The 72,089-nt window shown below is 33.6% G+C and overlaps 2 protein-coding genes across 2 annotated transcripts; both read left to right on the top strand.

Moving 5' to 3' along the window:
* Positions 1 to 1,817: 1,817 nt before the first annotated feature.
* On the top strand, positions 1,818 to 2,777 carry LOC137642904 (KRAB-A domain-containing protein 2-like). The gene has a single exon (XM_068375770.1). It carries the CDS (start codon positions 1,818 to 1,820, stop codon positions 2,775 to 2,777), a length of 960 nt encoding a protein of 319 aa, XP_068231871.1.
* A 36,941-nt stretch (positions 2,778 to 39,718) lies between these two features.
* Positions 39,719 to 51,192, top strand: LOC137642490 (uncharacterized). The gene is made up of 2 exons (XM_068375084.1): positions 39,719 to 39,863; positions 49,574 to 51,192. The coding sequence occupies exon 2, from the start codon at positions 49,583 to 49,585 to the stop codon at positions 51,050 to 51,052; it is 1,470 nt and encodes a 489-aa protein (XP_068231185.1). The 5' UTR covers positions 39,719 to 39,863; positions 49,574 to 49,582; the 3' UTR covers positions 51,053 to 51,192.
* The last annotated feature ends 20,897 nt before the right edge of the window (positions 51,193 to 72,089 follow it).

Below are 72,089 nucleotides of genomic sequence, written 5' to 3'. Positions count from 1 at the left end.
ATATATATATATATATATATATATATATATATATATATATATATATATGTGTGTGTGTGTGTGTGTGTGTGTGTGTGTTTGTGTCTTCATACATACATAAGATTTATTATATTTCAACCTATAGTTTAATATATTTATTTACGTTATAAGTACCAGTACCTATTTTTGTTACTTAAAAGGTATGTGACAAATATCATTGCGACTTTGTCACTGGAATTATACCAGACTTCAATTAATGAACCAATCAACCTTACTTTGAGAAATCCATTGACATTGTCTACATGCCAAGCTGATATACTCGTATCAAAGTATTCATCAGATTTGCTTTTCCAAAGTAATGTTATCACCAATTGCTGGAAATCATAGATTTATGAGGGATGAAAAAAAAAAAAACAAGAAATGGACACTTATACATTTTACTCATCATCACTCTCAAGGAAGAAAATTGTTTTCTATTTCTACTAATGTTTTTATTTTATTTTTTATTTTATTTTATTTTTTAGTCGCAAATCTAAAATTTGTAGGAGTCCGAGTAGAATATCTCTCAGTGCGATTCCACACTCCTGTTTTAAACCTCTTCTATTATGTTTGATAATTTATGTTAACCATCTAATCATTATCTACCACCATAAAACATTTTATTGCTCTTCCGGCTCATTTTATATGCACAGTACACAGTCTTTCCTAACAGGGATTTACTCGGTAGCCTATTAACAAAGGGAAAGAAGGAAAGAAGGGAAGAAGGAAGGGCGCGGGGGAGTACTCGGATAGCCATAGGTGTAAACACCGAAGGAGGGTTGGGGGAACCTCTGCGTCACAGTTAGCTGGCCATACACGATAGAGACTGGCCCGTCAATTTCAAGGGGATTGTCCCGCATCGGTCCAGTCTTTATGGTGTATGGGGGGAAAAAAGCCAGTCTCGTTGGGCTTGTCTTGGCTCGCCATCCCTCAGCATATTGAAAATCCTGTCCTGTCCCGTTGCAATTTGCTGACTCGCCGTGCAAGTCCCTAATGTGTGTGGGAAGAGATTAGCCTCCCAGAGTCCTGACCATCCCTCAAGAATGAAACAAGTATGAGGTATGTGAAGGCTTCGTTGGTCATTCTCAAATAATTTCTATAATCATCTGGGTTATTTTCCTTTAACTCATTCAGTAACATCATATAAGAAAATTTCTCTCTCTTTCTTAGCCATTCTTTTGACCATTGTCTTCTGTGATTTTTGCCACACATTTCATAGTTATTGTCCTCTTGATCCAAGAGAGCTATCATTACAGCAATCATCTTTCTTTTATTTAAAAAAAAAAGCCATATTGCGAATGATATGCCACCTTACAATCAAGACCGCTTGAACACTGAGTAATCTTCTCATAGACCGATGGGCAGATAATGAAGAATGTGGTAACTCTCATAGATGGCAGAGCATGTTATCCTCTTGAAATCCTGTCTCCATCGTGTATGGGCAATCCTTAGGGGTCTGGCGCGGAGGGCCAGTACCACCGCGACGGCCCGCCGTGCCAGTCTCTATCGTGTATGGCTAGCTTTAAGTGATTAAGTAACACTTCTTCGAAACGCTCTGAAGGAAGGGAAGAAGTTCCACTTTTTTCTAAGAGTAAACGGGTTAATTAAGCACATCTGTCAATTCATTGTACCACCAAAAATTAGGCCAATGTTTGAAACATTCATTGCTGTAGTTTCATGGAAATTCATAAGCCGGTTTATTAGATATTTGGGAAACACACTATTACACGGCCTCTGGAAACGATAGTAGGTATGAGAAGTGTTCCAAGTATCTCATTCCGAAAGATGCTTATTTTCAAATGGTTGAGGGCATTCGTAGAGCTAGCGAAAGAAAGAACACGAAAAGTCGTCACGAATATTATCTTCTGAGTAAATATGAAGTGTTACAGTGTGGGGATGTTGAGAAAATTATTAAGAAACGACAAACTCTAGACGTAACACCAGTGTACTATGTCTCCATTGAGGACACATTTGACATAGTTAAAAGAGCACACGTTGCAACTGGTCATGGCGGTCGAGACAGAATGACAAAAGAACTCCAAGTGAAATATGACAACATTCAGCAAGATACAATTGAACTATTCAAGTCGTTATGCCTGGAATGCCAGAAAAAGAGAATGCGACCAATGACAAAGGGTGTCGTAGTTAAACCTATTCTGAGTACTGAATTTTCATCACGTGGCCAGGTTGATCTCATAGACATGCAGTCTATGTCATGTAGACCCTTCAAATGGATTATGGTGTACCAAGACCATCTGACAAAGTTCTGCGTTCTACGTCCGCTCACTTCAAAGCGTGCAGCTGAAGTAGCATTCCAACTTGCTGATATCTTTCTACTTCTGGGTGCTCCTGTAATCCTTCAATCAGACAATGGTTCTGAGTTTACAGCTCAGATTATTACTGAACTACGTTCTTTGTGGCCTGAAGTGTCAATCGTTCACGGCAAGCCTAGACACCCACAGAGCCAAGGCTCTGTTGAGCTAGCAAATGGTGACATAAAAGACATGCTTGTAGCGTGGATGGCTGACAACAACTCAACGGATTGGGCTACAGGCATCAAATTTGTTCAGTTTTCCAAGAATTCGGCTTCCCATGCAGGGATCAAAAGAAGTCCATATGCTGCAATGTTCGGTGTGAATGCCCGAGTCGGACTGACGTCAACATCACTTCCACAAGAAATCATCAGTTGCCTGCAGTCTGAGCAAGACCTTATAACAATGCTTCAGCAGCAAGAAACAGATGCCAACGAGCCTGAATAAAAAAAAGATTCACAAATTAATGTTTCCAATCAAGCCACCAAACACGTGCAGTGAAAAAAAAAAGATTCCAAATAAAAGTCACTATAGGTAAAATCAAAATGTTCCCAAACGTATATAGAGATGAAAATGTATTGAAGTGAAGAGGCATGAAGCCAAAGATTTATGATACTGAATGCACATGAAGTCGAAAATCCTTGACTTTCAATGGACAGTGGATATGAAGGTGAAAAGTTGTCTGAAAACAGAAGAATATGAAGCAACGTGTTTCAAGGCACCAAAAATTTGACACCAAATATAGTTAAAGCCGAAAGGAGAAATGAGCTGCACCTTTCTTTTTTATCCTTATTTATGCTAGGATTATAATCTCTTAAGTGTAACGGAAGTATTATTTATTTGAAATGTAACTTAGTACAAGAATTAGATAAAAAAACATCAAAGTAATAATGGACTTTATAATAAGATTTTGCAACAAAATTACTGACATCAATGTCATTGTTTCTTTATAAACTGCAATACTACGTAACTGTTCAATTCTTACATAATTGTTTGTTTCATGGCCAGTTGTCCAGAACTCAGGTGTTGTCTGAAAAAAATGCAGTATAGTAACAAGATCTACGTGCCATATCCATTAGAATAATTCTAACATACTTTTGAGGTATGTTAGAGTTGAGTTGAATATAATCTAGGCCTTAAAGCCAAGCACTGGGGCATCAAAGGCCATTTCATATATATATATATATATATATATATATATATATATATATATATATATATATATATATATATATATATATATATATAATATTACTTGCTAAGCTACAACCCTAGTTGGAAAAGCAGGATGCTATGAGCCTAGGAGCTCCAATAGGGAACATAGCCCAGTGAGGAAAGGAAACAAGAAAAAATGAAATATTTTAAGACCAGTAACATCAAAATAAATATCTCCTACAAACTATAAAATTTAACAAAACAAGAGTATGAGAAATAATATTATATATATATATATATATATATATATATATATATATATATATATATATATATATATATATATATATATATATATGATAAATTTAGCACATTTAGACGAGTTTTTCAAATATATTCAAATAAGCCATATACATTTTTGATACATTAATGTCTGGATTCTCTTAACGACCTCGGGATCAGAGCCCCAGGCGAAATCACACAAAGACGAGAGCTTGTGACCGGGCGGGAATCGAACCCTGGTCCGGCAAGCCTGTATAGACAGTGGGTTCACTGTCTATACAGGCTTGCCGGACCAGGGTTCGATTCCCGCCCGGTCACAAGCTCTTGTCTTTGTGTGATTTCGCCTGGGGCTCTGATCCCGAGGTCGTTAAGAGAATCCAGACATTAATGTATCAAAATATATATATATATATATATATATATATATATATATATATATATATATATGGCTTATTTGAATATATATATATATATATATATATATATATATATATATATATATAAATATATATATATATACATATATACATACATACATATATATATATATATATATATATATATATATATATATATATATATATAGCCTATATATATATATATATATATATATATATATATAAATATATATATATATATATATATATATACATATATACATACATACATATATATATATATATATATATATATATATATATATATATATATATAAACAATCAAACTATCCAATGAAAAGTAAAAAACTGTTAGTACTTCCTCCCGATTCACATCACCAGACTCTCGATGAACTAAAACACTGATACACTATATCCGAATAAAACACGGAATTCTAAGAATTTTCCTTCCTAATTCCCTCATAAAAGATAGTATAGGATTAATGGAAAGCGCAGAAGTAGTCAATAAGTAATATAATATAAGGGTACAGATTAAATATAACTGCTGAGATATATGTTAAGTTATAATTTGAATTTTAATTTATAGTTAATATCCTTTCTGCATGGGGCTGTTTTCACTATTGGAACCTTCGGGCTTATAGAATTCTGCTTTGCCATTTAGTGCCGTAGATTGGTTAGTAATGATAGCAACAATAACAATAATGAAAATAGCCCTAGAAATCATAATAATAAAATACAGTATATAGACATTTATAAATCAAGTTCAATAAATTTCAAGTTGCAGTGGTAAAAAATACTATAATATTCTATAAACTAAACAAGAAAACAAAATTAATATTACATCAATAGTTAACGTTTTTGGTATGAGTTAAAAGGAATATAAAATGCAGACACGAAGCTCATCAGGGCAATTATACAGAAACAAGCTGGTGTCATAAATGAGTCATTTCATGGATTTAATTCATTAATAAAGAGAGACATAAATGAAATATACTGATTTCGTGCACATGTAGAGAGAGAGAGAGAGAGAGAGAGAGAGAGAGAGAGAGAGAGAGAGAGAGAGAGAGAGAGAGAGAACTGAGCTTAAGGATGTGGTTTTCAAGTTTTTGTAAACCGGGCAGTTGGATTTCATAAACACCCAATTCTCGTTAGCAAAGAACTGTGGGTGTAGTCATGAAAAGGTGAAAACAACGCGAGACGAAATAAGTCGTAATACACTGCAAAATAAACATCAGAATTCCATTCTGCATCGTGCACAAGGCAAGCCGCCATGTTGAGAATACGCCCCTTCACCCACCGTATAAACGAGAAAACAATCGTCCCCACTACCGAGGTTAGGCACACTTCAACAGCTACACTTGTTGTCTCACCTATAATCCATGGCTGAGTTTGCCGTCCTCCGGTTCGAGATACCGGAGGAGGAGCCGCCTAGAAGATGATTGACTGATGTCCTGTCTAATCACTCTAGCCACCGCCGATCTAAGAGCCCTCGTCCGAAATTTCCGAAACTAAGGTCCAGGCAATCAGTGTGTGTGTGTGTGTGTGTGACCAAGAGGCCATAACCATATGAAAGCCGCCAGGAAAAGTCTCCGGGATTTACTCTCCCATTTACAAATTTGATTCTGTTATTTTAATGGCATTCCGTGTACATTTAATTCTGCATAACTTTTCTTAATTCAGTAAATAACACAACTACACCGTGTATTTTCTGAGAGAGTTGGCCTGAATGAAATGATAAGATTATAACCTGGATTTGTGGTTAAATAAATTTACTTTGATAACTTTAGAAAATAAATATTTTAACTAGAGAAGCTCCAATTCAAGATTAACCACACGAAGCTTCACATTTGGTGGCAGATTTTATTCAGGCTGTATGATGCTCTCTATAATAAGGTTCTTGAAAAAGAAATACATTTTAATAACTGTTTATTTCTAAGTGTTAATTGTAAACATTATGACAGCTGAAATATCAAAAATAAATCTACAGTATATTAAGGTTGGTAAAAAATAAAAAATAAAAGTAAAGTTGGGGGCATGTGCTATGCGATATAAAGGTTGAAAATGTACAAAATAGTATGACATCTCAGTATTGTACTATAGGTTGATGCACTCACTCCTTCGTTTGAAGCACAACTGAGGTTTGATTTTCCAAGTGTGTTCACAAATTAAATCGGTTTGTAGACAATTGAGCCTCGCCCACAGAAGTCAGGTTAAAACAGACTTTCGACAACCAAATACCCCGTTCACACGTTCAAACATATCTTCAAACACTCATCTGTTCGGCGAACCGTTTAACATAGTAAACACCCCCACCAACCACCCCCTCCCCAGAATAAACCAGGATTAAACAATGGTGAGAACAGAATTTGTACGGAACGACTTTGGTAAGTTCCCGCCGCCAGACGGCTTTTGTCTACATCAAGGTCTATATATATATATATATATATATATATATACATATATATATATATATATATATATATATATATATATATATATATATATCTGGACCGTGGTCTACATAAACTGTATGCGGGCTTGGTTCGTGAGGTATCTATCGTAGGATATCTCTGGGTACATGGTATGTTTCAAAGTGTTTCGAACCTAATTAATAATAATAGCTAGTGCAAAGCCATAGCTTTTCGATTTAGGAAGTCAATCCACCATAAATCAAAAACTATGTATTTCCGCCTTAAATCATTATAAAAAAACTTTCAATTTACCCCAGCAGTTTACTGCACTGTTCTATGATTTGACTATAGTTCTAATATTATCCCTTCCTTGAAGAGAGAGAGAGAGAGAGAGAGAGAGAGAGAGAGAGAGAGAGAGAGAGAGAGAGAGAGAGAGAGAGAGTAATTCTTTTTTTTATTTCCAATATTTACATTGGGTATTCATAAAATATAAGGCTACAATTAGTAAAGTCATCTTACAAATAGTTCAAATATTTGTTATTTTAGACATACAAAAGTTGTTTTAAGAATCAACAAATCGGCTAAAACTTTGTTAATTGAAATAAGTCATCAGTAATAAAAGAATATCATGGAATCAGAAAGTATTTACTTAGAATATAGTGAGTAAAAATTACTTTTGCCGAATATTGAAATACATTGTCATAGACCACATAAGTTGTGTTAAAAACAAGTCATGTACAAATCGTATTAAAATAACACATAGTAATCAAATATGCATACTAGATTATAAGGAAATCTTCATTTGTAAATAAAAGCCATCTTATCCATAAATATTATCTAAAACTAATTCCAACATCTATAGAAGTACAGTAGTGCCTTCAAAAGCACTTTTAATAAGGCAATTAAGCATAACATTCTTACATTAATCGGGACCATTTAAAATTAGTTTCTTTAAGTTTACATTAAAAGCAGCGAGAGAGGATTTTTGTTTAATTGTGCCAGGTACTTTATTGTATAATGCTGGGCCTCGAACTCTAAACTGGCGAGAGCCTATCTCTGTTTTCGCCCTTTCTACATAAAGATTTTCCTGCTGTCGAGTAGAAACCCCATTAACTGCGTGTACTGTTGGAAAATCGTATAACCATTCAGGAGTTATTTTACGTATTGTTTTGAATACCAAATTACAGACATCTATGGTATATTTGTCTTTTATCTTTAACCATTCCAATTTTTTGAGGTAAGGGGATATGTGGTCATGTTTTTTTACATTACCAACAGCCACTCGGGCGGCAAAGTTTTGAAGTTTTTGAACCCTTTTCATTTGTGTAGAGCCAGTTACTCCCCAAATTCTTAAACAGTAGTTGATTATACTCATAGCCAGCGACTGAACAACTATTTTACGCGTAGAGGAATCAAATGAGTCTTTTACTCTATTTAAATAAATTAAAGTGCCCATCACTTTCTTATAAATTTCATCTATATGCGTTTCAAACGTCATATATCTGTCAAAATAAACCCCTAGATTTTTTACAGCTTTCATGGGTTTAATCTTATTTCCATTAAAATCTATTTGTACATTATCTCCAATTTCTGATATATATTGTCGGGAACCTATAAAAATGAATTGTGTTTTTTTCTCATTAAGAAGCAAACCATTAGTTAAGAAGTAGTATTTGGCCTTCTTTAGTATGTATTCAGCCCTATGAATTAGTTCGTCTATTTCATTTACATTTCCTTCAATTAAGATCTGGGTGTCGTCGGCATATTGGATGACAAAACAGCCGGGTAGTGATTTGACTAGATCATTGACATAAATTGCAAAGAGTATTGGGCCAAGAATAGAGCCCTGGGGCACACCAAACTCTACATTTTTTTGGGACGACACAGTTTGACCCATTCTAACTGACTGGGATCTGTTATGTAGGTAATTCATAAACCAAAGTGGATCTATACTTAGTGATGTACATTTATCAAATAATATATTATGGTTCACGCTATCGAAGGCTTTTGAGAGGTCAAGTAAAAGGAGTAGTGAGACTTTCTTATTATCCATGTTATTATAAATCTTATCTGATACTTTTAATAGAGCCGTTTCAGTTGATAATTTTGGCCTAAAGCCATGTTGACTTTGTGAGATTAGACCATTTGTCTCTAAAAAATCAGTTAATTGAATAGCAATTATTTTTTCCAGAACTTTTGACAATACCGGTAGCAAAGATATAGGACGATAATTGGAAACGTTTTCCATATCACCACTCTTAAAAACAGGAATTACGTGGGGATTTTTCCATAAGTCCGGATACTGTTTAGTGGCTATGGATGTGTTAATTATAACTGTAAGGTAAAATGCAATAATATATAACCCATCCCTAATGAAACGCAAGCTAATCCCGTCAGATCCAAAAGCATTTGTGGTTTTAAGATTTTTTATAATTAATATGACAGTATTACAATCAACAGGAGTAGGCTTAAAACTATCTAATTCTCTAACTGGAATATTACGTACTGTTTCAGTAGAGATATTATATTTCCTAATTTCCTCTTGGGTTTTTTCGAAAGTTTTTTTCCCGACCTCAGCGAAAAAATCATTGAATTTTTCAGCCTTAGAGTGTACATCAGTTACTGCTGGCAATAGCATAGAGCTCTTCTCTGTTTGTTGACCATTAAATAGCATATTTTTTGTTATTTTCCAAGTAGCAGAGACATTGCCTTTAGCTTTCAGATATTCGCTTTTGTAAAACTGCTTACGGCTTGCCGCTAACTTTGAGTTTACTCTCTTCTTCAGGTCTTTATGTTTTTCTCTCAGAAAGATGTTAAAAGTTTGATTTTTTAACTCACTTTTCAGTCTGTCTCTTTCTTTCATGTCTCGCTTTATTTCATCTGTTATCCAGGGCGCAGGGGGACGAACGATTTCTTTCGTTACAACCGGAGCACAAATGTTTAGACAAGCTGTAAAGACGTCGTTTAAAGTTCCAACTTGGTTGTTTACATTGCCAGTATTTAAAATACCATTTAATATATTTACGTTATTCATGAGGAGGTCACAAAGAAAGTCTGGAGAGTAATTTTGCAAACATCTAAAAGTTTTTAAAACAGGTTTCTTTTTTGGCTTACGAATATTCAGATGAGTTAAGATTGTCTCGTGGTCTGCCACCAAGCTTGGTATAATATCAATTTTTGTTATCATAAGTTTAGCATTTGTTATTACGAGATCAATTAAAGACGCTGATGTAGGAGTAACTCTAGTAGGTTTGTTTACTATCTGATCGAAATTTAGTTTTTTAATTAGTTTAGACATTTTATTCTCGGTCTTTAGCAGATCATCATTAAAATCCCCATAGATAAATATATGCTTATTTCGTAAAATAATTTCTTTAAAAATATCAGAGATATAATCAAAAGAGGTTGCCGGTGCTTTGGGATGGCGATATACGCATCCTACAATAACAGAAGGAAACTTGCGATATTGAATCGAGATCCACTTGTCTTCTACACCCTCACATTTTTCGATCGTTAAATTTATTTCGGTGACCTTCAAATAGTTTCTGACAAATATACATACCCCTCCACCCCGACCTTGATCCTGACGGTAGACATCATACAGGGGAATATTTATAAATGCGTCACTTATATTAGTGTATAACCATGTTTCGCTAACACATAAAATATCAACGTTTTGTTCGTTTAACATAAGTTCTATTTCAAGTTTATGACTTAACAAGGATTGGGCATTAATATGGACTACCGTTAACATATCACTGAATCTAGGAGAAGTCCTCCTGTCGGCACTATCTTCCTGGCCAAGATCCTAGTAGTTGGGGTTTTGTTCACATAATCTACTTTTGTGTCCAAATTCATAACATATGTTACATCTTAGTTTATGATCAAATCTGCAGTTCGATTGTTGGTGATTGAATTCACCGCAGTTATAACAGCCATATCTATTACCTCTAGTATTAAGATGATTACTGTAGTTGCCAGTTTTGTTATTTCTATAAGTATAGCCTGAGCCATTACTATCATTATTATATCTAGAACGCGTTTGAGAATTGGCATATCCCCCTCGAGAGAGATTCTCTTTCCTAAAATACTTGTTTTTATTTTGTTGGGAGAGAGAGAGAGAGAGAGAGAGAGAGAGAGGCTTATAGTTGAGACAATTTCCCTTCATTTTTTCATAGTTGGGTAACTGACCACTTCATAGGTTACTAAAGTAAAACCAAACGAAAGTGGCGGGTGAGACACAGAATATATCGTGTGGAAATCTGTCGATTTCGGTCATTTTACCTGGACAGGGTGGATTAGAGAATTCCTGAAACAGAAGATGGATTAAGGTCTTAGAAGGGAGAGGCCTCGTTCCCTCGGTCTTCTTCATAGGGTTGTTTCTCAATCTTTAATTATATATGTGTGTGTGTGTGTGTGTGTATCACGAAAGCTGACACGTGATCAGCATAAATATGTAGTATAGCCAGGAAGGGAAAATTAAGAGACTGAATTGGAGTTAGTAGTTTCATCCATTAGGGACATCATTAGAATTAACAATGAGAATATATATACAAAGACATACTGTAGTATTCATACAGGAGAAGGGGATCCAACAGCTGTCAGTTTCTTGATAATTCAATAAAAGTCAGATTTTAGATAAAAGAGTAATGCCGGATTATCGGAAAACAGATCAGAGCTTAGGTCAAAATTTAAATCCCAAAATCTATCCTTCCATATCTTAGCCCTTGAGGAATGAATTTTCAGCTTATAAGATTAGGACTCCGATCGTGTCATCAAAAGCCATAAATGTCACTTCAAACAAACCTTGCTTATAATTGGTACTTCATCTCTCCGTATATAAAGTAGTGATTCGGATAAGTAGTAGACAGTCAATCGACAGTACTTACAATGGCAAATTCTACAAAACGCTTTCTCTCTTCTTTAGCCAAGGAAATCGTTGATAACGTGCACAGACATTTTACTGAAGAAAAGAAAAACAATGCTCCTTTGATTGACGCGACAAAAGGTTGTGATCGTACCAGTGAAGCAACAGCAGTTCCAAAAAGGACTGTTGAGAGAATCATTAAGGAAGGAAATTATTTTGGACAACGTATGTTCAAAGATAAGAAAAGAATTCGTCCTCGACCAGTGATCGATCTGGATGATTTTGACAAGGATGCATTACATCGAATAGTGTTAAGGTTCTATGTTAGAAAAGAGCTACCCAACATAACTACTGTTTTGCAAGAAGCCCGCAAAGACATTAAATTTAAGGGTTGTCGTAAATCTTAGAAAAGTCTTGCATGAAATCGGATTTCATCATGGGAAAGTGAATGGCAGAAATTTTTTATTAGAACGAAGTGATGTGTCAGCTGCAAGGAATAAGTTTTTGCGTGTTATGAGGAAGGGATACGAAAACGAGAATCAGACTATCGTGTACCTGGATGAGACGTGGCTAAATTAGAACTATACTGTTACTAAATGCTGGACAACAAAAAGAGAGGAAAAAAGCAATAGGGGTTAACCCCTTACAGGCAAAGGGGCTATACTGATAGTCGTGCAGGCCGGTACAAAGGAAGGGTTTGTGCATAATGCAGCATTAATTTTTAAGGCAATCAACGATGGTGATGACCATAATCAGATGAATAGCAAAGTATTTGAAGAGTGGTTTCATTCGCAGCTGCTACCAAACATCCCGCCTTCATCTGTTATCGTAATGGATAACGCATCCTACCATTCGGTAATCATTGATAAAGCACCGACGATTTCGTATAGAAAACACGTTATAAAGGAGTGGCTGATCAAAAAAGGAGAAACTCCGACAAATGACTTACGAAAAAGTGAGCTTCTTGAAATGGTGAAGTCAAGTTCTTCTCGAATAGAAAAGGACTATGTGATAGATAAAATGGCCCGTGAAAATGGTCATAGGAGAGAGAGAGAGAGAGAGAGAGAGAGAGAGAGAGAGAGAGAGAGAGAGAGAGAGAGAGAGAGAGAGAGAGAGAGAGTATAATAATAATAATTCTTTTTTTATTTCCAATATTTACATTGGGTATTCATAAAATATAAGGCTACAATTAGTAAAGTCATCTTACAAACAGTTCAAATATTTGTTATTTTAGACATACAAAAGTTGTTATAAGAATCAATAAATCGGCTAAAACTTTGTAATTGAAATAATTCATCAGTAATAAAAGAATATAATGAAATCAGAAAGTATTTACTTAGAATATAGTGAGTAAAAATTACACTTGCCGAATAATGAAATACATTGTCATAGACCACATAAGTTGTGTTAAAAACAAGTCATGTACAAATCATATTAAAATAACACATAGTAATCAAATATGCATACTAGATTATAAGGAAATCTTAATTTGTAAATAAAAGCCATCTTATCCATAAATATTATCTAAAACTAATTCCAACATCTATCGAAGTACAGTAGTGCCTTCAAAAGCACTTTTAATAAGGCAATTAAGGATAACATTCTTACATTAATCGGGACCATTTAAGATTAGTTTCTTTAAGTTTACATTAAAAGCAGCGAGAGAGGATTTTTGTTTAATTGTGCCAGGTACTTTATTGTATAATGCTGGGCCTCGAACTCTAAACTGGCGGGAGCCTATCTCTGTTTTCGCCCTTTCTACATATAGATTTTCCTGCTGTCGAGTAGAAACCCCATTAACTGCGTGTACTGTTGGAAAATCGTATAACCATTCAGGAGTTATTTTACGTATTGTTTTGAATACCAAATTACAGACATCTATGGTATATTTGTCTTTTATCTTTAACCATTCTAATTTTTTGAGGTAAGGGGATATGTGGTCATGTTTTTTTACATTACCAACAGCCACTCGGGCGGCAAAGTTTTGAAGTTTTTGAACCCTTTTCATTTGTGTAGAGCCAGTTACTCCCCAAATTCTTAAACAGTAGTTGATTATACTCATAGCCAGCGACTGAACAACTATTTTACGCGTAGAGGAATCAAATGAGTCTTTTACTCTATTTAAATAAATTAAAGTGCCCATCACTTTCTTATAAATTTCATCTATATGAGTTTCAAACGTCATATATCTGTCAAAATAAACCCCTAGATTTTTTACAGCTTTCATGGGTTTAATCATATTTCCATTAAAATCTATTTGTACATTATCTCCAATTTCTGATATATATTGTCGGGAACCTATAAAAATGAATTGTGTTTTTTTCTCATTAAGAAGCAAACCATTAGTTAAGAAGTAGTATTTGGCCTTCTTTAGTATGCATTTTGCCCTATGAATTAGTTCGTCTATTTCACTTACATTTCCTTCAATTAAGATCTGGGTGTCGTCGGCATATTGGATGACAAAACAGCCGGGTAGTGATTTGACCAGATCATTGACATAAATTGCAAAGAGTATTGGGCCAAGAATAGAGCCCTGCGGCACACCAAACTCTACAGTTTTTTGGGACGACACAGTTTGACCCATTCTAACTGACTGGGATCTGTTATGTAGGTAATTCATAAACCAAAGTGGATCTATACTTAGTGATGTACATTTATCAAATAATATATTATGGTTCACGCTATCGAAGGCTTTTGAGAGGTCAAGTAAAAGGAGTAGTGAGACTTTCTTATTATCCATGTTATTATAAATCTTATCTGATACTTTTAATAGAGCCGTTTCAGTTGATAATTTTGGCCTGAAGCCGTGTTGACTTTGTGAGATTAGACCATTTGTCTCTAAAAAATTAGTTAATTGAATAGCAATTATTTTTTCCAGAACTTTTGACAATACCGGTAGCAAAGATATAGGACGATAATTGGAGACGTCTTCCATATCACCACTCTTAAAAACAGGAATTACGTGGGGATTTTTCCATAAGTCCGGATACTCTTTAGTGGCTATGGATGTGTTAATTATAACTGTAAGGTAAAAAGCAATAATATATAACCCATCCCTAATGAAACGCAAGCTAATCCCGTCAGATCCAAAAGCATTTGTGTTTTTAAGATTTTTTATAATAAATATGACAGTATTACAATCAACAGGAGTAGGCTTAAAACTATCTAATTCTCTAACTGGAATATTACGTACTGTTTCAGTAGAGATATTATATTTCCTAATTTCCTCTTGGGTTTTTTCGAAAGTTTTTTTCCCGACCTCAGCGAAAAAATCATTGAATTTTTCAGCCTTAGAGTGTACATCAGTTACTGCTGGCAATAGCATAGAGCTCTTATCTGTTTGTTGACCATTAAATAGCATATTTTTTGTTATTTTCCAAGTAGCAGAGACATTGCCTTTAGCTTTCAGATATTCGCTTTTGTAAAACTGCTTACGGCTTGCCGCTAACTTTGAGTTTACTCTCTTCTTCAGGTCTTTATGTTTTTCTCTCAGAAGGATGTTAAAAGTTTGATTTTTTAACTCACTTTTCAGTCTGTCTCTTTCTTTCATGTCTCGCTTTATTTCATCTGTTATCCAGGGCGCAGGGGGACGAACGATTTCTTTCGTTACAACCGGAGCACAAATGTTTAGACAAGCTGTAAAGACGTCGTTTAAAGTTCCAACTTGGTTGTTTACATTGTCAGTATTTAAAATACCATTTAATATATTTACGTTATTCATGAGGAGGTCACAAAGAAAGTCTGGAGAGTAATTTTGCAAACATCTAAAAGTTTTTAAAACAGGTTTCTTTTTTGGCTTACGAATATTCAGATGAGTTAAGATTGTCTCGTGGTCTGCCACCAAGCTTGGTATAATATCAATTTTTGTTATCATATGTTTAGCATTTGTTATTACGAGATCAATTAAAGACGCTGATGTAGGAGTAACTCTAGTAGGTTTGTTTACTATCTGATCGAAATTTAGTTTTTTAATTAGTTTAGACATTTTATTCTCGGTCTTTAGCAGATCATCATTAAAGTCCCCATAGATAAATATATGCTTATTTCGTAAAATAATTTCCTTAAAAATATCAGAGATATAATCAAAAGAGGTTGCCGGTGCTTTGGGATGGCGATATACGCATCCTACAATAACAGAAGGAAACTTGCGATATTGAATCGAGATCCACTTATCTTCTACACCCTCACATTTTTCGATCGTTAAATTTATTTCGGTGACCTTCAAATAGTTTCTGACAAATATACATACCCCTCCACCCCGACCTTGATCCTGACGGTAGACATCATATAGGGGAATATTTATAAATGCGTCACTTATATTAGTGTATAACCATGTCTCGCTAACACACAAAATATCAATGTTTTGTTCGTTTAACATAAGTTCTATTTCAAGTTTATGACTTAACAAGGATTGGGCATTAATATGGACTACCGTTAACATATCACTGAATCTAGGAGAAGTCTTCCTGTCGGCACTATCTTCCTGGCCAAGATCCTAGTAGTTGGGGTTTTGTTCACATAATCTACTTTTGTGTCCAAATTCATAACATATGTTACATCTTAGTTTATGATCAAATCTGCAGTTCGATTGTTGGTGATTGAATTCACCGCAGTTATAACAGCCATATCTATTACCTCTAGTATTAATATGATTACTGTAGTTGCCAGTTTTGTTATTTCTATAAGTATAGCCTGAGCCATTACTATCATTATTATATCTAGAACACGTTTGAGAATTGGCATATCCCCCTCGAGAGAGGTTCTCTTTCCTAAAATACTTGTTTTTATTTTGTTGGGGCCTCGTTATATTTCTTCCCCTTTTCACTCGATTTGCCAACAATTCTGTACTTACATCTTCCATAGTATTAGTTCCGAGAATATTATTGTTAAAACTACATAAATTTGATTTAACAGCTTTCCAGTTGGAACAAACAAAATTATCTAAGTATACAGAGAGAGAGAGAGAGAGAGAGAGAGAGAGAGAGAGAGAGAGAGAGAGAGAGAGAGAGAGAGAGAGAGAGAGAACGAACTTTGTTGTCATGAGGGAAGCAAATTGTACATAAAACTGTGATTGCAAAAAATTCCAGTAAACTGAGAATTACAACTATAAAAATGGAAATGACCAGGAGTTGAAAGGTTAAGAGTTAATTGTCAAACTCGTCTCGAAAAAAAGCAGGATTAGTCTAACACGCTAAATCAGTTAATCCGCAGGTCAGATTCTTCTTCATATCTTCAGAGGGGGGTCTTGAAGGTATATGCTGTCCGAAATATTTTGATGTAGATACGATGCATTGAGAAAAGAGCTTCTCTCACCCGTCACTTTCGTTTGGTTCTACTATAGTTATGGGGTTTAATAATATCACCCTGTGTAAGGGCATATTGCTAACAAATATGTGTACGTATGCCTATTGACAGAAATGGTTTTCATCTCATCAAATTGATAAGTTAGCGTCACGTGGTTGAGATTATGTAAGCTCGAGGGAGGCGTTATGGAATAGTTGTGTCTATGATAGTGTTCATGATTGAGTGCACAAGGTAAACAAAGGCGAGCTTTGGGCATAGCTGTGCGAGGTAAGCTCAGAGCGCACTCTTGAAGTCGACAACGATCAGTTTGGACAAGGCCTTGAGTTTGGAGTACCTGTTAATGAACTATAGTCTATCGGCTCCTTCATGGCAATCAGGGCGTTGTCTCCTACGTTGCCAAATGTCCTTCTCTGGAGTGTTTCAAGGCCTACCGCTCCTGTTTACCCTTTTAATCCCTGCGCTCGAATGTCTCCTGGGGCAATATACTGGACCTTTCTAGGGATTATCCCATACTACTGAGTTTCCGCATTCTCTAATCAACTCGTATGTGTGAATTTATCTACCTACACTCACAAATTCCATCTCGTGGAGACTCTACCATTTGTTATATATATATATATATATATATATATATATATATATATATATATATATATATATATATATATATATATATATATGTGTGTGTGTGTGTGTGTGTGTGTGAGAGAGAGAGAGAGAGAGAGAGAGAGAGAGAGAGAGAGAGAGAGAGAGATCCTGTGTAAATTTAGGCAGGGAAACTGAAATAGTGTCATAAAGATACATGGGTTACACAGAATTATCAACAACAATTAAATATATTATCTATACGTAGTATAGACGCCCAATTATTTTCATTAAGAGTATCCGATACACTTTCTTTTTATATTCTCATGCCTTCTTTCTATGGACTTTGTTCTAGCTTTGCAATTTACTTTGAATATTTTGTTTTAGGTTTGGCACGTTTTTATCTTCAAAATATAAGATACTTTTGCTTGAGTGTCATACCTGATGAAAATATCAATTTGTGTTTCATAGTCTTTGTAAGGATTTATCAAAACAAATAGAAGATAGTTTTGAGTCATGAATGTTATACTGATAACGATACACAAGAATGCCAGGATTATAGAGATTTATTTCTGCACATCTTTTATATTAAAAATATGTAACATTCTTTTATTTGTATAACGAGGACTTCCTACCATGTTCTTGGTAGGGCGACAGACTCCTTAATGACTGACTGTTTTGGTTGAGCCGTCTTTATGGAGACACACGCTGTTTGACATATTCATACCCTGAGGTCAGCTTAACGCCTGAGAAGGATGTGGCAGCGCTGTAAAATTTTCTGCCACGTTTAAGAAGAAACGTGTAATTTTATTGTTATTAAAAGTAAAGAAATTACGAGGGCATTTAATAATCGCGAATATTTATTATTAATTAATTATATTTACATTTTTTTAACTTATGCTGCCTCCATACACCATACAACGTGATGGTAATATTTGATATGGCATCGCCGCTCCCGGCCCAAACCCAGCCTTGTTCGCCTTACCTGTAAGAAGTAAGAATTATAAAGACCCCGGGAATCAGCCTTTCCCCAACCTCCACTACAAATAAAGATAAGTCCTTCTCCAACATCAAGTGCCAATTTAAACTTAAGACTAGGCTTTGAGTATTAGCCTATGCCTGTGAGGAATGGTATTAGCCTATGCCAAGGTTTGTTTTGTTATAGATAGGCTAGCCAGGAATAAGTTGATTGACCTAAATTGAATGGTAAGAGTTTAATGATAAGTCATTTAATAATATGACGTGTACGTGCATATATATATATATATATATATATATATATATATATATATATATATATATATATATATATACCAATACAACAAATGCAGCGGTTTCTAGTCCACTAGAGGACAAAGGCCTCAGACACGTCCCTTCATGTGGGAGATTTGACCATTTTTCATCACCACGCTGGCCAGTGTGGAATGGTGATGGTGAGGGACTTTCGTCTGATCGTTCACAACAAGCCGACTTAGTATGGGTGCCTGGGTGGTCCTAACTATACTCTGTTGTCAAATTTACAAAGGTCAAATTGTACCTGTGAACAAAATCACACGTTGCCATATTTCTGACTTTGTATTTAAAAAATAAATAGAAAATTATACCATTTGATGTATATAATGAATACAATTAATCGATATAAAATGCCAATGATATAATAACTCAGTTTTTAACTGCTTTAGTTTTATATCATTCAGTCGTAACAAAAAGACGCGCGGCACAAAGGTTGCCACTTTTCCGGCATAGATTCTATTATCTGCGGGTAGGAACCACTTATGGATGAGGAGCTTGTGCTACAGTGCTCCACACCCAGATGTAGGAGAGAGATAGAGAGAGAGTGAGAGAGAGAGGAGTTAATCAAAGAAGACATGCATAAGAATCAAACTATTTGTAAAGCATAAGAATCAAACTATTTGTCAGCAACAATGAACAGTGGCGTATTTGAATAATGGTTCCTTGAACAGTTTCTTCCAAATCTAACCTCTTCAATAAATGCAGATAATGCACCTTATAATTCAGCAAGAGTAGATACTCCCCCCCCCACACACACACCATCATCATAAACAACAAACAAATTACAGAATGCCTCATCAAAAATACACAATCACCAACCGACATGTTAAAAGGTAACCTTTTAGGGATGGTTAAATAATACCCCCGAGATATAGATAACACAAACGTGATTGATAAAATGGCAGTGGAAAATAGTCAAGAGGGTTTTTCGCCCTCCTCCATATCATTGCCAATATAGTTCCACCGAAGTTATTTAGGCATAAGGGAGCTAAAGACCTCTTTGGCGCAAAAAAAAAAAAAAAAGTGGATTTAAAGCAAATGGACAAATGGTGTAAGACACTTGGCAGAAAACTTTCATGAGGATGATTCAAAGTAAGTCTTTATCGATAAACATGTTGATTCATTGATGGTAAGTTATGAATAATCTGATGAGGCATATTCTTTAAATCAAATTATGTATTATCTGTTACGTTATTATATACAGTATCAAAAAAAGTATGCATTTTTTTGTTTTTGTAATATTACTGTTATTATTAGCCAAGTGCAACCAAACTGGGAATGGAAAGACACAAGGAAAGAGAAATAAAGGAAGGATATGAATATAAAAAATATCAAGAAGGCAAATAGTATTCTATCATTAAAGAAACGTTAAAACAATAAACTAATAAAAATAAGAAATAGAGATCGTGTTGATCTTCCAGAAAAAAATAATATAAATTACCATCGTAAGAGACAATTTAAGAAAAAAAAAAAAACAGCCAAATTTTCATAGGTCGACGATTCCTAAAGTAGATTAAAAGAATTTAGTGGGTTGAGAATATATATAACAAAGTCAGAAATATGGCATCGTGTCATGGCGATACACAAGCCCATTCACAACGTCAAGGTATCCCCACTCTACAAAATCACACACACACACACACACACACACACACACACACACATATATATATATATATATATATATATATATATATATATATATATATATATATATATATATATATATATATATATATATATATAAATGTTCTTTACAGTGCAGATGTCCATGATTCTATCAGCCACAACAATCAAAAACCAAATTAGCAATAGGCCCTTAAATAGGTAATATTATGAGACCCCGTTGTAGCTTAGCAAGTAATAATAATAATAATAATAATAATAATAATAATAATAATAATAATAATAATAATAATAATAACAACACCAGCAACATAAGTAATGGTCACCTAAGTAGAGGAGAAGTCTGAACATCAAGTCTCTCTCTCTCTCTCTCTCTCTCTCTCTCTCTCTCTCTCTCTCTCTCTCTCAATATATATATATATATATATATATATATATATATATATATATATATATATATATATATATATACGTGTGTGTGTGTGTGCGTGTATCTCTTTATATGCATTTACATATATACTATATATATATATATATATATATATATATATATATATATATATATTAGCCATGGCACCAGCCCCCATTTAAATACTACCGCTACAGTTATTGGGTCCTTTAACTGGCCATATAGTACTATATTGGATCCCCCTCTTTGGTTACGGATCATTTTCCCTTTGCCTACATATACACCGAATAGTCTGGTATATTCGCATGAATTATTTGAATATCTATACATTCCCTAAAAAAATTATTAAAATATACATAATCATTACCATATCTTTCATTATTGAGTAATATTGTTCCATGAAGTTTCAGTTAACATATCAATAATCTATTGAGACATTTCATATCACTCTCTGATCTGGAAACTACATCCTCAAATATAACAAGATTATATCATTGTACAACAAGCTCAAAATAAGTTACTTTCAAAACACAACAAAGAGAAGAGAAAAGAAATGCCAAGAGAAACATATAAACATGGATATTACATAATAAAGAATGAAGTCACGAGAAAAGATTTTGCAATATCCATCAAAGAGAGGAAATGACAAGACAAATACGTAGAACATAAAAATATTACACAATCAAGAAAGAAGTAACAAGAAAAAGTTTTATATTCCGACACTTACTATTCTATAAATTACATGAAATTAAATGTTACTGAGCATAAAAACAACAGAAAACAGAAAAACAACGAAAACACAGATATCTATTGAATATTACATAATAAAGAATGATGTAACGAGAACACATTCTGCTATACACAATAAAGAGAGGAAATGACAAGAGAAATACGTAGAACATAAATATTACACAATCAAGAAAGAAGTAACAAGAAAAAATTTTATAGTCCGACAGTTACTATTCTATACAATACATGAAATTAAATGTTACTGAGCATAAAAATAACAGAAAACCGAAAAACCACGAAAACACAGATATCTATTTCGAATACGAAATAGCGCAGTTGCTCTTTTTCTGTGTGGGGGTGGGGGTAATTGATTTCTTCTCACTTCTACCGCAGAGTTGCCAAATAGTCTCCTCACTCTATAGTTGCCAGTTACTTTTATCGCTATACAACTAACCGGCAACTGTTCATTTTAGGACGCCCAGCGACCATGATGGTTTGAGTCATGGCTTGAGAACATTTGTCACAACTTGTGACTTGTCTAAAGTGATTACTCATCAACATCATGACCTTGGAAGGCGGGGGCGGGTAGGACTCTTTGCAATTGTGTAAATTATTGCAACAGAACAAAATACCAGATTTGCATATGCCTTCATAATCACCAGTTGTGTGTTTTTTTTTTCTTTTATAAAATCTAGAGTAATCACAAATTTCAAATGAAAGAGAAATTAATTTTCCATATCCAAGTAATGCATAGTGACAAAGAGAGCATTACTAATCTATATCTTTTCTCTTTGGAGAGAAGGGCAGTTTAAAGCTGATGCTTCCATTGTCATTATAGTCTCAACAAACAAGTGTAGTGTAAAAGATAAGATAAGTGTTATTATTTTTCTTCTAAAAAAAGTGCTTTTGTTTTTTATGTGATCAAATCAATTAAACTAACAATTATCAATTTGTTATAAGCTTTAGTATGAACGCAAGAAAATCATGTTAATAATCTGGTTCTTTGGATTAAAAAATAAATACTACATCTGGTCTTTTGTAATTATAGATGAACTTTAAAGGTATATTTCAAAACTGGTTATATTCTGACATAGCCGGGCCAATCTTGTCAACAATTGTATTTGAGATTCAGAGATACTGAGAATCAGAGAGGAGCAAGAACTGAGGTCCATTACCTCAGTTATTGATGTAGTTCGATAATATTTCTTAAGTCTGCTCTTCTTTTGGTTGATTTATAATTATAAACTTCATCTGGTCGATGTATAGTATCCCTAAAACATGGTGAATGACAGGTATTACTTCCTGCAAGTCATTGGACTTTTTAAATAATTTTGATATTTCTAAATAAAACATTATCATACCCTTTTCATCCATGATTTGTGGTTAGTTTGAATACAAATGATTGTTAATAAAATTCAAATTCTAAAAGCTCTCATAATACAAAAAGTTTAGTTTGTATATATTTTTCACACAGGAAAATGTCAGGTTTCTTCCATACATAGAGTTTAAGTTAAGGTTAATCTAAATTTATTCTAAGTTTAATGTATACTAGTATCAAACATTATAAATACTGGTTTTATTTAGACAAGCAAAAATAAGCCTCTTGGTATAAAAGAGTCTATACCCATTAAGTTTTTTGCTTCAAGAAGTATGTCTTAAGTCCTGTCCGCACGATCGAGCATGCTCGATGGGCAAACAGTGATACCATACCACGATAGGGATTGAGAATGATCGTTGATGACGTTAGAAGTGGGGAAAACTAAAGGCAGGGATCTGGCAACACTATATGATGCCAGATCCCTGTCTGTGGTTTACCCGCTTCTGAAGTCATTAACCCTTATTCTTACTAACTATTTTGGTCTGGTATCACTGTTTGCCCATCCGGCATGCTCGATCGTGTGGATAGGGCTTTAGGCAGACTGCCATACTTTGGTATTCATTAGGACTACCTTCATCTACCACCACATTACTACACAAACATAGGGTATGGCTTTCATAGTAGCATGCCTTGATCTTTACCCAGGTAACCGTAAATGTAATTATCATAGAAAAGTAGGTTGAAAAGCATTTCAGCATATGTTAATACTTGGAGTTATCACAGTTGTAGTAGTACCATTTCACTATCTTACTGCCTCTTAGGAAAAAGGAACATAGTTAAATCATTTGACCAATGAGCATCTTTTTCATATCTTTGGACATCATAGCATGCACAAGGATTGGCTTGCATCTAATCATACTGGTCAGTGCAGAATACTATTCTGCCATTTTTTTTTTTTTTGTGTTGAGTTATACTGATCAGCAGGTCAATTTTTATTTAGTCTAGTCATAGTAATCAATGCGGAAGGTGAAAACTGTTATATATATATATATATATATATATATATATATATATATATATATATATATATATATACACACACACACACACACATATATATATATATATATATATATATATATATATATATATATATATTGTCTAGTCATACTGATTAGCACAGAAGGCGAATTCTGTTATTTTCAAGGCTTCCTATAGCTTGAAAATAGTAAAAACGCCATTCATATTTCTTGTGATGTACAGTATTTGATCTTGGTCTGGCAGATGTTTTAACCACAGATAAGACTATACTATTCGAACATAAGAATATTATTGCTTGAAGAAACTGTGATAAGTACGCCAAGGAAAATGTTTTATTAATATTTTATAATTATCATTACTAGTAATATATAATGGTCCAGGTCTGGGCACCCCCCAAAAAAATTATACTGTAGTCTCATAGTCTGGGAACCAAAATATAATATAACATATATTACGGCTGGCAAGCTACACACCCCTCTCGAGTTCCAAACTCACCTGTTTGTTTTTACATTAAGTTTGTTACACTCGAAAATATTGACACATGAGCTCTGAGACAGTTATATAACTCCAAGACAGCAATATACAAAAATACTGAATACCCGAAAGTCTCTTAAGTACACTCAAAACAAAACAGCAATTAATATTGTGATCTATTCAAACAACTTCTTACTTCTATTCATTAACAGGATACGAGCGGGTATGAAATAAACACTGGTGATTGAAGTAAACTCTTTAAAAAAATAAATATATTCTATAAAAATTACAACACTTTGAAAGAGTTTGCATAAAAACAAAAAATAAATCACTCGAAATATTAAGTCTGAAAAAAACTTAGATTAAGCCAAAAAGGTTATGCTCTGAAAATCATATAATCACTTGACTTGAGCTATTAAATATGCATAAAACCTTAGACTGAGACAAAAGAAATTAATTGCACTCTGAAAATTATATAATCACTTGCCTCGAAATATTAAATCTACATAAAAGCCTTAAACTAATAAATAAATACTTATGAAAATTATACAATCACTTGCTTCACTTGAAATTAAATTTTACACAATTCATTAGTCTAGACACTTATTAAAGAAATTGCATAAAGTAACTGATAGATTTACGTATTTAGCTCACATGAAGTTAACCAGGTAACGTAACAAATATACTTCATGTTTCTTACTTGCACAGAGCCAGGTACAAGAAATTTACACAATACCAACGCTCACAACAACACCATACATTTAAAATTTCTGGCAATTTTTACACGATATATGCTGGGCACAAAATCACTTTGGAGAGGGCACACTAAAGGCACTTGGAGAAAGAGAGAGGTTACTTTTGGCTCTTTCACAGGACGGCTGTTTCTCTTCTGCTCCACGCATCCCTGGGGGCGCTTATATATGAATTAGCTACTTCCAGAAGATTCTAGATCCGAGGTTTGGAAGTTTGGGGGTTGGCCTAAGGGCGTAAGGATTGCCAATGATTACACTCTCGGACGCGTACCAACGCGACAACGGGACAACTCTCTCTCATAGCTCCGCCCACCTTTGTCCTCGGAAATAAAAAAAAAAAATCTAACACTAGCGTTTCCTAGAACCTTCCAAAACACGTGGCAAATATAAGAATTGCGTATTTTTTCACAACATGATGCAATACCTCATAAAATATATAAAAAAGATTTACGTAAGCCCTCATTCATATCTCGTATAGATCATATAGCACTCTTAAATAAGTTACGTAAGACTTCGTAACAAAATACATGAAATAAAAATTTAATTCTTAAAATAACGTAAATTTACTCATACTGACTTGGATGAAAAATACAATGAAAATCACCTCTTAAATAAATAAATGAAATATATAAATAAAATACAATAGTAAATTATTTACTCTACACTAGACCAGCTTTGTATGGTACAGTCTAGGATGATCTGAATTTAAAAGGATGGTCAGAATTAGGAAAAATGTTATGCAACATGCATGAGGAGGTAAATGGACCACAAGTTCTTGACAATAAATAGGAAAAGAATCAGCAGCTGAAAACCAAACAAAAGAATAATAATGGAAAAAAGGCAGAATGAAAGAATTAAAGCATTTCTTCAAAAAAAAAGAAAAAAAAATGATCACTGAAAATCATAAAAGTCTTTCTCAATAAGCCAATGTTTGGTGCAATTGAAGACGAAACAGATCGAATGTATTTATCAAAAGTAAATTTGCAATCCAGAATTGCACCTAAATTTTAAAGGTGTCATATAGAGTTAACAAAATTTTATCAATGCAGAGATCTGGATGTTGAGACCCACTGTCTTCGACCTACTTACAATCACACTGAATTTTGTTAAGATTCAACTTCATGCCCCATAATTTGCACCATGACATTAATTTTAGCTGGCATTCTATTAAGGGATTCAACAACCCAAAATTTCTATTCAGGGGATGGAATTGATGCAAGGAGAGCAGCGTCATCAGCAAATGCAACAAGCTTGTTTTCTAGGCCAAACCACCTATCATGTGTATATACTGTAGTATAAAAAAAAAATGGGCCAACAACACCACCCTGAGAAACACCAAATATCACATTCCAATACTCACTATTGGTGCCCATCAACAACAACTCTTTGCAATCTCTTACTTAAAAATTCAATGGTGAATGTTAAGAAAAGACCCACCTACTCCAAAATGTTTGAAATTGAAGACAAGAACCTCATAATTAACATGGTCAAATGCAGCACTAAAATCAAGGCAATTCATACTAACTGCCTGACCATAATCAAGGGGTTCCATACATCATGGGAGATTGTAAGACCAACATCACATGCTTCAATGCCTTTGCAGAAGCCAAATTGTAAACTAGGAAACAGATGATTACTTTCAAAATACCTATTTAGACGTTTTATCAAAAGATATTCCAAACTTTCTGACAAACCAGTAAATGATGGTAAGGTAGATGCTTTAAAATATGGCTTATGTTTTGATATTTTATAAGGAAACTTGGATATGTTAACATTAGGAATTTAATTTTCATTAAAACAAGTTTAATTACATAGTTCTGAAGACCACAATTGAGCTATAGTTAAGATATTTTTCAATAGATTCTATGGATTTTCTTTATTCTCATATTTTGAAGAGATGAATCATTAGATGGAACAAAATCTGATAAATTTAATGTATATTTGATATGTTACATTCAGCTGTTATGCACAGCGTAGATTATGTAGAATTTGTTTAGTTGGTTTACAAAAAAAAAGTAAAACAATAACAGCAAATGAAAATAATAGCAAGCATTCATAAAAAATAACTATATTTAAGATTTAACTGATGGACTTACAATATTATACAAGGTCCACAGAATAATCAGAGCACACCAAACTAAATAATAATATGCAAAAGTTCTTACAGAGATGTAGGTCTTGACTTCATAAATTTTCAATGCAGCGAGAGACAGAAAACGACGCTTAGTTTTGGGCATAAAAATTGATATGCAGGAACACAGATTCTGATGAATAAGTTCCAAGTTTTATTTATCTTCTTCAAGGATTATATTGCTTCAAGTTCAATATGAAATTCCTGGTCACAGCGGGTGTAGCTGAAATACCTCCACACACGAGCAGTGTTCAATCAAGTCTATCCTCTAACCTGTCACCCATTCTCTTTATTGGGATCTGGTTTCTCTAAAGATTTCTGGAGCCTACAGGACTAACATTACATGACGCCATGACAGGGATCCACTCTTGATTCTTCCTGCAGAACTTACGCAACACACCTGTCAGACAGCTGGTGTTGAAGTAGTTATGAGAAGTATCTAGAATATGGCAATGTTTTTAAATTGAAGCATTATTATTTTTACACTGATATTCAATAGGTAAAAATAAGCATTTTTCATAGGTCTTATATTACAATATACGTAAATTTAATGTACACATAAGAAATATAAAAACCAACAAATCCTTATTAGACATACAGGTAGAACTTTGAGCCTTCTGCTGAGTCTCAGTACTCAAAGAAAACAGAGTAGAAAATCAGGATTGAGAACCTCCAACCCCTGATCAAGAACTGGCTTTTTAACCATCTTCAGTTAGACATCAACTTTCTCTTCTACCAAGTCATTACCAAGAAAACATTGAACACCATTAATAGGCAACTGGATACAACACCAACAATAATAGGCCCTAGTAACCAGTCACAATGAAAATTCATGCAATGCAAGAAAATCCTAAAATGGTCACCACCAACCCCACGAACGTAAGCATATTCCCAAATAAACGAACACTCAGTCACAGGGATAACTTCCCTCAAAACTAATGATTGGGCACAACCAATATCATGTATGATGCAAACACGGCGCAGTTAACTACCATCAATACTAACAAAACCCTGGCAGAATATGGATGGAAAACTTTGTCAACAGGTCTGCAATTAACAGACTTCTTGTTAAAAACGTGGTAATCTGCAGTGTTAACTTCTTCTTGTAGCACACTATAGCGAGACTTAAATAGCATTATAAGAATAACAGTTTTAGCTCCTTTCCTTTTCAATATGAAACATTTAGACACTGTGTGACCTGGTTTCTTACAATAATTACATATTACAGAACTGCTATTAATAGAATTGCTATTCAAACTGCTGCTTTGAGACTTCGACAAGAGAATCAGAACTACAACTTTGATCTACAACATCGGTATTAGCATGTATATCTGTGTCCCTATAGTCTTTGACTGATTAAACTTTTTCTCATTAGATCTCGACTCCTTGTAAGCCAGTACATGATCATCAACACATAGGCTACCGCTGTTTCACGAAGGGTAGATAATTTTCTCTCACTTAAATAAACCTTAATATTCGCACTAACAGGATTCTTAATCTTTCAAAATCCTCCCCACACACTGCTGCTTTACACAATTTATCAAACCAATCTGATTGGTCCCTACTAAATTTTATATGTCTGCTTATCTTGTTTTGTCCAACTCCTATAACCTTTGGAGTTAGTCCATAGGCCAACTCCTATAAACTTTGGAGTTAGTCTATAGGCCTGTAAAATAGCATCTCAAGAATTTATAATCATCAACTCTATCCTCAGGAATGGAAGTGTATACCTTTTGTGCCATACCACGCAAAACTCCTTACAACACATGAGCCCAATTTTCTGCTGGCCACTTACATTTTTAGCTCTCCTCTCAAAACAGACAACATATTCATATTAATCCTTTTCATTAAAAGGAGGCAAAACTATATAAATTAAAATATCTTATCTAAATTTATTTGCATCATTAGAATAGCCTGTTTAATTTATTTAAGCTCTGACTCTTTTCAGACATTAATCTCACGAACCTTTATTTCAGCTTCAATTTTGAATTTCTCACACTCAGCCTCTAACTGTTCACACTTAAAATCAGCTTCTCTACTTTCACGCTCAGTTTCTAACTGTTCACGTTTAACTTGGCTTCTAATTTTAATTTCTCATGCTCAGCCTCTATTCTAAGTTTTAAAATTCTATAGCTGATAAACCTAAAACCACAGATTCACTATTAAACTCGTCTATCACATCCCGAGGTAACACATTACCTTCAAGCAAATGTTGAACTAACATGAGTAATATCCTCTTTCCTCATTGACTTTTTAACATTAAGTTCAAGATGTCTGCCAAAACTCACTAAGTTTAATTTCTTGTGATCACTTAACTTCTGAATTTCTAAATCCTCACAAAATCTTTCAAAAAACTAAGAAGCGTTAAACTCTGACATGTTTGCTGGCTATTTCATAAAATTAACAAAGGATTACTCAATGAACAAGCTTTGAATCCTGGAGAGACACTCCCCAATTCTGTTACGTTCAGTTATTATACACAGCATAGATTATGTAAAATCTACTTAAATGATTGTTGCAATCAGCAATTATGCACCCTAGATTTTGTAAAATCTACATAAATGTTACAAAAAAATAGTAAAACAGTAACTGTAAATGGATATAATAGCTAGCGTACATAAACAAAAACTATATTTAAGATCTAACATAAGTATTTACAATGTTACAGAAGGTCCACAGAATACCCACAACATACCAAATTAAATAATAATATATAAAAGTTCTTACGGAGATATAAGTTTTGACTTCATAAATTTTCAATACAGTGAGAGACAGACGACGACATTTAGTTTTGGGTATGAAAATTGATATGCAAGAACACAGCTTCTGATGAATATATTTCAAGGGCTCTTTATCTTCTTCAAGATATTATATCGATGAAAGTTCAATATGGAATTCCAGATCACAGGTGGTGTAGAAGAAATGCCTCCACACACGAACAGTGTTCAGTCAAGTCTGTCTTTTAACTCATCACCCATCCTTTATACAGGTATCCATTTTCTCCAAGGAATTCCAGAGTGTAGAGGGCTAACATTACACAACGCCATGACAGGGACCAACTCTCCAATCTTCCTGTAGAACTAATGCAACACATATTCAGACGGCTGGCGTTGAAGTAGTTATGAGAAGTTTCTAGAAAATTTTCGTTCTAGAATACAACGAAGTTTTTGAATTACAGTGTTATTATTTTTAAATTGATATTTAATATGTAAAAATAAGAAGCCTTTTTCACAGGTCTTAAAACACAATATGCATAAATTGATGAACATATAACATAAAAAAAAACTATGAATATTATGATTTAATTTCATAATGCCCTTACAATAAGCTGAGGTATAAATCTCTACAGACAGTTAACTCACATATTAATAAGAAATTTGAATAGATTTTAAATAGCCGTGATAACTAATTAAAGAGCTTATATCACAGTTTTCAATTCTATAAAAAACTCACACAGTCAGTAATTCAGTGGAACATTCATTAGCACAGTAGGTTCTGCTTCATATTATTTATTAAAATATCTTAAAATATCTTCACAACTTGTTGGAAGGACTTCAAACACAAATATAAAGAATGTTGAATTTGTCTACCAATGCAAAGCTGCCAGTTCCAGTGATGCCAAACTGGTGGGAATCTCGCTAGTTATGGGGGATTTAAATGTTGGTTTGTTGACTCCAAGCCAGCGGGATATCTGTGGGAATTTCAAAATAATTCATTCGTATTAAAGTGGTTTTCTTATGAAAGATTAGAAACATATTAATTTACAATTCAATGGAAATTTACTACAGTATTATGATCTAAATTCGGGAATTTAAGTGCTTTCAATATAAATCTATCATAAAACATTTATAGACGAATATGAGAAGGAACAGTACTGAACAACCATGCCTCCGAGCATGAAATATAAACAGCAGACATTTAGATATCATCTGTCTCTTTCTCTGGGGCATAAACAACTGTTCAAGTGTTAAACATAAATACTGAATGATGCTTAGTAAGCATACACAATTAAAGTATAACCCTGTGGTTCAGAACATAATAGCCCTGGAGAAGTGCTAACAGAATCTTAAAGCATGAGACATCACTTGATCACTTTATAAATAATTCGTTTTCAGCATAGGTCTCTGTGCTATAATTTTTTGTATTTTTGTTTGAGAGTTGATGTTTCTCTCTATAAAAATGGGTCTTAATTACACCCATTCTTAGCCTAAAGGAAAAGCTGGGAAGGTTTCTCTTCGTTGAAGGATTGGTTAAGGCATTGGAAAAAAAAGTAACTGCGGAACATATTGCATGTTTTGTAGAACTGAAATGGTTGCCAAACTGAGTGACTTATGTAACCATGCTCACACTGATAAACGTATAAGACCAGCTCAACTGTTTTCAGGTGTATGGTAGTGATAAATAGAATTTACAAATATTGACATATCCCTAAAATATGCAACTACAATCAAGTGGCTAAAGGACAATTAACTTTATTTATTGATGTATTGCATTATAATAGCTGACCATGTTGTTGAAGTTACACGAAAGGTTTTCCGTGACACTAAACAGCTACTAAAAGTAAAAATGCACAAAACGAAATGCTAGTGAATGTGTTAGGGCCTCACTTTATTCAGTACTTTCAAGAAGATATTTCTAAGGCTATAATGGGGCTATTTGGACACATATGCCCAATTAAGATGTGAAGAAAGTAAGTAAACTATTATGACCCAACTGTATGAAAACATTGTGACAAGACAAACCCCATAACTGTGAATAAATATTTCGAAAAATTTTCCAAATCTCAAAACTTATCATAACTTAGAACCTTGATATATATTCTCATCATATGGAAAAAATTCTTTATATTCACATAAAAGTTAATTCTCTTATATAAGAATTAATATGATTTCCAGTTTTAATTTCTTAAATTTTTGTTATATTCTGTAACTTCCTAATCTATTATGACCCAACTGTATGAAAACATTGTGACAAGACAAACCCCATAACTGTGAATAAATATTTCGAAAAATTTTCCAAATCTCAAAACTTATCATAACTTCGAACCTTGATATATATTCTCATCATATGGAAAAAATTCTTTATATTCACATAAAAGTTAATTCTCTTATATAAGAATTAATATGATTTCCAGTTTTAATTTCTTAAATTTTTGTTATATTCTGTAACTTCCTAATTTATATGCTTATATTGTGCATTCACGTGGCTTTACAGCATTTCGATGCATTTGACTTGTTTTCAGTTTTTGATAATAAAACCTGATAATTGTCGATACATATGAAAAAAATCTATAATTAAAAAGATGTTATTAGGTTCAATTCACCTTCAAAATCATCTGATTTTCAAAATCTATGCCTATGACATAAATATAAATAACTAATAAAAACTTGTTAAAACAATGCAATCTTCAAAAGCGTAGGCTATCCATACAAACCACAAGTAGAAATTATACCATTATATTTTGGAAACAGCTGTTTTCTTCTATGGACAGGTAATGAATCAAGAAATAGATTGAAAAATTTATATGAAGGTGAAAATTTTTCCAGAATACAATCCATATTGTAGCTACTACAGTCTGTCAAATTTTTTAAGATCGCTAGGGTGGGACCAGGTAGAAAATACAGAGTTGTCAGATCTACAGGCAAGGCCCTTGAAATGCTTCCCCGTAGAGCAAATCTTTGTTACGAAAATTTGCTAAGGGCCTTGTGGAGTCTATTTACTCCTTGTTATATATGGATCTTTTATATATATTTTATTTCATCAACTTTCGTATTAATGGGTAAGTAAATACTGCAGTATAAGATACTGGCATTATATGTAGCATCTTTTAATACACTTCTTATCTTTTGAAGGAAAATAAAGGTATAATTTAACACCATCACTTTTCATCAATGCATAAATCATCAATTTTCTTCAAAGCCTATGGATACAAAAATTTGATATCTCTTTTACTTTATAAAGTATAAAGACCATTTATTAGTAAACCATCCTTATAATAAAGCACACACATACGGGAGTCACTTGGATTGTTCAATGACAATGACCCCTTTTAAATCAAAATGCATATCATAGTACTATTACACTCTGAGCTGGCAACACCAGGCGAAAGAAAAAAGAAAAAAAAATGCTCCATCTACATTTTTAGTAATGACACTTAGGCTTTAACCAATAACTTATAAAATAAAATATACTCAAAATATCTGTTGAAAACAAAGCACTACATTTCTAGATATGAAACCTACTTCGATAGAATCCTTGACGCTAATATGATTATTATAATATAAAATTAGCAACGAAGGATATTTTTACAAGCCACACCACAACGATCTTAGAATGTTTAACAGACTGTAAATCATACCAGAGGTATTACTATTATTCTTCTTAATCTGTTTTAATAATGGTTGATGGAAAATCTTGCCCATTTTTAGCAACCCTAACAACATAAAAACCCTGACCGCCCAACAAAATTCACATTTCAAAGTAATTGGGGGATACAAAATCCCATACTTGATTGTTGTAAATCTTACATTGAATATAATGAAAAATAACCTTCCCTAAATAAACAATTCAGCAAAAGTTTCCAACATGGTAAGGCCCAATGATACTTTCATCAATGAAATTCAGGTTCAGTGATAGAATCCACCCTCATCAAACAAACATACCCTAAATCTATTTAGGTAGTTGAGAACTGGGTCCTGTGGATAAGAATTTCTTTCAAATTTTATTAACCCTGGATAGGTACGCTCCTCGGACACCCCTTTAAGGGTATACTCGGACGCGCGCGACCCCGACGCCAAAAAAAATTCTTGAAAAATCAGTTTTTGCAGTAACCTCCTTTTTTTTTTTGCAAAAAAAAAAACTTCAATGAATGCTTAAAACAACTGTAAAGATAAATACTACTCATCTGCAGAAAAACTATTTATTATAAATATTTTAAAAAATTAAGTAGAAAAAAAGACCTTACATAAAAATTCATAAAAAAAAGTTTATACATATATACACAAATCCTTTTAGGAATTGATTCTTGAATGTTTAGGACACATCTTGATGTATTTTGGATGAAGTCAGACCCATGGAGGTGAAGATCTGAAATGAGAAAAAAAGGGTAACTTTTTTTGGCCAAAATAATTTGTCCAAATTTCATGAATTTTTTTGGGTACCCAAATGAAATAGGAAGTGGCTATTTTTTTTAGGGAATAAACATATGTTATCCTAAAATAGAAATATGTAAAAAAATCTTCATTATTTTGTAAATTACATTTATATCAGGGGCCATATCTAAAGGTAATTTTTTGAGTACTTAGAAATTTCGTAAAGAAATACATATATTTAATATATAATATGATATTTATGCAGGTAAAAATATACCAAAATATCACAAATTCTTTAGGGAACAAGAATATATATAGATAGGGCAAATTACGCTTCGGATATGTCCACAAAATGGCCGCCAACCACACTGACTCAGACTCCCTAATCTGCCACTTGAAATGTAGGAAGGGTATGTCAATTTCAAGGTGTTATTTACTAATCTAATTATTATTGGATATGCATAAAAATTGTATGGTGGGTTGCTGGATAATTGTCGATTATTTTACGACTATAAAATTAAAATTCTGACCCAAAAAATTTTTTTTGAAGGGAAATAAAATCGAAAAAAAAAATGTAAAACAATATAATATTTTAGCTAAAAAAATTTGATGATATTCAATCAAAAAAGAAGTAAACAAAATTTTCCGACAAATAAACATCTAGAGGAATCATTACTCTGTGATAGTTCCTTAGTACATAGTAATTTTGAAAGAAATGGGAAAAAACGAAAAAGTGGCAATCACAGGAAAATCGAACACATACCTATGTATACGCCATATCTGGCTAAAAATAAAGATAGGCATGGGTAGCCAGATCATCTAGAAACACTTTCCAACACTATAAAAATACAAGTTTTGCGACACTACTTGCCAATTCCTTACGGTAACATGACTAAGCAAAAAAATGCAAAACAAATAAAAAGGGGCACTCGCGGAAAAATGGCCAACATTCTAATATACGGCATTTCAGAAAAAAAAAATTTCAGCCACGTGCAAGGCAAACCATCAAGGCACATTTTCCGACAAATAAACATCTAAATGAATCATTACTCTGTGATAGTTCCTTAGTACGTAGTAATTTTGAAAGAAATGGGAAAAAACGAAAAAATGGCAATCACCGGAAAATCGAACACATACCTATATATACGCCATATCTGGCTAAAAAAAAGATAGGCATGGGTAGCCAGATCATCTAGAAACCCTTTCCAACACTATAAAAATATAAGTTTTTCGACACTACTTGCCAATTGCTTACGGTAATATGACTAAGCAAAAAAATGCAAAACAAATAAAAACGGGCACTCGCGGAAAAATGGCTAACATTCTAATATACGGCATTTCAGAAAAAAAAAATTCAGCCACGTGCTAGGCAAACCATCAAGGCATATTTTCCGACAAATAAACATCTAAATGAATCATTACTCTGTGATAGTTCCTTAGTACGTAGTAATTTTGAAAGAAATGGGAAAAAACGAAAAAATGGCAATCACAGGAAAATCGAACACATACCTATATATACGCCATATCTGGCTAAAAAAAAAGATAGGCATGGGTAGCCAGATCATCTAGAAACACTTCCCAACACTATAAAATTATAAGTTTTGCGACACTACTTGCCAATTCCTTACGGTAACATGACTAAGCAAAAAATGCAAAACAAATAAAAAGGGGCACTCGCGGAAAAATGGCCATTCTAATATACGGCATTTCAGAAAAAAAAAAATTTCAGCCACGTGCTAGGGAAACCATCAAGGCACATTTTCCGACAAATAAACATATAAATGAATCATTACTCTGTGATAGTTCCTTAGTACGTAGTCATTTTGAAAGAAATGGGAAAAAACGAAAAAATGGCAATCACAGGAAAATCGAACACATACCTATATATACGCCATATCTGGCTAAAAAAAAGATAGGCATGGGTAGCCAGATCATCTAGAAACACTTTCCAACACTATAAAAATATAAGTTTTGCGACACTTCTTGCCAATTCCTTACGGTAACATGACCAAGTAAAAAAATGCAAAACAAATAAAAAGGGGCACTCGCGGAAAAATGGCCATTCTAATATACGGCATTTCAGAAAAAAAAAATTTCAGCCACGTGCTAGGCAAACCATCAAGGCACATTTTCCGACAAATAAACATATAAATGAATCATTACTCTGTGATAGTTCCTTAGTACGTAGTAATTTTGAAAGAAATGGGAAAAAACGAAAAAATGGCAATCACAGGAAAATCGAACACATACCTATATATACGCTATATCTGGCTAAAATAAAATAGGCATGGGTAGCCAGATCATCTAGAAACACTTTCCAACACTATAAAAATATAAGTTTTGCGACACTACTTGCCAATTCCTTACGGTAACATGACTAAGCAAAAAAATGCAAAACAAATAAAAAGGGGCACTCGCGGAAAAATGCCCAACATTCTAATATACGGCATCTCAGATAAAAAAAAAGACATGCACGTGTTAGCCCAACCATCAAGGCACACTTTCTAACACATAAACATGAAAAAAAAATCAATAATATACGGCAATTCCTTACTACGTAGTAAATTTTTACAAATATTGAAAAAAAACAGAAATTGGCAACCGCAGTTAAATACCCAATATACCAATAACTACGTCGTATCTGACAAAAACAAAGTCACGCATGGGTAGCCAGATCATCTAGACACACTTTCCAACACTAAAAATGCAAAAGTTTTACGACACTATTTGGCAATATCTTACGGAAAAATGACTTGGCAAAAAAAATGAAAAAAAATGAAAAAGGGGCACTCGCGGTAAAATGGTCCTCGTGGTGATGAACGACATTTTAACTAAAAAAAAATCATGCAAATGGTAGCCAAACAATCCACCAAGACTTTCCACAACTGATAACCTATACAAGTTGCACCATTCTACGACAATTTCATAATACGTAATAACTTTGATAATTATGCAAATTACCTTAGAAGGGTAAACTCGGTCGCGCTCGACCCCGACGCGTCTCAGAAATCGGGGAAGGAGTACAGCTACAGCAGTGCACATCTGGACACTACTAGAGCGTGTAGGCGAGACACCTACTGCAGGTCGATCACCCACAAATTCAGTCACAGGGGTGAGTCACGTGAGAAAAACCTCTTTTCTTTTGACGCTCGGGGTCGCGGACGACCCACCTTACCGTTCCAGGGTTAAAACAGACGAAAAAGAATACTTGTAGAGTGACTTAACCTCAATAACTGTTTGGGAAAATTCTCCTTCAGTATGTATATACTGTATGTACCAGAACTTATATATATATTTTTGGGCTCAAGTCATGTCGTCCTGATGGAATTTCCTAAGGTAGCTTCAAAAGGATATATTATATATATCCTTTTGAAGCTACCTTAGGAACTTCCATCAGGACGACATGGCGATCTCACCCAAAAATAGATTTTTCGCTTCGCTCAAGATCCGTTATATATATATATATATATATATATATATATATATATATATATATATATATATATATATATATATATATGTGTGTGTGTGTGTGTTTTGTAAACCTTGAAAACCTAACACATAAATGCTTGCTGGTAACTTTATGGGAAATATCTTCTAATACCAACCCTTTCTGATTGGAAAGAGGTGAAATAATTTGATTAACTATATATATATTCTTATGAAACTGGTCTTGTATTAGAGTAAATATTTTATTCATGTATTTTATTTATGTATTTAAGAGATGTATAGCCAGCTCGTAAGATTCCACTCATGTAGGTTTAAGTAATATATGTAAATTACATAAGACTTTTGTCATTCATGTATTTGTATTTTCATTTAATTCAGTATATGTAAATTTACGTTAATTTTAAGAATTGATTTTTTTTATTTTGTGTATTTTGTTACGAGAACTTACGTAATCTCATCTAGGTATGCTGTACCATACACACCAATTAATAACAGGAGGGGTTACATCATGTATGTATGTATATGTATGTGTATATGTATGCATATGTATATACTTATGTATATGTATGTGTACATTTAGTTTATCTATATCAATATTTACTTTTTATAATTTTTTTTTAATTGATATTATTTTAATTGTATTATTGCCCGAAGAGCTCTGCTCCACATGGGCTTGGACCGAGTCTTTTTTTGAAAATATTTTGTATGTAAATATGTTTTTGTCCAATAAACATTATTATTATTATTATTATGTTTATTCTTCCAAGTGGTTAAAATGTGCACGAAAATTCTCGAATTAGATTAACTCTTTTTTTTTTTTTTAAAGTTACAAGGGTTGGTGGGGAGAGTTAGCTGAGAGAAGGTTGCCTTCCAAGCAAGGTTAGTGTGTGTGTGTGTGTGTGTGTGTGTGTTTGTTCTTTATTCATTTATATTGTATATGAGGACATAAATATATACAAAGAAAGAGCATACAAATCTCCAAGGATAAATGATGTTCCTGCTTGAAATGCAAATTAAGTAACAGTAATAAAAATAAAATACATGAACAGTCCTGTGATCATGAAAGCGCCAATCAGGAAACTGATAATATGGCGTGATGTCTCTCGGCCAATGAATTGCTGCCACGCATAAACCTTGGGGTGGAACGGGGGGGGGGGGGGGGCTGCGGGGGGGGGGGGGGGGACTATCTATAAGCTTCTCTCAGTCTCTCACTGCTCTCCCACACATTGGGCTGGCGGCTGGCGGCAACGTTAGTTTCAGTTCCTCACTCTTAACAAAGAAAAGTGTTGAGGGAGAACCTATTTTGTTTTTTTTTTTTGCTTGTTTCTCTGGAATGAGGTAATTTCTTTTAAAACGATGTTGTGAAATAGAAATATATTGTTATTTTCATTCCTGTTGAGGCCTTTTGTGTTAATAGTCGTAGAAAGGAAATGGTGATTATTCCTGTTAGTCTAAATATGTTTTCACAATACAAATTAATTCGTTTAAAAAACAACTTACTTGAAAACATTGTATTTTTAGCGTGTATCCATTTCCATTAGAAATAAAAGATTATTAGAAGAGTAATAATGCAAAGGATTCTTCATTTTATGTATTTGCTCTCTGCAAAGGATATGACATGTAATGGAATCTCTCTCTCTCTCTCTCTCTCTCTCTCTCTCTCTCTCTCTCTCTCTCTCTCTCTCTCTCGTTTCCCTTTTCATCATTTTGAGAGTATACTTATGAATTTGAACAGAATAATAAAATAACATTTACGTTACAGGGTTCATAATTTTACCTTCTATTAGAAAATATTTAAAGGCAATCACTTATGACGAGAGAAAAATAGAAAAGAAAAATGTGCTAGAGTTTAAAAGCGTCATGAAGGAAGCTAATTGAGAGAGAAAGAAGGACGGGACCCACCTTCCATCAGCAGAGTTAGAGGGAGTGAGAGAAGGCCCCCGCAAAAGGGGGTGAGTGGTGGGTTATGGTTACTCCTTTGGGGGAGGGGGAGAAGTGAGAGAGTTTCCGGTTGCGCGTAACTCAACGACGCTCCCGCCACCCAGGCGCCTCTTGCTCTCCTCAAGGTTAACAAAGGCAGTGTGACTGACGCTGTTGCTCCGATAGGTTGTTGCAGTTTTCTTTCTGCAAGCAGTTCTACATTTAATGTGAGGAAGGAATATAGTCATTGTTTGGAAACTGACTAGAGGCTAGGACATTGTTTAGGGAATTTAAAAGGTAAGTACTTCTGTTTGGAATAGCTTAAAATTGGTTTTTATCAGAAATGACACAAGTTGTTATTATTAGATATTAATTAGTCTAGGATAATGAGGTTTGTAATAAAGTGTCATTTTTTAAGAAATGAACTTTGAATAAAAAACCCATTAACAATTTTTTTTTTCATTGAACCTTTTCTAAATATTTTTATGTTAAAAAAAAAATCTTACATAGAAGAAAAATTGTGCCTCATGCTTTGTAATGCTGTAGAAATTTGACCAAAATTGGTAACTGACAACTCAAGTATTTAAATATTTTATCATTTAGTCGATGATATTTTTTTTTTTTACTTTTAGTCATTGATAATGTATTAAAGTAGAATTTTTGATCCGATAATTCCTCTTGATATATGTGAACTATACATATTTCTTTTGGGATATTCCATGTTTTATTTTTGTATGTTTTTTTTTTTTTTAATGTCAGTGTTCCTCATGCAGCAAAATTAGGTATTATTAACCGTCTTTACATAATTTTTTTTTTATTTCATGGCTGCTACTTTCTAACCATGTACATAGTTCTCACTTCCATCTTGTTGTACAACCTCCTTTAGAGGTATAATGTGATAAGGTAACTCCAGGGGATTTGCCTAATTGTAGCCTTTGGGGGTGAAAGGCATCCGGATGTCTTACCCCGGGCCATGCCACCAAAACTACGTAAATAATTTTCACATATTTAGTTTTTAATGCATTAGTGCTTGGCGCAAACCAGACAACGTCGTTATTAGCGATGCTTTATTTTTAAAAATCACGGATTCTCTCGTACTTCTTGGGCTTTACTTAGTGACGTGGATTGAGTCTTTAACCAGTCAGCTTGTGGCTGGAGGAAAGAGTTGCCAGTTACGTTATTTTACAAACAATAAAAAGGAAAAGGTAACATCTATTTTTGGGGTTGGGCAGAGCCATCAACACTTTTTTGTTCTTCAAGTGTATAAGTGGTAGAATGCCTTTCATTTCCAATGAATTTTATCATTATTATCTCTATGTATTCATTAGAAAGGCTTTTAATGATGACATTAATGATTCAGTATTGTTTAGTCGTGATTTGACGGTGACAATGATTGTGACATCGAATGATGAAAGTGACCAGTATCCAAAATCAATCGGTAAAATTTATGGGTATGCACGATCTGCCTGTACCTCACCAGGTGCAATGCCTGAACCCCCCTTACCAACTTATCTCACAGAGCACCATAAGTCATAAGAATACAAGGGCTAGTTCATGTTAACATTTTCTAGTATGTCTGGTTTTTGTGACCAGTGCTTCTCTTCCCCACTATGATCTCTCATTTAACACAACCTAGAGTTCCTTGAATTACAAAAACCTTAGAATTGTGGCTGCTCCAAATGTTTATAGTTGTAATTTAGAGCCAACGGTTACACATCTAATTGTTTACAAGAAACTATACGATGAATACATTTTACTTTATCATTGGAAGAGACTTTTTAGTGGTTATGGGGTAGATTTAAGGTTGTATACAAAAGCTTTAGCACGAATATAGTTCCCATAAGCACTTCTTACCCACCAGGCAACTGTTGTAATACAGAATATATCATGGTGAAAACCTACCAGACAACCTGTTATTATACAAAATGTATGATGGTGAAAAAAAAAAAAATCTCAAATTGTTTGAAAACAGCGATATAAGTGACTGTCATCTGTGTAAACAATGGCGAAATTTGATACAATGGCACTTCATGTGAATTCTCTGATGACTACACAATCAAGTAGTGTTGTTTAGTTCTGGGACTAAGCTCCTGGGTGCTAGCGAGGAAATAGGAAGAATTTTTTTCAAATTAAACGACCTTAATATTTGAGCGATTACATTCATTTCTTTTTTAAATGGTTATATTTTACGCAAGAGTAATCCGATTTACAATAGAACATAAGTATCTAAGATAAACTGTGAGATATGTCGCCAAAAATAAAAATCCTACTTAAGTGTACAAATATGTTCACTATAAGCGAATGAAAAAAGACGTATTGTACTTTGTTCCTGAATAGATTTGTATAAAAAGGTTTTATAATTTTTTCAATGTGACCCAAATTTTTTTTCTTAAATTAAGAGAGAAAAAGATCGTAAAAAAATTGTTTAATCAGTGACCGCTAAAAAAATTAATGTTTTTCTATTTTCCAAATTACTGTAGTACTTTAATTTCCATCACAAAATGTTTAAATCTGCTTTCATATATCGTAGAAAGGTTGAACATCATATGGCATATTCAATGGGTCGAGTTTGAAATTAGCTGTGAAAATGAATTTTTATAAACACGTCAACGGTTGTATTCCTTTTGAAAAATAGATATCATCATCATCATTCCTATGCCTATTGACATCTGTGATCTATAACCACCAATTCCTGGATTATTGCACCAGGCTATGCTACATCTATTTGTTTTGTACTGTCTGCTCCTCATCCCAATCAATATATTCTGCCTCTGAAATGTTGGTCTCTTTTTCAATTTGTTGGATATCACAATAATTTACAACTTCCCACACACTGGCCATGAACCCCATAGTCACATATTTACAATTTCAATATTTGGTAGTTCTTGTGGGTTATCTACATAGAACAACAGAGACCTTAAGCACCTATTACTTATCTGTTCGTAATGGTTTTGAGCTTCTTCCACTCTATAGATGTTTTTTATCTTCTTTCCAAAGATACATTAAAACAATGTTATTTTGGAGTTACTGCAAACTCACACTTCTTTGTTATTTCGTGATAATTTTTTTAAAACCAATTGAAAGAAAATTCTATGTTCTAAAAGTTATGGGTTAGAAATGTTTTTACCCTTTTTATTATTTTGTGTATTTTATTAATGTATATAAATGTTATATGTATAGTAAATTTTTTAGTATTCTATGTTATAGGAACAGTGAAAAAGGGTTATTTTTACTTTGAATGTTAATGTGAAGATATAAAAAAAAACATAGTAATGACTTGCAACTCGAAGATTTCATTGTATTCTAGAACAAGATTTTCCGGATATTTATCATAAATCATTCTACGTCACCAGCCGTCTGATGTGGGTATTGCGTGAGAATCTTTCGAGAACTTTCGCGAATCTTATAGAAAACTTGTTACGCATATAAAAGAACGTGTGAAGCGCGAGGAGAACAGACTTGATTCAATTTTCTCCGAGTGAACATTTGTTAGAAACCAGCAGTGGTACTTTAAAATTTCTTCCATTATTTCATAGCTAATTTATTAAATGACAAGGAAACATTGCAAAATCAAATAAAATAGTACAAAAGACTACAATCTTATACTGGCAATATTAATATCCCCACCTCTGTCTCATGTTTACTGTATGCAGTACAAATAGCAAAATACTAATATATAGATGTAATAATAATGAATTTAGTGTTAACATCTGAAAACGATTTGTTGCTAAATGTGTCGTGCAATTATGCATACTGTATAAAGATATTAGAAGTTAAAATCACGAAGAAACTTTAAATGCATACAAGATATGTTTATGAAATATATGTTGTGAATGATGATAAAAATTGATATGTAATTCAGTAATTATTACGGTTTAAATAAAATCTACTGTAATATCTTATTCTCGTATCAATTGCTTAAACACAGAAAATAGCAAAACTAATACCTAAAGAAAATAGTAGCTATAGTACAACCAATCTGTCGTGGCCGCTGTGATGATTTCTGACCCACTGTATACCGTACTCCTGTCAAAATATTTCAACCATATTAAGGTAAAATGAACACTAGTAAGACACAAGCCCTCCAAACTGAGAGAAACTGGTAAAGCGTAGCCACTTTATGACAAATATCGTTACTTTATCACTAATCTCACAGGAAATCCGTTCTATCGCTCTCTCTCTCCTGTTATTCTTGCTGAGCATATATATTTCAAAAGGTAATGTTTCATTTCTATAATGATAATTAGAACCAACTACATTTTCTTCAAAACTATAAGCCAGGTTATTTGCCAATTTTTTCCTACCATCTTAATAAGACTCTGGCAGAATGTAAGTTTGAAATCTGATTGCCCAGTACATCTTGGAGGTCACAAGGGTAAATTTATCAGGCAAAGATCAGTGAGCCATATCTAATCCCCTAAATGGTTGATCTTGGAATATGAACCACGGCCCTTTTACTGATTAAGCCATTAATGTTTCTGAAAGAACAGTAAGTCGAATAATCAGACGGACAAGTCACGAGAGAAGAATGTGGAAAACCTGAATTTCAAGAAAGCACAGAGCATCATCCTCGTACTGTGACTGCTCTAGACGACTTCAAGAAATCTGTATCAAGAAGAACAAAGTTAAACTTTTATGCAAGGAAGGAAATCCCCACCCTTGAAAAAATATGGGTGGAAGTTAAAGAAAACATTGCATTCAATGGATGCAAAGAATCTCTTTAGGATAAGTGGTACATAATATAGAGAGTGATTGTGAGAATGAAGATTAAATTGACCTTTCTTTCAAGAAATCCCATTCTTATAAGCTGTAAGATCATTGATTGATGGATGTGACCTGAACACCAAAACTGTGCAGCTATCGGTAGTGGAAGATAAGTATCTGACAAGGGTAGAACAATTGAAAATAATCAAAATGCCTTTTACTCAAAGAAACCCCTTCCAAGTTCATTATAAGCATTGTTAATGCTTGGTTGTCCTAAATAAATAATACAGTGTAGTGTGCAAGCCTAAAAAAAAACAATAAGCAAGCTATTATTGTAGAGATGATTATGTTGTTCAGCTGATCTTGTGCCAGCAAGTACAGTTGTAAAGAAAGGAAAAGGGTAAAGGGGATACTTCGCCCCTATGTAACTGACAAACTGTTAATCTCTTAATCTGCATTTCTTATTGGTTTCTAAAGAGTGCTTCCTTCAACATGATATGTTGTGGCAACGAGGTCTTCTCAGCGGCCACCACCGATTGGTTTGACTATAGCAAACATGTAATAATTACTATATTTAATATTAATAATAATATTTACAACATTTGACAAGATTCATAAATACTCAAGTTCACTTTTCAATAGTAATTTACAGAAATTTGTAATGTAATATGATTTGAGAGACAGATGACGGCGAAGCCCAGCGCCAAATTTCGGTCAGCGTCAAATTTTCAGAATGCAGTTCTAACAAAAAAGATGACAATCAGGAACAGTTTCAGATGATATCCAATCTTCGATGATCTTGTTATCTTTGTATATCACCAGCATTATAATAATGGAAGAAAATAAGCAGTTTCATAACGGGTGCACAAATTGTCTCCCGAAGAAGAGAATTAACTTAGAGAAATAAAGAAGACTTTGTTGAATATTCATGCGATTTTCTTTATATGTATACAAGACCCATTTACTCTAATTTGAAAAAGCTCCTGTTCAGACCATATCACGCTATAAGCAAAGCTGTGGACATCGAGAAATTATAAGATATTACCAGAGGCTCTTGTTCGAGAATACAATACCATTGAATTACAAATCATAATATTATTTTTTTCATCTTAACATAAATATTTAATATTTCAAAACAAACCTTTCACAGGCCTTGTAACAATATAGATAAATTCAATATACACATAACAGTAATAAAACTTCCCACTATATATGTACAGTATATGAAATAAAGGCAGAAGCTGTGATTTGATTGTTCTTGTTTTATCATTAGCTTGAATAACTTTCTTTTACATTAGTATGTTATTTAGAGTTGAAAAATAATGAAGTTTGAATCTAATATTTGCTATTGAAAAAAAAATATATATCAAAGAATTATAAGTTATGATATGTTCAGTTCTAATCAAAATTGCCTTTTCTGCACTGCAGTAAAATGTATCCATGCCTTTAAAGCCTAAGTTTCCACGACCAGATTAATACCTGCATAAACAAAGCTGGGGTCTGATATAATGTTCATAAACTGTCTTAAAAAGGAGGGAGAGGTTTTGAAATTTAATTATTTCTATTTCATCATAAGTTTGATTTTTTTCCTTTAAAAAAAATGGGCGTGATTCTGTATAAGTCAGAAATTATAAAAAAAAATATCTTATCTGATAACCTTATTTGCTAGGGTAAAATTTTATACTTTTTATTAGGGTAAAGCTCTTTAAAGATATCATAAAAGGATAACATTAGATAGAGTCAACTAGACTCACCATTTTTTTTTTATTCATATGAGTACTAGATCCAACATAAATTTCTTTGCCTTTGAATCCAGAAATCTCAGGGTGGGGAAGGTACTTCCCTTTGGTTCTGAGAGGAGTAATAGTCAGGGGGCTGTGTTTATGTGAATTTCCATGTATACAGTAATATTCTTAATTGGTACCAAATGGTCAATTATGTATATGTGAATTTGTGGATGGTGAATCTGGGGATAAGGAGGTTGGACTTGTATTTACAAGTGATTCAGAATATTTAGTTCTTCCATAGGTTGTTACTCACATAATGCTGCTTTTGGAATATATACTTTAGTGTCTCAAAATAAGAAAGATGCCAATACTCTTCCACTTTAATTGCAGTGGAATTTAGTTCTTCTAATAAATCAAATTATCAATTGTCAACGGAAGAACCTGCATGCTAAATTCTTTACTTTGACCTTAATATGCCTAATTATAACACTTATTCGTCTTGGACATTTAGAATTACCATAATTTTTCTCTATTTGTATTCTGCAATTTAAGATTTTTTAAATAATTTGCTTCTGAGACTTATTTGGCTGAATAAATTGACAAAAATAGTATACAAAAAATGAATGGAGATATAATATAAAATTTTATGATTTTCAATATAGGAACATATGTATACACTACAATCACAATAAATGTGATGGGGAGAGAGAACAATGATATAAATAACACTGAGACAGGCAAAATAGGAAAAAATTACAAAGACCACAACAACTCATCCACACCTCGACTTTGCCTGGCATGGGGCCATAGATCGAGATGTTTAAAATTACTATTGAGCATAGAATGCAATAGGCTATTAAATTCACTGGAATGAAAATTCGGGCAAACGTCGAAAATCCTGTGTATATGTGGTCTAAATTCGTGTATTTTCAATGTCAGTCATAGAATTTTTCCCCTAACCAAATCTTTACAAAGAACAGGGGAATAATCATCCACTGTTATGTGGATACAGGTCAATTAGACCAGTTTATCTGGTAGTAACAAACTGACATGACCCCTGTTACAGTAAAGTGGCTGAACTCGCATGGAAATGGAACTGAAAAAAAAACAATTGTCAGAGGTTTTTCATAAGTTGGACTGTAATAATCATACTATACATGCAGTGAAAGGATTTGTCAGAATAGTGGAGTCATGCCTGGAAGAGGGAAGGTAGAAGCAATATTTGCTTTGAGGCAGACGATAGAAAAACATCAGGAGAAACAGAAAGGATTACATATGGTCTTTATTGACATGGAGAAGGCATACGATTGAGTACCACGTCAGGAGCTGAAGAGATGTATGAGGGAAAAGGGAGTCCCTGAGAACTACGTAAGAATCAGCCAAGATATGTATGAAAGGGCAGAAGCAAATGTTAAAAGCAGTATAGGCCTAACAGAAAGTTTCCCAGTAAATGTGGGACTACATCAGGGGTCTGCATTGAGCCCTGATCTATTTGATCTGGTCATGGATGTAGTAACAAAAGGTATTAGAGATCAGTCTCCTTGGTGTATACTTTTATCTGATGATGTTATACTGTGTAGCACTAGGCAAGAGGTAGTAGAAGAGAAACCGGAGGAGTGGAGAAGAGAAATGGAAAATAGGGGATTGAAGATCAGCTGGAAAAAGAGTATTTGAGATTGAAAAATGGCGAGAAAGGGGGAAGTTACTTTACAAGGAGAGAGATTGAAAAGAGTTGAAAATTTCAGGTATTTAGGATTAACAGTTGCAGAGGATGGTGATCTGGGGGTAGGAATAAACCACAGAATACAAGCAGGATGGAAGAATTGGAAAAATGTGTATGGAGTACTATGGGACAGGAAAATAGGGGTTAAGTTGAAAGGTAAAGTACACAGGACAGTTATGAGACCAGCAATGATGTATGGAGCGGAGACGTGGGCAATAAAGAAGACAGAAAAGAAGAAGATGGATGTGGCAGAGATGAGAATGTTGAGATGGATGTGTGGGGTGACAAGAAGAGATAAGTTACGGAATGAGGTAATTAGGGGTACCAAAGGAGTTAGAAAACTTATCAGATAAGATCCAAGAAAGTAGACTGAGTTGGTATGGTCATGTCATGAGAAGAGATGAACAGTATATTGGGAGGAGAGTGATGGAAATGGAGGTACAGGGAACGAGAAGGAGAGGGAGACCAAAGCGAAGGTGGGTGGACTGTATCAAGGATGACCTTCGATCAAAGGGATTAACCGGTGATGAGGTGTGGGACAGAGGTAGATGGAGACAGCTGACCGGAAACATTGACCCCACATAAAAGTGGGAAAAGATGTAGACAAAGAAGAAGAAGAAGTAGTATATTCTCTGTTTAATATCATTAGTCCCACACAATTTGGATATCGATATCGATAATTATTACTTGAACACTTTTGAAAGAGAAATAGAAATATAAAAGGAATAATACTATTTACTAAATAAAAGCCTTATTATCAGTGAAGGCCAATGAAATCGATTATTCAGTTAAAACATAATAAGTGAGATGCAAAATGATGTGCCCCTTTTCGTATATTACTTTTATAATGGTGCGGACTTAAATTCGCGCTATGTCTTTTGCATGAAATAAGCGAAAATTCGTCCTGCGCGAAAAAACTGATTTCACAGTATATGGAGAAAATGGCTTCAACGGAAAATTATAAGCATATAATTTGAGGCATCCTCCTCCACACAGGGTAGTGTGCGAGACAAGTAGTAGTGAAGAGCAGTGCTAGTATTCAAAAGAAGTAAGATTTAAAACATGACACATGTTGTGAGGATCTGAAATAACTGAACACATAAAAGTAAAAAATAAAAATCAAGAATTCCTAAATACTACTCCTTGACAATAGTTATCCTTATGCCATAACCGAGTAATTCCTATATTAATTCTCTGATAGTGATACAGGATTGACAATACCATGAGTTTTCTCATACATAGGCAATGATTTGGTATATAAGTTCAACATTAAAGGAAACGGACTGATAATAATTTTGTTAATTTCAGCGGGAAATAATAAATGCTCAAAACTACCTATCTCTTGGCTTACCATGTAAAGAGAATGAATAGATATAACTGTATAATGATGCGCATGAAAGAACATATGGATATTTTGTCAATCAAATCATATGGAACTATTGAATTGTTTGCCATAAATGGTGGCTATAGAGGTGAATATTGTAAGACTAGTTGTTTTGGTATTGTTATGACTTGTCAGTTTATGGAGAGAAGTGAAAAGTGCTTTTCTTTGTTACTCCTCTTACATATGTTTGGATTAATAAGAATTGTACGATGCAGCCTTCTTTTTTATTTTGTTATTCATATGAGTAATTTTAGACCCATCCTATAAGAGTACAGTATTTGGAGAGACTTGTAAATTCTTGTAGTATTTATAAGTGAATTTCAATTAGTAATTTTTCTGTTTTGAATGTAGCTTGCTAGTGTATCATTAAGACAAAAAGATATAGAGATTGTCTTATTAGTAATGTTAGTGTATTTTCTAAGACTGTTAAGTAAACAAATATAAAAGACGATTATAACATTCTTTTCAGATTGGCAGGATGTCTTTGGCTGTATCCTCAATAGGTAAGGCCCCTCCCCAAGTTATTAGATCTAAATCATCTACCCAACTTTTGTGCAGTAAACTTCAAGATAATGGAGAAAGATCAGCACAGATTACAAAGTCAACCACACTATTTCCTATGCGCATTTATGACAAACCTGTCACAATGCAACACAGTGATAAAAAACTTAAAGTTAACGATAATTTTAAAAATTATTTTCCAAAAATTAATAACTTTTCAAACACACTGTCTGATGAAAAAGAACTGTATATTAATGGCAGTAAAACCATTGCACAAAAATACAACGGCAATGAGCCAAAACGTAAGGCAAATATTTCAAACCATTATCACGGGGGTAAGTTTAATACTACTAATGAAACAGAAAAAATGAGAACTGAAACTGCAGAATTAAATCAGATACCTATGTATGTGAAGTGTTTCACATGTTATCGTATTATAAAAGAAGAAGATTTTCATAAACATCTGTTGTTTGGGCATGTTAAGTGCAGTGTGTGTAATGCTGCTTTCAGGGATTGTTCAAGTTTTCAAGTAACAAAAAAAGAGTTTGCACGTGGAAATGTTTTATGCAAGCACATGTTTTATTATTGTAAAGACCCTGTTGATTACCTGATAAAAACCCTTTCTTTGGGTAACATTGGTAATCTTCATGATTTTTCTTGTAGTGCTATTCGTGCTAAATTGATGATTAAAATTTATATAGAAAAGTTGAAATCATTAGAAAACCAACAGCCCTGGGCACAAGCTATTGCATCCTGTAAAGAATATATGAATGGAGATGAATCAGGAGAAATTACCAATGATATAGAACATTCTCAACTTTGCATTTCCTTAAGAGAAAATAGGAACAACGATTGTCATGAAATTCCAGAAAGAAAGAAGTGTACGGAAGTGGTTTTGTCACAAGATTATGATATAAGTTTACTGGAAAAGACTACAGAATTTGTAAAAGTACTAGAACCTTCGGTAGAAATTTTGACTACGCCAGTGAAAGAGACTTCACCAGTGAAAGAGACTTTACCACTTAAAGAGACTTCACCAGCGAAAGAAAAAAAAATAGAGAAGACGAGACAAAAAAGTCCGGAAAGTCAAGAATCGTCTGATGAAGAATCTATAGAATTTGTTCCGATTCCTTCAGACGGTTTTTATTATGTGTCTGTAAAGCCAATTGAAGAGTGTCCAAATTGTTATGAGGTTCTGTGTCCATCCCGCTTTACAGTAAATGTTGAAAATTTTTTAATGACTGTTATATGTGAAGGGTGCAACCTTACTATATACATAACATCTGCAGCACCTGAATTACAAATAATAACAGATGATGGTGTAAATCAGGACACTTCTCTAAGTAAAAAGGAAAAAGAAAAAGCATACCATCCTCAAGTAACAAAGAAAACTCATGTAAAAAGACACAAGAATAAAAAAATAAAGAGTTCAATGTTACTTCATTAAAGAATTAGTGACTTCAATGAAGAATGAGGAAATAAGAATTGTTGCTTATTTTGCATTCTTGAAAACTGGATTCATAATGTTACCTGGTTTTATGAGCGGTGCTTTTGTATTATGATATTAGAATAAATTCTTCTTTTAGTGGAATTAGTTTACTTAATCCTTCCAAATATCATGTTTAGTGGTTTATAAATATAAAGATCTGAAAGCTTTAAGGATTGCTGTTCAAAAAATAAAACTAATGTGAACATTCAACATGATCTTTAATGCATTACAAAAATATTTTTGTTTCTACTGATATTTTGCAATATTTTATACCTGAAAAATATACATCCCTGACTCCTGCACTGTGATTAGAATCAACTAGCTTTGTTTTATTAATGGCATAGTAAAATGGTAAACAAATAGATCTTCTAGTGATAATGAAAGTTTATAACTTTCTACAGTAGTATTAGTGTCAATAATGTATCTAGGAATTATGTCATTGTTTTAGTCATAGAAAAAAAAAGAAGAAAAAAAAATTCTCATAAGGGTAGCCTGACAACCAGGCAATGGGAAGCAAGTATGAAAGGAATTATATGAATCTATCACCAGATCTTCATTGTAGTATAGTAAATGGAACATTGTAAAAGGAGAAATTGTTTGCTAAAGTTTAATCCTAATAACAATTGGGAAAATTAAGCCACCCTGAGTGAGCTAAAGCTCCCAACTTTATTTTGGACATCCCCTCGAAAACTGCATTTTATCCATGGCTGGAAGAAATTTGAAGAATGTGGCACTGACATCATGATCTCAGGATTTATAGCAAACCAAACAAGCTGACCTTTGGTTTTGATCATCATCTAATGGTATATTTTGCAGTGTCCACCATCTCATGAAGATCAATTTGTATCAAAGGTTTTACAAAGTGTTGTCAGATATTCAGAATCATGAAGAACAGTGCTACATATGTTAAGCAAATCCTAAAGTTTACACATATTTGGTGGAACTGACAAATAGTGATTCGATTCCATATGTACCATGAGAGAAGCCAATTATTTTTATTCTTCAATTCAGTATAGCAGCAACTTCACTCCAAGTTTCATAGGTGCAGAAATATATATAATGCTGGTAGATTTGTTTACAAGCTGTACTGCATAATTTCTAGACCGGAAGTTCTATTATTGACAAGAATTGAAAATGAAAATCCCCAAACACAATTTGTGGAATGTAAAACAATGTATGATTAAGCTCTCTAAAAACACTCATCCACAATAACACACTTACAGATAAAAAAATCCAGGGGGCCAAGATCAGTCTGTGAGACAGAGATTAGATTACAAAACTCTTGAATTAAACCAACTAAATTTGAAACGACTCTGGACTTTATCTATTGTCAAGGTTGTCTTGTGTGTAAGGAGTGATATCTTAAAAGAAAATTACATCTACTTGATTACTGTCCAAAGGTATAATAGCTCAAAATGTATTGTTTCGAAGCTGGTCTACATATCAGTAGATTATTTTATTCAAGTATTTAATTAGTGTATTTAAGAGTTGTATAGCCAGCTCGTATGGTGGGTCCCATTCACGTAAGATTAAGTTGATGTATGTAAATTACATAAAACTGTCGTCATTCCTTTAGTTGTATTTTCATTCAGTTCCGTATCTGTAAAATTACGTTATTTTAAGGGGATCGTCCGCCACAGAAGCCAAAATCGGCAAATATCATTGGATTCCTATAATTTTACCATATGTTGTTTGTATTGCTACTCTGCTGATTCTTTATAAATTCTATTTGAATCTGACCATTAATATATTTTTTATGAAAAAGAAAAAACATAACTTCGGCTTTTTCGATTTTTCTTAAAAAATACGGCATTGAATTAAATATTATTTGTCATGCTTATTGCTATTTAGATTGTGAAAATATTGGTCTGAGGAATTTTTTCTAGATTAATTTTATTTGATTTTATTGGTATTTATATATTTTTCTTTTTTTAAACTTTGAAAAATCTTTATATTTGCCAGTAACCTTAAAATAATAATTCCTCAGACCAGAGTTTAGCATTTTTATTCCTCATATTAATTATATCTTTTTCTCTAAAATCGAACAATAAATAAATGAGAAAAATGTACCTAAGTGAGAATAAGTATGTTTTTGAGTTATGAGCTCCCAAAAATTTGCTATAAATTTTAGCTTTTTTTCTTAAGAAAATCAAGATAACATTACTCTGTACTTTTATTGTTTATTCCAACATGAAGGCTCCCTAGACGAGGCATTCAAACCCTAAGTTTACTAATACTCATGGTGTAAGGATGTCATGAGTTGCCAGCGGCCTCTCATTGTTGCCAAAGTTTTAGTTAGAATGTTCCAGCTTTGTACTCTATTTCATGTTTTCCTCTCTTTTTGCTTCTTTTTGTTGTTCTCCGATTACTTTTATTCTTTCTTTGACCATAGGTAACATTAGCCTTGCTATAAAGTTCACGATCATGTTGTGAAAACACAATGTCCATACGAAATACAAGTAAACAAACACATGCGACGTTACTTTTATACATCTTTGGAAACTCTGGCTGTTCTTCTCATAGTTCGTAGTTTGCGTTCGACTATCCTCTACCAATGCCTTCCATCTCTGCCAGACAGACGAGATTTCGAGATATAAGTGAATAAAATCGCAGAAGATGCAGTAAAGATGACGTCACAATTTAAAGACTGCTTTATCTTCATTATTTGTAGAAATAATTGGCAGAAAACCTCTGGAGAGCATGTACGATATGTTTCTGCATACATAGAAACAATAATACGATTTTTGATTCTTGATAGTTGTTAAGTCAAAACACTATAGCGGACGATCCCCTCAAAGAATTAAATTTTTATTTTATTTCACGTAGTTTTGCTACGAAATCTTTTGTAACTTGTTAAAAGGTATGTTGTATGACACACTTGTTGGATGTTGCAGGAACGTTCTCGACTAAAACTTACTCCTTTTTTTTTTTTTTTTTTTTTTATACTGTGAGAGGAGGTGGGCGTAGTTAGCTGAGACCCTACTTCCATAATGCCCAGCTGGGAACCTTGACGCCGCTAGAGCCATGGCCCCCCATAAGCGAATGTTTTACTAGAAGTTTCTAGAGTGAATTAGGATGATATATATATATATATATATATATATATATATATATATATATATATATATATATATATATATATATATAGAACTGACCTATGCTTAGGAACGCGAGAGCCAGCCTGACCTTCAGAAAGAGCCCACGTCCGACAGTCCTCTCGCCAGCATCTATCCAGCCACTACGTAATTCTTCTCAAATGTGAATAGTAAGGTAAGTGATTTCTCTTCAGCGTCTACCGTGTATAGTGTTGTTCAAATGCTGGTGATATTATTGTGTTAATTCATAAGCAAAGTGTGTTAATGAAAGTAAATTTATATTGTAAAGTTTTTGTAACTGGCCCTATGTAATTATTTCTACAGTGTTTATGTGTCAACTTTTATCATTACTTGTCAAAATTAAATATATTCATAAACTAATTTCTTGTGAAAAAAGTGATTTTATAATTTTTGAAGTATCATTTTGTCTCAAGCTAAGGTTTATTTCAGATTTAAATTTTAAGTGATTTAATTTTGTGTTAAATCTTTAATTGTTATTTTTTATAGAATATATTTATTTTTGTAAAGTGTGTATTATTTCGATCACCAATACTTATTTCAGTGCTTTGCTCGTATCCCTTGACTAAGAACCAAAGTAAGAGGTTGATTTAAGAATAGTTCCCGTTAAAAGTAAAGTAATAGCCCAGTTTTTGTTTTGAGTGTAACGTAAAGAGACCTTTATATATTCCATTTTCATTTATATAATTGTCCAGGTATTGCGTATTATTCTCAGAGCTCGGAGGTTTTCTCTTGACCATCCTTTACATTCAGATCTCCCTGGACAATTCTATCCTGTTCGTAATACTAGGCAGGCAGTTAATTCTAATAGCCAGGCCTTCTCCATCACAAGGCTCAATACTACGCAGTACTCTAGAAGTTTTATTCCAGCTGTTACCAAGTTGTGGAATGATCTTCCTAATCGGGTGGTTGAATCAGTAGAACTTCAAAAGTTCAAAGTTGGGGCAAATGCTATTTTGTTGACCAGGCGGACATTAGTCTTTTTATAGTTTATTTATGATATATTTGTTTTTGATGCTGTTAATAGTTTATATATGACATGTCTGTTTTGATGTTGTTACTGTTTTTAGAATGATTTATTGTTAATTTGTTCTCTTCATTTATTTATTTCTTTATTTCCTTTCCTCACTGGGCTATTTTTCCCTGTTGGAGCCCCTGGGCTTATAGCATCTTGCTTTTCCAACTAGGGTTGTAGCTTGGATAGTAATAATAATAATAATAATATCAGATTATGTAATATAAAGCAGGTAAGTTATGGAACTAGGGAATTCATATAATTCGCTAGTTGTAATATATATTTTTGGGTGCTCAGACCCTGGGATCGAGCGAGTCTGTTCTAAATATTGGTGATAACAGGGCTGTGTTTTGATTAAAGGTTTGATCAGTTTAGTGATGATAGGATTCTGTGAATTGATAAGATACATTTTTTGGCGAGGTATAATTATTGTAAAGTACAAGATGGCTCAATTAAGTGTACAGGAGTTTTTGGAAAATCCAATTGTTCAGGAATTGTCGGAAGCTAACGTAACTAAAGCTCAGTGACTCGCTATTTTAATGACATGTGGTGGCCATGCAACTAATGGAATGATTGAGGCCCGAATCAAGTGTCTAGCCTTAGAAGCATTCATAAACTCAGGAAAGTTGCCAGAAGATACCGCAGCAGCTCGCAACCTTTTGGAGAAGCCTGGAGCAGAATTTGTAAAAAAGCAAGTATCAGGTGACCGATAAACTGAAGGAATGAAAGCAGAAATGAATGTAGAGGCTAAGATTAGACTAACTGCATTGGAGGAGAATTTGATTAAGCTGAAGATGATGGCAGAACGGAAAGAAGAACCACGAGAAATTGCAAGACATGCAAGAGAAAATGCAAGATGGGAAGAAAAAGAGAGAGAGGAGCCAAGAAAAATGGGAAGATGGGAAGAATGAGAGGAGAAGAAGCAAGAGAAATTGCAAGACATGCCAGAGAATTGAAACTTTTGAATGCTCGTGCAAGGTCATCAACTCAAACAGGTGTGACCCCTGCTATGCACGATCCTGTGTTTAATGTGGCGAATGCACAGAGGTTAATTCCGAAATTCACGGAAGAAGCTTCCTAGTTCTTGGATCCTTTTGAAATGGTCACGTAGACGATGGAATGGCCAGATGATAAATTTCCTGTGGTATTGCAGTGTCGTTACTAGAATAGGTCGCAGTGCATATCTTGCCGTGTCTCAAGACCAGAGGAAGGAGTATCAAGAAGTTAAGAGTAGCGTGCTGCAATTGTATCAGATGACCCCTGAATACTATAATGAAAGATTCTGAAATTTGCGGGGATGAGAAAATGACTTTCCTGGATTACGCTTATCGGGTACGACGATGTTTTAAGAGATGGATAGAGGCTGCCAAAGTGAGAGAGATGGCTGAATTAGAAGAACTGTTAGTGCTGGAACAATATTGACAAGGAAATCCTGAACGTATTCGAACGTACTTGAGAGAGAGAGAGAGAGAGAGAGAGAGAGAGGTGAATAAACTTGATAGAATCACTTTACTGAGTGAAATTTTAATATTATTCGTCGTAAACACCCCTCAGGTATGAAGTTTCAATTGCCGTTCCGACCAAATTTCAAGTATTCGCCAAACCATGGAAACCAGTTCAGTAATAACTATGGGAATAAGTTCAATAGTTACAGCAGAAGTACTACTGGTGCTATTCCAAAGCAGAATGTGATAGTACCACAGCAGCAATCGTCGAATCGTCCTCCTTCAGGTGTTGTGAAAGACGTGCAGAAGATTAATAACATCTCATATGTGTGGCAAAAAAGGCCTTATCAGTAAGGAATGTTGGTCGAACCAACCAAAAGCAGTCGCCCAAGTGGTTAAGGATAATTCAACTCCACAGAATACGAAGACGAAGAATCAAATGGGAAGGGTTGACGAGGAAAATAAACCAGTTAACGTTTACACGACGAATAGTACAACCCCAAACAGCATGGATGCCTTTGAACCATATATTTATAAAGCCATATTAGCTGCTCTGTATGGGAGCGAGCAGATCCCAGTCAAGATATTGCGCGACACGGGATGTAATCATAATGTGGTGACACAACGTGTACACCCGTTGGTGGAACAGTCTCTCACAGGGCATTCGGTATTTTGAAGGGAATATGAGGAAAGGAAGTTGCTCTTATTTGCTGTTTGAAACTGTCAAGCATGTTGGTGAGAGGTCATTTTGATTTTAAGGTAAAGGATTCATTGGCTGTCGAAGGAGTAGGAGTCCTACTGGGAAATGAGTTTGGTGGAGCGCTGTTTGTGCCTTGTCCCATTGTAACGAAGAACCCACTCAAGTATAGTCCTACGACTGAACTCGAGAAGGACTACCCGTATCTGTCTCCTAGTTGTGTAATGACTAGGAGTATGACAAAGAAAGTGGCTGCAGAAGACAGAGAAACTGAAGGAATAATGAATTTGGAACATTTTTTCACGGAAGAAGAGGTTTCCCAAGACAGTACGCAAGAGATGAGCTCTTGAAAGAGCCCGAGAGGAGAGGAACGACAGACAAATAAACAGGAAGACAAGGAAGCAATGGACTTGGAAGAAATAGAAAACTCAGCATTAGAAGTAGGTTGAGTGAGTTGGAAAAGGTTGAATGGATTGTAACGAAAGGATGCGACGTCAACGGAATTATTGAATCATGTGGTGGAGGAGATGGAGGTGCAGCAGTTTCCCACCTGTTATTACCTCAAGGATGGGTTGCTTATGAGGAAGCATAGACCCGCCGATGTCCCTGGTAATTCCGAATGGGGCATTTAACATCAGATATTGATTCTCGCACCACTGAGAAGACAGGTAATCGCCGTAGTGTATGAGACGGGACACATGGGAATAAGAAAGACGACGGAGAAGATAATGAAACATTTTTTTTCGGGCTTGGCATGCATAAGGATGTGAGCCAGTTTTGCCATGCAAGTCACGTTTGTCAGATGGCTGGAAAGCCTAACAATTACATCAAGAAAGCTCCCTTACACCTACTTGAAGTACGAGGAGAACCCTTCAGCAAGGTAATGATCAACATTGTGCGACTGTTACCAAGAAAAACGAAAGGCCACGAATATATGTTAATTTTGTTGTCTCCAGTCACAAGATACCCAGAAGCCATACTCATCAGGAACATCAGTGCCAAAATATTCGCCGAGAAGTTACTAGACTTTTTTTACCAAGTTTGGTATTCCGGAAATCGTTCATAGTGACCGAGGAACAAATATCACGTCAAAATTGTTTCAGGACGTTATAAAACTATTGGATGTGAGACAACTTTCTACTGCCTATCACCTGGAGACCCAAGGTGCATTAAAGAGGTTTCATCAAACCCTAAAGAGTATGTTAACAAAGTAGTGCAATGAAACAGGGAATGAATGGGACATCGGACTAGCTTTTATGTTATTTGAGTATGCAATGCTTATCAAGAAAGCATGGGATGTAGCCCGAATGAAATGGTGTTCGGATGAGAAGTAAGAGGACTGATTAGAATGTTGTCAGTAAAATGGAAAGATCAAGAATAGACAGATGGAGAATATGTCAAGAATTTTAGGAAAAGAATCGGAGAGATAAGAAAGGTTTCCCTCGAAAACCTGAAAACAAGCCAAGTAAAAATGAAGAAAAGGTTTGGTATGAGAAGTAAGAATAGGAAGTTTGCGGTAGGACAACAGGTGTTGATTTACTTACCGATAAGGAGATTCACTAACAATTTCCAAGGACCATTCCAGATTTTGGAGAAGATCAGTGACCTGACCTACATTATCGAAACACCGGGAAGAGAAAAAAGTCAAAGGAAGGTACACATTAACTTATCGAAACCGATACTGCAAGCACTGGATTTCAGCAAGAAATTCCTTATCCAAGTGGATGCGCCGGATAATGGGATTGGAGCTGTCCTATTGCAAGAAGGCAAGGAAGGAATTCTTCACCCTGTCTGTTTTATGTTGTCGAAGCTGAAGAAACATCAACGAGCCTACTTGACAGTTGAAAAGGAACTGTAAGCACTAATCACAGCGATAAGGAAGTTTGAAGTTTGTGTAAATGGACCACAGAGTGAAGAAATTACGGATTACTCATATCACAATCCTTTAACTTTTGTTAATAAAAAGAATAGTAATCAAAAGTTAACTAGATGGTCATTATGTTTGCAACAATATTGTCTTAATATAAAGCATATATCAGGTAAAGAGACCATGATTGCAGATATTTCATTTCAGGCCTGGAATAAATAACCTTTTGGGGGGGAGCTATCTTATGAAGCTGGTCTACATAAGAGTAGATTATTTCATTCATGTATTTAAGAAATGTATAGCCTGCTTGTAAGGTGGGTCCCACTCACGTAGGATTAAGTAAATGTATGTAAATTATATAAGACTGTCGTCATTCCTTTAGTTGTATTTTCATTCAGTTCGGTATATGTAAATTTACGTTATTTTTAAGAATTAAATTTTTATTTCACATAGTTTTGTTACGAAGTCTTGTGTAACTTGTCAAAAGGTATGCTGTATGATAAGCTAGAGATTGCATCATGTTTCCATGTGGTTGGAATTTGCAGGAAGGTTCTCAACTAGAACTTACTCTTTTTTTAATATTGTGAAAGGAGGTGAGCGGAGTTAGCTGAGAGTGTTGCCTCATCGAGCAACGATAGTATCCTACTTTCATAATGACCAGTTTGCAACCTTGACACCACTAGAGCCATGCCCCCACGGTAAACGAATGCTTTACTAGAAGTTTCTTGAGTGAATTAAGATGTTATATATATATATATATATATATATATATATATATATATATATATATATATATATATATATAAAGGACCAACCCATGCTTAGGAATGAGAGATCCAGTCCTCTCAACAGCATCTATCAAGCCTCTATATACTTCATTTCATACGTGAATAGTGTTTCCTCTCAAACGTGTATAGTGATTTCTCTCTGTATACCGTGCATAGTGTTGTTCAAACGTTGGTGATACTATTGTGTGTTAATTCAAAAGTGAAGTGTGTTAATGTATGTAAATTTATATTGTAAAGTTTTTGTAACTGGCCCTGTGTAATCAAGTTAAACAGTGGAGTGTATTTATTTTTGCTTAATCGTTAGGTAACCTTATGTGAGCCAAAGGACATAACAGTTACATATATGTAAGTGTAATTTTGATTTATTTTCTATAGTGTTTAAGTGTCAACTTTTTTCATTAATTGTCAAAATAAAATATATTCATAAATTAATTTCTAGTGAAACAAGTGATTTTATAATTTTTTGAAGTATCATTTTGTCTGAAATCTAAGGTTTAGTTCACATTTAAATTTTGAGTGATTTATTTTTGGTGTTAAATTTTGAATTGTTATTTTCTTATACAATATATTTAATTTTGTAAAGTGCGTACTATTTCGATCACCAATACTTATTTCAGCGCTTTGCTTGTATTGCCTGACTAAGAACGGAAGTAAGAGGTTGATTTAAGAATAGTTCCTGTTAAAAGTAAAGTAATCGCCCAGTTTTTGTTTTGAGTGTAACGTAAAGAGACCTTTATATGTTGTGTTCATATGTACTATTGTTTGGGAGTTGCGTATCATTCTCAGACCTCAAAGGTTTTCTCTTATGTATCAGATTATGTAATATAAAGCAAGTGAGTTTTGGAGCTCGGGAATTTACGTAATTTGCTAGTCGTAATAGCATAGATAATATTTTCCCATAAAATGCACTTGTCTTTTATTCACAAATATTCCTACCTTGGGTATCACAAATAAAGACATTTTCAATTATTACTTTTACATACTCCTAGCAAATGAGGAAGAGTTGATAATCCACAGAGTTGTCATCTTTCTTACAAGACATAATCATAGGATTAAATTTTTTCAATAGAAGCTTGGTTTGTTTTACTTATAAGAAATAATACTGCAAATTCATCACCTATGGAACCTTGTAGTAGTTGATGATCTGTGAAATGTAACAAACAATGGAAATCTTAAACTTCAATTATCCAACATTGGTGTTCCCTGTGCCAGGTATGTATGTTCAATATAAAGAATGGTGCCATCAATAATTTGTCTTATGACACGTTTTCAGAGATTTTTTGTAAGAATAAAAATATACAATTGTGATTGAATTTATAATCTAAGCTTTATAATTTGGTAACTGCAATGTAACAGGAAATTTATAAAAGAAATAGGAGTTTTAGATCAAAAGAAATAGGAGTTTTAGATCATAAAATATGATACTTGAATTGAAAGTATGGCAGTTCATATCCTCCTTTTGACTGGTGAGCTCCTACTACTATTAATGTTTCAATTAGATGCATATAAATTTCCATTATTTTCAGTTAAATAACAAAACAAATTATATATATACACACACATATATATATATATATATATATATATATATATATATATATATATATATATATACATACATATATATATATATATATATATATATATATATATACATAAACCATTTCTTTAATTACCATAGAGAATAATTATGAAGTTGAGATATTTAAAATTAAAGCGATTATGCACTATTTTGGGAGACATCCTGTTATCAAGACGGTTCTAGGAATTCTTGCAGCATACATTTTCGCCGTAGGACTTTTTGTCACGGACTTTTTGCCGTAGGAAACTTTGCCACTAGGTATTTTTGCCGTAAGGAATTCTTGCCGCAAATTGTATATTACTTTTATAATTTAAAGGTATATGAAAGAGTTGACCTATAAAAAGAAATAAGTATAGTGGCCTACATACATACATTAATGTGATGGATGGTCTCTGATAATTAGCTCTTATTTATGAAGTTTTAAACAAGCAGTTTTAGCCCATACATATACTCCACTGGTCTTTGATAAATAGCTCGTGCTTCTAAAGTTTAAAACAAGTTGTTTATAAACAAGAAGTATACATACCTACTTGCATACATACATACACACATACATCTAATTAGCTCTTACTTAGTAAGTTTTAAACAAGCAGTTTTTAGCATACATACATACATACATACATACACTCTACTACATACATGAATGCCGTATAATTAATAAAGTATATCTAAATTATGAGTATAAAAGGGTATGAAAATAATAATGTATTATAAAACTGAAAGTTTATTTATCTAAAACAAGTAATAAATGTAAGAGCAATTGAAGTTACAATAAATATTCAAATATTCATCATTGTCAAAATAAAATCAATAACAAAGGTATTACAATATAGAAGGTTTATTTATTTAAAATTCAAAATATTTGAAAAAAAAACTTTAATTAAGTTTAGAATGAGTGCAAATTCATTGCAATACTCCGTAAATAGTGTACTTTACGCTGAAAATCATATCTCGAAACAATTCTTTGTATTCGTACATAAACATCTTTGTACTTTTTCTTCATGTGAGATGCTTCGCCACGTTCAATATCAATTCTTTTCTTTTTTGCTAGACTCTCTTCGTTTTTCAAAAGGTTAATTAATTGCCAAATATTTGGGTGGATATTTGTAACAGAACTTTGCAAGGCATTATGAAACCCTTCTACACTATTATTGGTGTTTGGTAACTTATTTAAAGTCCTTTCATAAACATTCCACATATCCACAGGAATACATACATAGATGTATGTGTGTATGTATGTATGCAAGTAGGTATGGAACAACTTGTTTTAAACTTTGGAAGCACGAGCTATTTATCAAAGACCAGTGGAGTGTATGTATGGGCTAAAACTGCTTGTTTAAAATTTCATAAGTAAGAGCTAATTATCAGAGACCATCCATCGCATTAGATGTATGTATGTAGGCCACTATACTTATTTCTTTTTATAGGTCAACTCTTTCATATACCTTTAAATTATAAAAGTTATATGCAATTTGCGGCAAGAATTCCTTACGGCAAAAATACCTAGTGGCAAAGATTCCTACGGCAAAAAGTCCGTGACAAAAAGTCCTACGGCAAAAATGTATGCGGCAAGAATTCCGGTCACCTATCAAGACATTGTGCAAGATAAGTCATAACACCGAGTGAGAATGACAGTGTTCAAATGAATCGCTAATATTTCTATTAATACATTACAAAATAATACACACATTTTGCATTGTAATGTTCATATCTACATAATACTTTTCATTGCTAATGTAACTTAGTTTACTCAAAAGATGAAAAACATTCATACATTTTTTTATAAAAATTCTTGTAAGAACCTAGACTCATTAAATCATACTGCATAACTAGGTCAGTGTTTGAGGGCCACAAAAAAATCCCCCCACGGGCTTCATTTGGCCCGCGGGCCTGTAGTTGCACCACCCTGACCTAGAGCATACAACCTACAGACTTCAGATTTTCATTCACATTTTTGCCATAGGATTTGCAAATATTCTAAACTATTGTGTGCCCATAAATCCGGTTAAATAGTAATAACAGATATTGGTAAGGTATCATCATCTCCTCTTACGCCTATTGTCACAAAGGGCCTTTGTTAGATTTTGCCAGTCGTCTCTATCTTGAGCTTTTAATTCAATACTACATTCATCTCCTACTTCATGCTTCATAGTTCTCAGCCATGTAGGCCTGGGTCTTCCAACTCTCCTAGTGCCTTGTGGAGCACAGTTGGGGAGTGTGAAGAGCATGCCCAAACTATCTTCATCTACCCCTCACCCTGATCTCATCCACAAGTAGTATTTAAGTAATCTCTTATAGTTTCATTTCTAATCTAGTCCAGCCATTTAACTCCCAATATTCTTCTGAGGGTTGTATTCTCAAATCTACTAAATCTGTTGGAGATTGCTTCATTGTCATACCACAACTCATGTCCACACAGATCTAACTAAACTGATATATAGCCTGATTTTTATATGTAATTTCAGGTGATTTGATTTCCAAATTTGACTTAACTTAGCCATAGTCTGATTTGCTTTTTTCAATCTTTCACTAAACTCCAATTCTAATGACCCTATATTGGAGATCAAAGTTCCTAAATACTTGAATGATATTACCACATTAATCCCTTTTTCCCTCCAATGATATTTCATCTTCCATTGCATATTCCGTTCTCATCATCTCTGTCTTTCTTCTATTTATCTTGAGCCTAACCTCACGTGATATATCATGCATTCTGGTAAGCCAGCATTACAAAACCTATGGTGCTCTGCTAATAGGGACAGCATCATCAGCATACTATAGGTCAGCTAATTTCCTGTTACCAACTGTTCTACACATTACAAAATCAACATGTGGGCATATCACTGCCAATGAGAATCTAACAGGCTATGGGAGACGAGATGTACTATACACGCTTAGTCACCTAATGAATGAGGTTGAACAATGGGAGGAAATATGTTGAAAGCGATTCCACAAGAATTGGGAATTTTCTTTTCAAAAATGTGGTCAAAAGGTCGATCACTGGAGTTTCCCAGACTGTGCAAGCCTCACCATGGCTTGTGGAGGTTCCAGGTGTAGAGACCACAACCACTACCTATTACTTATGACTGAGATAATCTGGCAGTACACCCGAAACCTGACAGCTCAAACTTTTAGCGAAATTCCCAGTCATACACTTGCCTTGCCAACTCGCACAGGAGAATAGTATTCATCCCTGCTTGTTACATATGTTACTATATGTGTATTGTTGCTCATTAACCTCAAGAACATTGGCATGATGTATGGTGAGCGTTGTTTGATTTCACATTCCTAATATGAACATATCAGTCATGTTTGGCCCTCTCCCTCTTCTAATGCATCCTACAATATGAACATCTCCAGAGGAAGATATTTCAGAGGAACTCCTACTAGGAGAATCCTAGGATAAACAAATCAATTGAAAGATTTTCATTTTTTTTAATCCTAAAGGCCGCATACGTCTACATAATTGTTTATAAATGAATAATGTAGAAATATTTAAATATATATATATATATATATATATATATATATATATATATATATATATATATATATATTTAGAATGCTAACCTTTTTTTTCTTGGCATGATAATGATAAATCATTATTAATTTTCATATACAGTTATATCATTATTCCTTTTAAATATAAGATCGAAATATGTTTTTTCTTTCTGAAGGCCTTATAGAAAAATTTAGAGCAAAAGTATACTTTTGAAGCAAAACCTTCGCCGATGCTTCAAACAATTCACCTTGTAAAAGTCGATTTATTGTTCCAGATTCCAGTGTAATTTTCCCATGTAAAATTCATTCATTTTTTAATCTTCACTTATCTTTACAGAGTAAACTTGGGTTATTCAATATATGATATCAGTCTCGATGTCTCTATCACTCAAGATTAGTGGGAATTGTTAGGAGGAAAATAGTTTGATCAGGGTTACCATCAAGAGCCTTATGAACAAAAAAAAAAAAAATAAATAAATAAAAATAATTTCAGTTAACGATGCTTTTGAATAATGCAGCTAATATTTTCTACAAAAAAGTATATGATTATGAGACATATATTCTGCATGATATTAATAAGGAGTAAATAGACATAATTGCCTCAATATTTATGTATAAATTAAAAATCTTCCCGATGTATTCAATATTATCCTTCGTTTTTATTATTATTATTATCATTATTATTACTAAGCTACAGACTTAGTTGGAAAAGCAAGATGCTATAAGCCCGAGAGCTCCAACAGGGAAAATAGCCCAGCGAGGAAAGGAAATAAGGAAAAAATAAACTACGAGAGAAGTAATGAACAATTAAATAAAACTTTTTAAGAACAGTAACAGCATTAAAATAAATATTTTATATATGAATCTATAAAAACTTTAAAAAACAAAAGGGAAAAGAAGGAGATAGAATAGCGTACCCGAGTGTACCCTCCAGCAAGAGAACTCTAACGCAAGACAGTGGAAGACCTGGTACAGAGGCTATGGCACTACCCAAGACTAGAGAACAATAGTTTGATTTTGGAGTGTCCTTCTCCTAGAAGAGCTGCTTATCATAGCTAAAGAGTCTCTTCTACCCTTATTTAGAGGAATGTAGCCACTGAACAATTACAGTACAGTAGTTAACCCCTTGAGCGAAGAAGAATTGTTTGGTAATCTTAGTGTTGTCAGGCTATTCTGTGTGTGTGCATATGTGGGTAAAGGAAAAATGAGCTGTAACCACAGAGAAGAATCCAATGTAGTACTGTCTGGCCAGTACTAGCGGTAGTATATTAACGGGTGGCTGGTACCCTGGCAAACCTACAATTGAACTAATATGAGCATTCCTTTTGTAGACAAATGCTTGTTGAAAAAAAAAAATCATACTTAACAGATTTGAAAAAAAAATAAACTGAATATTCCATTCTTTTGCCATTAACTCAAAAATTTATTTCGAAGGAGTAAAACTGTTTCTCACATATGAACAACTAAACCACATTGACAATTTCAGGTTATGAAACATATATATATATATATATATATATATATATATACTGTATATATATATATATATATATATATATACATATATATATATATATATATATATATATATATATATATATATATATATACATATATATATATATATATTGTATATATATATATATATATATATATATATATATATATATATATATATATATATGTATATATATAATATGTATATATATTATTATTATTATTACAACAAGCGAAATATGTACATTCCCGAGCTCCCAAAATTATATGCTATATATTACATAATTAAATACACAATAGAAAAATACCTTCGAGATAGGAGAATGACATGCAACTCCCAGACGATAATTTATATGAACACTGAATATATAAACGGTCTCTTTACACTCAAAACAAAACTGGGTGATTTCTTTACTTTCACAAGAATTATTTTTAAATCAACCTCTTACTTCGGTTCTTAGTTAGGGGATATGAGCAAAGTTCTGAAATTGTTATTGATGATCAAAATAATACACACTTTACAAAAATAAATATATCCTATAAAAAGTAATAAATTCCCCCCCCCCAAAAAAAAAAAAATTACCACCAAAATTAATCACTTGAAATATTAAATCTGAAGTAGACTTTAGACTAAGACAAAAAATTATACTATATAAAAAATTATACAATCACTTGTTTCACTAGAAATTACTTTATAAAAAATGTTTAATTTTGACAATTAATGAATAAATGACACTTATCACTTATAGTAAATAAATCAGAATTACACTTACATATACTTAATTGTTACTTCTATGTCCTTAGGCTCAGATGGTTACCAAACAGTTAAGCAAAATAAATACACTTCACTGATTAACCTAATCTCACAGGGCCAGTTACAAAAATTTATGCTATAAAATGTACTAACATTAACACACTGCACTTTTTACTTAGGCACACAATAATATCTTAATGTTTGAACAATACTATACCTGGTATATGTTGATAAGAAATCACTATTTACGTTTTGAGAGGAAACCACTATTCATGTTTGAGAGGAATTATGTAGTGTCTGGAGAGAGGGCTGGCAGACATTGGCTCTTTCAAAAGGATGGTCTGGATCTCCTATGCATTGCTAGGTCCTTATATATTAACTTAATTCACTCTAGAAATTTCTTGTAAATCATTCTCGTGGGGTGGAGCATGCCTCTAGCAGTGTAAGGTTGCCAACTTATCAATTTGAAGAAGGGGTATTACCATGCTTGAGAGACAACTCTCTCAGCTAACTCCGCTTACCTCCTCTCGTAACATTAAAAAAAAAATAATATTTAGTCTACAGTTTTCCTGGAACTTCCAACCACGTGGAAACATATCTAGAGTTTGTCAAACTGCATACCTTTTAACGAGTTACATAAGACTTCGTAATAAAATTACGTGAAATGAAAATTTAATTCTTTAAAAATGTCGTAAATTTACATATACAAAACAATGAAAACACAACTAAAGGAATGAGGAATTGAATTGAATGATTTGAAGTTCCTTGCCATCCAAAAAGAAAGTTTAATTTACATACATTAATTAATCCTATGTGAGTGGAACTAACCTTACAAGCTGGCTATACATCTCTTAAATATATAAATAACACAAGTGAATAAAATATTCTACTCTCATGAAGACCAGCTTCTTAAGAATATATATATATATATATATATATATATATATATATATATATATATATGATAAATTATGCCCATTTAGATGTGTTTTTAAATTCAAATAAGCCCTACATTTTCATACATTAATGTCTGGGTTATCAAAATATATGACTTATTTGAATACACACACACACACACACACATATATATATATATATATATATATATATATATATATATATATATATACATATATATATATATACATATATATACATATATATATATATATATATATATATATATGCACAGTATGTATGTGTATATATATACATTTATATAATGTTTTTACATTTTGCCATACACAGTGTGATAATACAAAGAATCCACTTTCACATGGTATATGAAACATCAACACTGTAATTATTCACACACGGAAAAACACTTGTATGAGAAATTGTTAATACATTCCTAAACATAGGCAAAACAATGGAAATGGAGAAGGAGATTAATCCTGGATAGGCACGACTGGTCGAGCGGATTTCGGGTCGATTGACCTGCAGCGGAGCAGAAGTCTACCAGTCTTGGTCGGATCAAGACCCATTCCAGCCCCGCTCGTCTGCTTCTTACTTTTCTGAACTTAACCAGGGTCGAGGTTCCACTCAATGACAACTTTACAAGGTGAGCAATCAAATATCAAAGTTTTTGCTTTTTATTAGACTGTGCAGTAGTGTTGAGACTTATGTAATTTGTTATCATTGGAAAGTGTGGATGGATGGTGTGCCTACCACGAGCGTTTATTAGATTTGGCTGAGATATGTATATTGCTACGGGGTCCATTTTTCTACGAATGCTAATTTTCAATTCTTAATTTTTTTGCAGTATTCATCAATAATGGCTAGTAAGCAAATTTCCTTTGATTTGGATGGCATCAACTCATTCCTAATGGAGATAGAGAGTGATGTTGAGGATAATATGGAGGTTGCTGACATCTATGAAGATGAAGAGAAGGTGTTGGACAAGGTCTATAGAGTAGAGAGGTCTACTTATCAGCGACCCAAACTATGCCCTCTATTGCACAGACCTATCATACGGTGATTGATGACGTCACATCGTCCTACACTCTTATTTAACAGCCTTTGTTTTCCGGTATTTACAGTTTGTTTACAAGGAAGCTGGTGTTTAATATTTCACTCTTTTCTTCCCTTTCCACAGTAAATAGATGGGTTAGTAAATTGGATATCGAATCGAACCAGAAATTTTAAAGCCCGTTATCAATTTATTTAAGCACAAATCAGAAATAATTCTGAGCGTGTTTCCATCTAATCATTTCACAAATGTATCGTGGCCAAAGAATGTAGTTCTGACAAAGACTCACATACTCTTTATGCTCCAAAAATTAAAGTCCAGTGTGCTATGATAATAGGTCTTGTGAGTCCTTGGAAGCAAATTGTCTTTTACAATTTTTATACAGATATGACAAAGCCACTTCTTTGGTTATAATTAACGACCTGGTTTCTACAAACATTAGGTTATGGAAATCTTTAGGCATAAGTATGTAATTTATAATTCGATGATTGAAAATCCAGCATTACGCAATCACGTTATCTGGGTCTTTGCTGATGCTCCGTATCTAATGAACAATTTCTTTATTAATAATTTTCCGTCAAGGAATGTTGATTTTGTCCACTGCGGTTCGGTAAGATAATTTATTAAGAGAAGTAAAAGCAATTTGAAAACAGCCAAAAAACTTACGGGGAAACAAATGCCAGTGACTTTCAGAATATGAATGTTAGATTAGCTGTGCAACTGATATCAGAAACGATTGCAAAATCGTTTAAATATTTTGGTAGCAAATGATTATTTCTAGATAAATCTTGGAAAGAAATAAGTCAATTTATTTCTTGAGTTTTGCACAATCCAAAGATGTCCAGAAATGCATATGGGTTAAACTTACAAAAACAAGATGAAATTATCAAATGCTTGACACAGACAGTAAATTCAATAAAGGTAATTGGAAGTAATAGACTTTATTCATTCCAATTAGGAATGACAGTGTCTTATGAGCCTTTTCCAAAATTATTAGAAATTGTAAAAATTATATATACTCTATCATGATGGACTCCAACATCTCCATGCCTGTCCGTGACAAATTGAAGCCTGCTATCAGCACCCAGCGTCAGTTATAGTTGAACATTGTGTTAAAACTCATCTGTTAAAGAAGGACAGTTACTTTACAGGGTCAAAATACAATCAAGATTCCAATTGCAAAATAGATAAATTAACAGCTGGAACCTTTTCCTTTCTTAATAATGAAATCCCTCAAGATAAAGATGAAGAATCCTTATAACGTGAACCAAGTCTATTTGCGATGATGTTTTATTTTCTGAATGAATGTGACGGTGAAGGAAAAGAGAATGATGCTACAGAACGTGTAAGGGAAGTTGATAATGCAATAGAGAAAGGTCTAGACTGTTTCGCTAGTTTTATTGCCCACCAGTTTCTAGAATATTGATATTTTGGGTCTTAAATGTTAAGGGGGCTGACTAGCTAGTGCCGCTTTTTTAAGGACAGGACTATGGCATTCATACCAATTGATAAGGTGACTTAGGACATCACCAAACTGCATAGGATTTTCGCCTCTGACCTTCGGTTTTGCAGCGCCAGGGAGAATTATCCTGAAAATGAGGGTTTTTCAAATTCTATGTTCTCCCTTGGTAATTAATATCAAAACCTGGGATTACTACCCTATATAGTTTTTTCTAATTTTTTCATTATGGTAAAAAAATAAACCCTAAAAATCGAGGACAAAAATTGGGGGAAAAAAAAATAAAAATAAAAAGGGCAACATTTGATTGTTTTATGACTTTATAAGTTATATACCAAATTTCAATCTTTTTCTTTGTATTTTTACAAAGACAATATTAATAAATCCTGATTATTATGAATTTTATGTTCTTTTTTTTTTGGATATTAATAAACGAAAACAAAGTTATTTATCATGATCTAATCATAAATGAAGCTCCTTTTGCTCAATATCTTACTTCTTTTAGCTCCTGTCGGGCATAACAGCCGCTCCTCCATCCACACCACTCTCTCTCTCTCTCTCTCTCTCTCTCTCTCTCTCTGCGTCACTACAGATATTACCGTCTTGTGAACTGTTATTAGAGCCAATTTTCTTGTTTCCTCGTTTGGTTGGGAAGCAGTCAAAGCCGGGGCAAACAGAACAAGATCATTGCATATCAATAGAGCTTCCATCTCATTAAGCTTCTCCCAAAGAGTTGCCGTTTCTTTAGACTTTTCTGGCCTGGCTTCAAATGTCGCCACCCTATTTGTCAGGTCAGTAATTAATTTGTCTTTAACACTAATTTTACGGTCTATTTCTTCCGGATGGTGGTGTAGTTTGTCCTCCACTGCAGCAGTGACCCTTTCCTCAATTGACGTCAATTTGTCTTTCAGGTTACTCACTTGGAATATGGGGTCCAAAATTTGATTCGAAATGGAGGATTTCAGATCCTGAATTTCAAGTTGGGAAGCGAGTTCACTACACTGGAGGCTTGGAGAACTCCATTCACGTTTTTAAAAAGTTTGGTTTTAAGTGGCTGGACAATCAAGATTTGGGATTTATCGGCTTCTTCTGTAGTATGATGCATTTTCAGATCACAATTTAAAAACACAGAAAAGACAAATGATACGGAAAAGATTTGTTTTCAGCAGTTTGGCGAAAAGTTTAACTCCTCTCTACCTCATGAGCCTAAGAGCCTAATTGAGCGGGAGAACAGGAGAAAATAACGCGTCTGATCAGTAACGATTAGAGGGTTAAGTGTTAAGGGGGTGGTGTTGAGTTTTGTGACAT

The sequence above is a fragment of the Palaemon carinicauda genome, chromosome 6 (genome assembly GCF_036898095.1).
Source record: "Palaemon carinicauda isolate YSFRI2023 chromosome 6, ASM3689809v2, whole genome shotgun sequence".
NCBI classification, from domain to species: Eukaryota; Metazoa; Arthropoda; class Malacostraca; order Decapoda; family Palaemonidae; genus Palaemon; species Palaemon carinicauda.
The sequence above is the reverse complement of the archived record's forward strand: the minus strand, read 5'-3'. Positions and strand labels throughout refer to the sequence as shown.

What these genes read in the sequence shown, in the direction of transcription:
- LOC137642904 (XM_068375770.1), top strand. Translation starts at nt 1,818, where the DNA reads ATGGTTGAGGGCATTCGTAGAGCTAGCGAAAGAAAGAACACGAAAAGT.
- LOC137642490 (XM_068375084.1), top strand. Translation starts at nt 49,583, where the DNA reads ATGTCTTTGGCTGTATCCTCAATAGGTAAGGCCCCTCCCCAAGTTATT.